Source organism: Heterodontus francisci, chromosome 33 (assembly GCF_036365525.1).
Source record: "Heterodontus francisci isolate sHetFra1 chromosome 33, sHetFra1.hap1, whole genome shotgun sequence".
Lineage (NCBI taxonomy): Eukaryota > Metazoa > Chordata > Chondrichthyes > Heterodontiformes > Heterodontidae > Heterodontus > Heterodontus francisci.
Window position 1 is genome coordinate 58,863,573 of NC_090403.1, and position 62,477 is coordinate 58,926,049.

Genomic DNA, 62,477 nt, shown 5'->3' on the forward strand with positions numbered 1-62,477 from the left:
TGTGTAACTGTACAGAGTCTCTGTTTATTCAGGGTGAGGGTCACTCACTGTGTAACTGTACAGAGTCAACGTTTATTCAGGGTGAGGGTCACTCAATGTGTTACTGGACAGAGTCACTGTTTATTCAGGGTGAGGGTCACTCACTGTGTAACTGTACAGAGTCAAAGTTTATTCAGGGTGAGGGCCACTCACTGTAACTGGACAGAGTCTCTGTTTATTCAGGGTGATGGTCACTCACTGTGTAACTGTACAGAGTCTCTGTTTATTCAGGGTGAGGGTCACTCACTGTGTAACTGTACAGAGTCTCTGTTTATTCAGGGTGAGGGTCACTCACTGTGTAACTGTACAGAGTCAACGTTTATTCAGGGTGAGGGCCACTCACTGTAACTGGACAGAGTCTCTGTTTATTCAGGGTGATGGTCACTCACTGTGTAACTGTACAGAGTCTCTGTTTATTCAGGTTGAGGGTCACTCACTGTGTAACTGTACAGAGTCACCGTTTATTCAGGTTGAGGGTCACTCACTGTGTAACTGTACAGAGTCACCGTTTATTCAGGGTGAGGGTCACTCACTGTGTAACTGTACAGAGTCACTGTTTATTCAGGGTGAGGGTCACTCACTGAGTAATAGTACAGAGTCACTGTTTATTCAGGGTGAGGGTCACTCACTGTGTAATTGTACAGAGTCACTGTTTATTCAGGGTGAGGGTCACTCACTGTGTAACTGTACAGAGTCACTGTTTATTCAGGGTGAGGTCACTCACTGTGTAACTGTACAGAGTCACTGTTTATTCAGGGTGAGGTTCACTCACTGTGTAACTGTACAGAGTCACTGTTTATTCAGGGTGAGGGTCACTCACTTTGTAACTGCAGAGTCACTGTTTATTCAGGGTGAGGGTCACTCACTGTGTAACTGCAGAGTCACTGTTTATTCAGGGTGAGGGTCACTCACTGTGTAACTGTACAGAGTCACTGTTTATTCAGGGTGAGGTTCACTCACTGTGTAACTGTACAGAGTCACTGTTTATTCAGGGTGAGGGTCACTCACTTTGTAACTGCAGAGTCACTGTTTATTCAGGGTGAGGGTCACTCACTGTGCAACTGTACAGCGTCACTGTTTATTCAGGGTGAGGGTCACTCACTGTGTAACTGCAGAGTCACTGTTTATTCAGGGTGAGGGTCACTCACTGTGTAATTGGACAGAGTAACTGTTTATTCAGGGTGAGGGTCACTCACTGTGTAACTGTACAGAGTCACTGTTTATTCAGGGTAATGGTCACTCAATGTGTAAGTGGACAGAGTCACTGTTTATTCAGGGTGAGGGTCACTCACTGTGTAACTGTACAGAGTCACTGTTTATTCAGGGTGAGGTCACTCACTGTGTAACTGTACAGAGTCACTGTTTATTCAGGGTGAGGGTCACTCACTGTGTAACTGTGCAGTGTCACTGTTTATTCAGGGTGAGGGTCACTCACTGTGTAACTGTACAGAGTCACTGTTTATTAAGGGTGAGGTCACTCACTGTGTAACTGCGCAGAGTCACTGTTTATTCAGGGTGAGGATCACTCACTGTGTAACTGTACGGAGTCACGGTTCATTCAGGGTGAGGGTCACTCACTGCGTAATTGGACAGAGTAACTGTTTATTCAGGGTGAGGGTCACCAACTGCGTAACTGCGCAGAGTCTCTGTATATTCAGGGTGAGGGTCACTCGCTGTGTTACTGCAGAGTCACGGTTCATTCAGGGTGAGGGTCACTCACTGTGTAACTGTACAGAGTAACTGTTTATTCAGGGTGAGGATCACTCACTGTGTAACTGTACAGAGTCACCATTTATTCAGGGTGAGCGTCACTCACTGCGTAATTGGACAGAGTACCTGTTTATTCAGGGTGAGGTTCACTCACTGTGTAACTGTACAGAGTCACTGTTTATTCAGGGTGAGGGTCACTCACTGTGTAACTGTACAGAGTCACTGTTTATTCAGGGTGAGGATCACTCACTGTGTAACTGTACGGAGTCACTGTTTATTCAGGGTGAGGGTCACTCACTGTGTAACTGTACAGCATCACTGTTTATTCAGGGTGAGGGTCACTCGCTGTGTAACTGCAGAGTCACCGTTTATTCAGGGTGAGGGTCACTCACTGTGTAACTGTACAGAGTCACTGTTTATTCAGGGTGAGGGTCACTCACTGCTTAACTGTACAGAGTCACTGTTTATTCAGGGTGAGGGTCACTCACTGCTTAACTGGACAGAGTCACTGTTTATTCAGGGTAAGGGTCACTCACTGTGTAAGTGGACACAGTCACTGTTTATTCAGGGTAATGGTCACTCACTGTGTAACTGTACAGAGTCACTGTTTATTCAGGGTGAAGGTCACTCACTGTGTAACTGTACAGAGTCACTGTTTATTCAGGGTGAGGTTCACTCACTGTGTAACTGTACAGAGTCACTGTTTATTCAGGGTGAGGGTCACTCACTTTGTAACTGCAGAGTCACTGTTTATTCAGGGTGAGGGTCACTCACTGTGCAACTGTACAGCGTCACTGTTTATTCAGGGTGAGGGTCACTCACTGTGTAACTGCAGAGTCACTGTTTATTCAGGGTGAGGGTCACTCACTGTGTAATTGGACAGAGTTACTGTTTATTCAGGGTGAGGGTCACTCACTGTGTAACTGTACAGTTTCACTGTTTATTCAGGGTAATGGTCACTCAATGTGTAAGTGGACAGAGTCACTGTTTATTCAGGGTGAGGGTCACTCACTGTGTAACTGTACAGAGTCACTGTTTATTCAGGGTGAGGTCACTCACTGTGTAACTGTACAGAGTCACTGTTTATTCAGGGTGAGGGTCACTCACTGTGTAACTGTGCAGTGTCACTGTTTATTCAGGGTGAGGGTCACTCACTGTGTAACTGTACAGAGTCACGGTTCATTCAGGGTGAGGGTCACTCACTGTGTAACTGTACAGAGTCACCATTTATTCAGGGTGAGCGTCACTCACTGCGTAATTGGACAGAGTACCTGTTTATTCAGGGTGAGGTTCACTCACTGTGTAACTGTACAGAGTCACTGTTTATTCAGGGTGAGGGTCACTCACTGTGTAACTGTACAGAGTCACTGTTTATTCAGGGTGAGGATCACTCACTGTGTAACTGTACGGAGTCACTGTTTATTCAGGGTGAGGGTCACTCACTGTGTAACTGTACAGCATCACTGTTTATTCAGGGTGAGGGTCACTCACTGTGTAAATGTACAGAGTCACTGTTTATCCAGGGTGAGGGTCACTCACTGTGTAACTGTACGGAGTCACTGTTTATTCAGGGTGAGGGTCAGTCACTGTGTAACTGTACAGAGTCACCGTTTATTCAGGTGAGGGTCACTCACTGTGTAACTGTACAGAGTCAACGTTTATTCAGGGTGATGGTCACTCACTGTAACTGGACAGAGTCTCTGTTTATTCAGGGTGATGGTCACTCACTGTGTAACTGTACAGAGTCACTGTTTATTCAGGTTGAGGGTCACTCACTGTGTAACTGTACAGAGTCTCTGTTTATTCAGGGTGAGGGTCACTCACTGTGTAACTGTCCAGAGTCAACGTTTATTCAGGGTGAGGGCCACTCACTGTAACTGGACAGAGTCTCTGTTTATTCAGGGTGATGGTCACTCACTGTGTAACTGTACAGAGTCACTGTTTATTCAGGGTGATGGTCACTCACTGTGTAACTGTACAGAGTCACTGTTTATTCAGGTTGAGGGTCACTCACTGTGTAACTGTACAGAGTCACCGTTTATTCAGGGTGAGGGTCACTCACTGTGTAACTGTACAGAGTCACTGTTTATTCAGGGTGAGGGTCACTCACTGCGTAACTGGACAGAGTCACTGTTTATTCAGGGTGAGGGTCACTCACTGTGTAATTGTACAGAGTCACTGTTTATTCAGGGTGAGGGTCACTCACTGTGTAACTGTACAGAGTCACTGTTTATTCAGGGTGAGTGTCACTCACTGTCTAACTGCAGAGTCACCGTTTATTCAGAGTGAGGGTCACTCACAGTGAAATTGTACAGATTCACTGTTTATTCAGGGTGAGGGTCACTCACTGCTTAACTGGACAGAGTCACTGTTTATTCAGGGTGAGGGTCACTCGCTGTGTGACTGTACAGAGTCACTGTTTATTCAGCGTGAGGGTCACTCACTGTGTAACTGGACAGAGTTACTGTTTATTCAGGGTGAGGGTCACTCACTGTGTTACTGGACATAGTCACTGTTTATTCAGGGTGAGGGTCACTCATAGTGTAACTGTACAGAGTCACCGTTTATTCAGGGTGAGGGTCACTCACTGCTTAACTGGTCAGAATCACCGTTTATTCAGGGTGAGGGTCACTCATTGTGTAACTGTACAGAGTCTCTGTTTATTCAGGGTGAGGGACACTCACTGTGTAACTGGACAGAGTTACTGTTTATTCAGGGTGAGGGTCACTCACTGTGTAACTGGACAGAGTCACTGTTTATTCAGGGTGAGGGTCACTCACTGTGTAACTGGACAGAGTCACTGTTTATTCAGGGTGAGGGTCACTCGCTATGTAACTGCAGAGTCACCGTTTATTCAGGGTGAGGGTCACTCACAGTGAAATTGTACAGAGTCACTGTTTATTCAGGGTGAGGATCACTCACTGTGTAACTGGACAGAGTCACTGTTTATTCAGGGTGAGGGTCACTCACTGTGTAACTGGACAGAGTCACTGTTTATTCAGGGTGAGGGTCACTCACTGTGTAACTGGACAGAGTCACTGTTTATTCAGGGTGAGGGTCACTCACTGTGTTACTGGACATAGTCACTGTTTATTCAGGGTGAGGGTCACTCACTGTGTAACTGGACAGAGTCACTGTTTATTCAGGGTGAGGGTCACTCACTGTGTAACTGGACAGAGTCACTGTTTATTCAGGGTGAGGGTCACTCACTGTGTAACTGGACAGAGTCACTGTTTATTCAGGGTGAAGGTCACTCACTGTGTTACTGGACAGAGTCACTGTTTATTCAGGGTGAGGGTCACTCACTGTGTTACTGGACAGAGTCACTGTTTATTCAGGGTGAGGGTCACTCACTGTGTAACTGTACGGAGTCACTGTTTATTCAGGGTGAGGGTCACTCACTGTGTAACTGTACAGAGTCACCGTTTATTCAGGGTGAGGGTCACTCACTGTGTAACTGTACAGAGTCAAAGTTTATTCAGGGTGAGGGCCACTCACTGTAACTGGACAGAGTCTCTGTTTATTCAGGGTGATGGTCACTCACTGTGTAACTGTACAGAGTCTCTGTTTATTCAGGGTGAGGGTCACTCACTGTGTAACTGTACAGAGTCAACGTTTATTCAGGGTGAGGGCCACTCACTGTAACTGGACAGAGTCTCTGTTTATTCAGGGTGATGGTCACTCACTGTGTAACTGTACAGAGTCTCTGTTTATTCAGGTTGAGGGTCACTCACTGTGTAACTGTACAGAGTCACCGTTTATTCAGGTTGAGGGTCACTCACTGTGTAACTGTACAGAGTCACTGTTTATTCAGGGTGAGGGTCACTCACTGTGTAACTGTACAGAGTCACTGTTTATTCAGGGTGAGGGTCACTCACTGAGTAATAGTACAGAGTCACTGTTTATTCAGGGTGAGGGTCACTCACTGTGTAATTGTACAGAGTCACTGTTTATTCAGGGTGAGGGTCACTCACTGTGTAACTGGACAGAGTCACTGTTTATTCAGGGTGAGGGTCACTCACTGTGTAACTGGACAGAGTCACTGTTTATTCAGGGTGAGGGTCACTCGCTGTGTAACTGCAGAGTCACCGTTTATTCAGGGTGAGGGTCACTCACTGTGTAACTGTACAGAGTCACTGTTTATTCAGGGTGAGGGTCACTCACTGCTTAACTGTACAGAGTCACTGTTTATTCAGGGTGAGGGTCACTCACTGCTTAACTGGACAGAGTCACTGTTTATTCAGGGTAAGGGTCACTCACTGTGTAAGTGGACACAGTCACTGTTTATTCAGGGTGAGGGTCACTCACAGTGAAATTGTACAGAGTCACTGTTTATTCAGGGTGAGGTCACTCACTGTGTAACTGTACAGAGTCACTGTTTATTCAGGGTAATGGTCACTCAATGTGTAACTGTACAGAGTCACTGTTTATTCAGGGTGAGGTCACTCACTGTGTAACTGTACAGAGTCACTGTTTATTCAGGGTGAGGTTCACTCACTGTGTAACTGTACAGAGTCACTGTTTATTCAGGGTGAGGGTCACTCACTGTGTAACTGTACAGAGTCACTGTTTATTCAGGGTGAGGTTCACTCACTGTGTAACTGTACAGAGTCACTGTTTATTCAGGGTGAAGGTCACTCACTGTGTAACTGTACAGAGTCACTGTTTATTCAGGGTGAGGTCACTCACTGTGTAACTGTACAGAGTCACTGTTTATTCAGGGTGAGGGTCACTCACTGTGCAACTGTACAGCGTCACTGTTTATTCAGGGTGAGGGTCACTCACTGTGTAACTGCAGAGTCACTGTTTATTCAGGGTGAGGGTCACTCACTGTGCAACTGTACAGCGTCACTGTTTATTCAGGGTGAGGGTCACTCACTGTGTAATTGGACAGAGTAACTGTTTATTCAGGGTGAGGGTCACTCACTGTGTAACTGTACAGAGTCACTGTTTATTCAGGGTAATGGTCACTCAATGTGTAAGTGGACAGAGTCACTGTTTATTCAGGGTGAGGGTCACTCACTGTGTAACTGTACAGAGTCACTGTTTATTCAGGGTGAGGTCACTCACTGTGTAACTGTACAGAGTCACTGTTTATTCAGGGTGAGGGTCACTCACTGTGTAACTGTGCAGTGTCACTGTTTATTCAGGGTGAGGGTCACTCACTGTGTAACTGTACAGAGTCACTGTTTATTAAGGGTGAGGTCACTCACTGTGTAACTGCGCAGAGTCTCTGTTTATTCAGAGTGAGGGTCACTCGCTGTGTTACTGCAGAGTCACGGTTCATTCAGGGTGAGGGTCACTCACTGCGTAATTGGACAGAGTAACTGTTTATTCAGGGTGAGGGTCACTCACTGCGTAACTGCGCAGAGTCTCTGTTTATTCAGGGTGAGGGTCACTCGCTGTGTTACTGCAGAGTCACGGTTCATTCAGGGTGAGGGTCACTCACTGTGTAACTCTACAGAGTCACTGTTTATTCAGGGTGAGGGTCACTCACTGTGTAACTGTACAGAGTCACTGTTTATTCAGGGTGAGGGTCACTCACTGTGTAACTGTACGGAGTCACTGTTTATTCAGGGTGAGGGTCACTCACTGTGTAACTGTACAGCATCACTGTTTATTCAGGGTGAGGGTCACTCACTGTGTAAATGTACAGAGTCACTGTTTATCCAGGGTGAGGGTCACTCACTGTGTAACTGTACGGAGTCACTGTTTATTCAGGGTGAGGGTCAGTCACTGTGTAACTGTACAGAGTCACCGTTTATTCAGGGTGAGGGTCACTCACTGTAACTGTACAGAGTCTCTGTTTATTCAGGGTGATGGTCACTCACTGTGTAACTGTACAGAGTCACTGTTTATTCAGGTTGAGGGTCACTCACTGTGTAACTGTACAGAGTCTCTGTTTATTCAGGGTGAGGGTCACTCACTGTGTAACTGTCCAGAGTCAACGTTTATTCAGGGTGAGGGCCACTCACTGTAACTGGACAGAGTCTCTGTTTATTCAGGGTGATGGTCACTCACTGTGTAACTGTACAGAGTCACTGTTTATTCAGGGTGATGGTCACTCACTGTGTAACTGTACAGAGTCACTGTTTATTCAGGTTGAGGGTCACTCACTGTGTAACTGTACAGAGTCACCGTTTATTCAGGGTGAGGGTCACTCACAGTGTAACTGTACAGAGTCACTGTTTATTCAGGGTGATGGTCACTCACTGCGTAACTGGACAGAGTCACTGTTTATTCAGGGTGAGGGTCACTCACTGTGTAATTGTACAGAGTCACTGTTTATTCAGGGTGAGGGTCACTCACTGTGTAATTGTACAGAGTAGTTGTTTATTCAGGGTGAGGGTCACTCACTGTGTAACTGTACAGAGTCACTGTTTATTCTGGGTGAGTGTCACTCACTGTCTAACTGCAGAGTCATCGTTTATTCAGGGTGAGGGTCACTCACAGTGAAATTGTACAGATTCACTGTTTATTCAGGGTGAGGGTCACTCACTGCTTAACTGGACAGAGTCACTGTTTATTCAGGGTGAGGGTCACTCGCTGTGTGACTGTACAGAGTCACTGTTTATTCAGGGTGAGGGTCACTCACTGTGTAACTGGACAGAGTTACTGTTTATTCAGGGTGAGGGTCACTCACTGTGTTACTGGACATAGTCACTGTTTATTCAGGGTGAGGGTCACTCATAGTGTAACTGTACAGAGTCACCGTTTATTCAGGGTGAGGGTCACTCACTGCTTAACTGGTCAGAATCACCGTTTATTCAGGGTGAGGGTCACTCATTGTGTAACTGTACAGAGTCTCTGTTTATTCAGGGTGAGGGACACTCACTGCTTAACTGGACAGAGTCACTGTTTATTCAGGGTGAGGGTCACTCACTGCTTTACTGGACAGAGTCACTGTTTATTCAGGGTGAGGGTCACTCACTGTGTAACTGGACAGAGTCTCTGTTAATTCAGGGTGAGGGTCACTCACTGCTTAACTGGACAGAGTCACTGTTTATTCAGGGTGAGGGTCACTCACTGTTTAATTGTACAGAGTCTCTGTTTATTCAGGGTGAGGGTCACTCACTGCTTAACTGGACAGAGTCACTGTTTATTCAGGGTGAGGGTCACTCACTGTTTAATTGTACAGAGTCTCTGTTTATTCAGGGTGAGGGTCACTCACTGCTTAACTGGACAGAGTCACTGTTTATTCAGGGTGAGGGTCACTCACTGTGTAACTGGACAGAGTCACTGTTTATTCAGGGTGAGGGTCACTCACTGCTTAACTGGACAGAGTCACTGTTTATTCAGGGTGAGGGTCACTCACTGTTTAATTGTACAGAGTCTCTGTTTATTCAGGGTGAGGGTCACTCACTGCTTAACTGGACAGAGTCACTGTTTATTCAGGGTGAGGGTCACTCACTGTGTAACTGGACAGAGTCACTGTTTATTCAGGGTGAGGGTCACTCACTGCTTAACTGGACAGAGTCACTGTTTATTCAGGGTGAGGGTCACTCACTGTGTAATTGTACAGAGTCTCTGTTTATTCAGGGTGAGGGTCACTCACTGCTTAACTGGACAGAGTCACTGTTTATTCAGGGTGAGGGTCACTCACTGTGTAACTGGACAGAGTCACTGTTTATTCAGGGTGAGGGTCACTCACTGCTTTACTGGACAGAGTCACTGTTTATTCAGGGTGAGGGTCACTCACTGTGTAACTGGACAGAGTCTCTGTTAATTCAGGGTGAGGGTCACTCACTGCTTAACTGGACAGAGTCACTGTTTATTCAGGGTAAGGGTCACTCACTGTGTAAGTGGACACAGTCACTGTTTATTCAGGGTGAGGGTCACTCACTGTGTAACTGGACAGAGTCACTGTTTATTCAGGGTAAGGGTCACTCACTGTGTAAGTGGACACAGTCACTGTTTATTCAGGGTGAGGGTCACTCACAGTGTAAGTGTACAGAGTCACTGTTTATTCAGGGTGAGGGTCACTCACTGTGTAACTGGACAGAGTCACTGTTTATTCAGGGTGAGGGTCACTCACAGTGTAATTGTACAGAGTCACTGTTTATTCAGGGTGAGGATCACTCACTGTGTAACTGTACAGAGTCACTGTTTATTCAGGTGAGGGTCACTCACTGTGTAACTGTACAGAGTCACTGTTTATTCAGAGTGAGGGTCACTCACTGTGTAACTGTACAGAGTCACTGTTTATTCAGGGTGAGGGTCACTCACTGCTTAACTGGACAGAGTCACCGTTTATTCAGGGTGAGGGTCACTCATTGTGTAACTGTACAGAGTCTCTGTTTATTCAGGGTGAGGGTCACTCACTGTGTAACTGTACAGAGTCACTGTTTATCCAGGGTGAGGGTCACTCACTGTGTAACTGTACGGAGTCACTGTTTATTCAGGGTGAGGGTCACTCACTGTGTAACTGTACAGCATCACTTTTTATTCAGGGTGAGGGTCACTCACTGTGTAACTGTACAGAGTCACTGTTTATCCAGGGTGAGGGTCACTCACTGTGTAACTGTACGGAGTCACTGTTTATTCAGGGTGAGGGTCACTCACTGTGTAACTGTACAGAGTCCGTTTATTCAGGGTGAGGGTCACTCACTGTGTAACTGTACAGAGTCATAGTTTATTCAGGGTGAGGGCCACTCACTGTAACTGGACAGAGTCTCTGTTTATTCAGGGTGATGGTCACTCACTGTGTAACTGTACAGAGTCACTGTTTATTCAGGTTGAGGGTCACTCACTGTGTAACTGTACAGAGTCTCTGTTTATTCAGGGTGAGGGTCACTCACTGTGTAACTGTACAGAGTCACTGTTTATTTAGGTTGAGGGTCACTCACTGTGTAACTGTACAGAGTCACCGTTTATTCAGGGTGAGGGTCACTCACTGTAACTGGACAGAGTCTCTGTTTATTCAGGGTGATGGTCACTCACTGTGTAACTGTACAGAGTCACTGTTTATTTAGGTTGAGGGTCACTCACTGTGTAACTGTACAGAGTCACCGTTTATTCAGGGTGAGGGTCACTCACTGTGTAACTGTACAGAGTCACTGTTTATTCAGGGTGAGGGTCACTCACTGCGTTACTGGACAGAGTCACTGTTTATTCAGGGTGAGGGTCACTCACTGTGTAATTGTACAGAGTCACTGTTCATTCAGGGTGAGGGTCACTCACTGTGTAATTGTACAGAGTCACTGTTTATTCAGGGTGAGGGTCACTCACTGTGTAACTGGACAGAGTCACTGTTTATTCAGGGTGAGGGTCACTCACTGTGTATCTGGACAGAGTCACTGTTTATTCAGGGTGAGGGTCACTCGCTGTGTAACTGCAGAGTCACCGTTTATTCAGGGTGAGGGTCACTCACAGTGAAATTGTACAGAGTCACTGTTTATTCAGGGTGAGGGTCACTCACTGTGTAACTGGACAGAGTCACTGTTTATTCAGGGTGAGGGTCACTCACTGTGTAACTGGACAGAGTCACTGTTTATTCAGGGTGAGGGTCACTCACTGTGTAACTGGACAGAGTCACTGTTTATTCAGGGTGAGGGTCACTCACTGTGTAACTGGACAGAGTCACTGTTTATTCAGGGTGAGGGTCACTCACTGTGTTACTGGACAGAGTCACTGTTTATTCAGGGTGAGGGTCACTCACTGTGTAACTGGACAGAGTCACTGTTTATTCAGGGTGAGGGTCACTCACTGTGTAACTGGACAGAGTCACTGTTTATTCAGGGTGAGGGTCACTCACTGTGTTACTGGACAGAGTCACTGTTTATTCAGGGTGAGGGTCACTCACTGTGTTACTGGACAGAGTCACTGTTTATTCAGGGTGAGGGTCACTCACAGTGTAACTGTACAGAGTCACCGTTTATTCAGGGTGAGGGTCACTCACTGCTTAACTGGACAGAGTCACCGTTTATTCAGGGTGAGGGTCACTCATTGTGTAACTGTGCAGAGTCTCTGTTTATTCAGGGTGAGGGTCACTCACTGTGTAACTGTACAGAGTCACTGTTTATTCAGGGTGAGGGTCACTCACTGTGTAACTGTACAGAGTCACTGTTTATTCAGGGTGAGGGTCACTCACTGCGTAACTGTACAGAGTCACCGTTTATTCAGGGTGAGGTCACTCACTGTGTAACTGTACAGAGTCACTGTTTATTCAGGGTGAGGGTCACTCACTGTAACTGTACAGAGTCACTGTTTATTCAGGGTGAGGGTCACTCACTGTGTAACTGTACAGAGTCACTGTTTATTCAGGGTGAGGGTCACTCACTGTAACTGTACAGAGTCACTGTTTATTCAGGGTGAGGGTCACTCACTGTGTAACTGTACAGAGTCACTGTTTATTCAGAGTGAGGGTCACTCACTGTGTAACTGTACAGAGTCACTGTTTATTCAGGGTGAGGGTCACTCACTGTGTAACTGTACAGAGTCACTGTTTATTCAGAGTGAGGGTCACTCACTGTGTAACTGTACAGAGTCACTGTTTATTCAGGGTGAGGGTCACTCATTGCGTAACTGTACAGCGTCACTGTTTATTCAGGCTGATGGTCACTCACTGTGTAACTGTACAGAGTCACTGTTTATTCAGGGTGAGGGTCACTCATTGCGTAACTGTACAGCGTCACTGTTTATTCAGGCTGATGGTCACTCACTGCGTAACTGAACAGAGTTACCGTTTATTCAGGATGAGGGTCACTCACTGTGTAACTGTACAGAGTCACTGTTTATTCAGGGTGAGGGTCACTCACTGTATAACTGTACAGAGTCACTGTTTATTCAGGGTGAGGGTCACTCACTGTGTAACTGTACAGAGTCACTGTTTATTCAGGGTGAGGGTCACTCACTGTGTAACTGTACAGAGTCACTGTTTATTCAGGGTGAGGGTCACTCACTGTGTAACTGTGCAGAGTCTCTGTTAATTCAGGGTGAGGATCTTCTTCTTCTTCTTTGGCCTCCTTGTCTCGGGAGACAATGGATAAGCACCTGAGGTGGTCAGTGGTTTGTGAAGCAGCGCCTGGAGTGGCTTTAATGGCTAATTCTTGAGTGACAGACTCTTCCTCTGGTGCTGCAGATAAAATTGGTTGTCGGGGCTGTTACACAGTTGGCTCTCCCCTTGCACTTCTGTCTTTTTTCCTGCCAACTGCTAAGTCTCTTCGACTCGCCACACTTTAGCCCCGCCTTTATGGCTGCCCACCAGCTCTGGCAATCACTGGCACCTGACTCACACGACTTGTGATCAATGTCGCAGGATTTCATGTCGCGTTTGCAGACGTCTTTAAAGCGGAGACATGGACGGCCGGTGGGCCTGATACCAGTGGCGAGCTCGCTGTACAAAGTGTCCTTGGGGATCCTGCCATCTTCCATGCGGCTCACATGGCCAAGCCATCTCAAGCGCCGCTGACTCAGTAGTGTGTATAAGCTGGGGATGTTGGCCGTCTCGAGGACTTCTGTGTTGGAGATACGGTCCTGCCACCTGATGCCAAGCATTCTCCAGAGACAGCGAAGATGGAATGAGTTGAGACGTCGCTCTTGGCTGACGTACGTTGTCCAGGCCTCGCTGCCGTAGAGCAAGGGACTGAGGACACAGGCTTGAAATACGCGGACTTTTGTGTTCCGTGTCAGTGCGCCATTTTCCCACACTCTGTTGCCAGTCTGGACATAGCAGCGGACGCCTTTCCCATGCGTTTGTTGATATCTGCATCGAGAGACAGGTTACTGGTGATAGTTAAGCCTAGGTAGTTGTTGCAGTCACCGCAGTCACCTTTGTTTTTATGGAGGGTGATGATATTGGCATCGCGCATGTCCTGTGGTACTACTCCCTCGTCCCAGCACAGGCAAAGCAGTTCATGGAGTGCTGAGAGTATAGTAGGTTTGGCACTCCTGATTATTTCAGGGGTAATGCTGTCCTTCCCAGGGGCTTTTCCACTGGCTAGAAATCAATGGCAGCACTGAGTTCCGATTTTGTTGGCTGTTCGTCAAGCTCATCCATGACTGGCATTTCATTCACATTTTCCTTCAGGGTTTGGCTTTGATTAAGTGTCCAGAGGTTTGTGGAGGAGCCACAATCTTCAGTCTCAACTCCAGTACACAAAGAGTCAATCCGAAGATGCAATTTGGAGGAGCTGGAGTTGGGAAAAATAGAAGTGTAAGTTCAAGAATGAATTTGAGACAGGAAGTTCCTCATACTTCCATCCATATATCCAGCATTGGCAATCTCCCTCATCCTTTTACAACTTGAAGCCTCTCCCTGATATTCACCCTCATGAAGTGCTTACTATCAATCGGTTGAACACACACCCTTACACTCACTCAGAGGTCTGTTCTTTCCCTCATTGCAGAAGTGAGCACAGAACTCGAGAGGAAGTGAACAGAAGTTGGTGTGGTTCGTTTCCCTGCTCACAAGTGTCGAGAAGGAGACTCTGGAGCTCATGTAGTTCGGGCACCAGAGATCCCTTAGCCTTGGCTGACAGCGTGGCAATGATCTGCACCATCGTCAGCAGGTGGAAGCACTGAAACACAGCTGGTCCATGAGAGGGATGATGCTGACAGGGGAAATGGAAATGGGGAATCCAGTTGAAGTGCTTCCACTTTTCACCCATTGCCTCACCTCAGCCTGTACCCCACAGGCTGCTTCATGTCCCAGTTGCCGAATCTCCCCTTACATAGGCGTAGGTGGAGCAGTCTTTGTGCCTCACGGGCTCCAAAACTCAGAGGGTGATGGGCAAGAGCATCTGAACAGTCTGAGCAGGGATCTGAGCTGTTCTGCTCAAGCTACAGGGGTTGTGTCAAGTAGGAGCTGTAGGAAGAGGAAGAGTAAAGCTTTGTAATTGCACAATACACAGAGGTATATGAGAAAACATTATTTTAAATTTCTGCTGTTTATTTGAAGCACATAAAATGTTATCCTTTTGCACCATTTTCCTGTCTAGCTCATTCTTGGTTGCTGGGTGGCACGTCACTTTTTAAATTGTTTAATGAGGAATTGACGGGGACCAATGGGGCTAGTTGTTGGTTGCAGGTCTGCTTTGTGTCAGTGGCACTGGGGAAACCTTAGTGAACCTTGCATTAAAAAGGCATCTCTGGTATCCCCAAAAACCCGAGTGTTTGCTCATTCTGACTGGTATCATCACAGGCAAAGTTGACATAACTGCTGGTCCTGTCTATGCATCTGTGGGTCACCGAGTCAGTCGGCAGAGCCCTGGAAGAATGAAGAGGTAAAAAGGTTGAGTACGGTGGTGATATTGACTGGCACGGGAAACGTGTGGCCACCAGATCAGAAGGCAGAAAGTTTGCTTCTATGAGGCTGTCACCTCCTAAAACACCAGCCTGAGCTTCTAGAGGTTACTGTTTGGGATTGGGATTGGGAGAGGGGAATTGGGACAGGGGAAATTGTGGGAGGGAGTGATTGAGGGAGGGGGATTCGGGGAGGGGTAATAGGGTGGGGGATTAGGGGAGAGAGAGTCAGGGAGGGGGATTAGGGAAAGGGGGTTTGGGGAGGGGTATCTAGGGAGGGGGAATTTGGGGAGGGGGATTCAGGCAGGGGGATTAGGAGAGGGAGGATTTATGGACGGGTATGGGGAGGGGTTATTCAGGAAGTGGGATTGGGGAGGGGGATCTGGGGGTTAATTGGGGAGGGATATTCGGGGAGCGGGGAATTTGGGGTGGGGGACTTCGGGGTGAGCAGGATCAGAGATGTTTAACTCCTAGTCTCTCCTCTTTCATTTCCTTCATTCGTTTACTGAAACTATACTTTGATTGATGGAAAACCCATGAAGCAACCAGACCCCACGGCCCAATCCCAAACTCCAAATTCATCCCCTGTTCCTATTCTGGAAGCTCATTGTCTGTTACTCATCCCCAAAGGCCATTAATTAAAACCAGATCCAATTAAACGGCAGGTGAAAATGTGCTATTTCCGCTTCTTCCTTGGCTCAGCTGAGAGAGTTTAGACCTGAATCTGAGCCAAGCTTCCTTCTCCAATCTGCTGCTCCACACACTCTGGGTTTAGTTATTAAATTTCATCAGCTGGGTCCCTCTCACTTGGAATCCGATTGCTCAGACAGAGGATGTGAATCAGTCGACAACTCCCTAAACTTACCCCCAAAACGGAGAAAACTGAGACTCCATTCTTTAAAAAAAAAAGTGAAAGCTACAGATGAGGTGGGAGCTGTTTACCCAGGTCCGATGACATGGGTGCAGAATTCACAAGCCCAGAGCAAGTATAGACATTTGAAGAAATACTTTCTCCCCATAGAAGGGTGGAAGTGCATTAGACTGTCGAGAGAACAGGGGTCATTCAGGGTCAATGAAGAGTGATTAAGAGCTTTGGGAGCTGCCAACTCTAGGCCTTTCCAGCCCCTTAATAAATTTCACAAAGATTTGGGCCCTTTTTTGTGCAGTCTCCAATGATCCTTTTAATAAATTGGGGTGTTTGAGTCTGAAATTGGTGCCCTGACTTGTAAATATTGAAATGAGGCCTGTAACCACTACAAGCAGCCACCAGACCTGCCTAAAAAAAGGCCCCAACCAGTTTAGCAGTTGCTTTGCAGCCACTCTGAGCCCATTAAATTGTCTCTTTGCAGCTTCCACCTGTCAGTGTCTGATATTCAACTAATAAATGTTTACCCCACAACCCCCAAACAGGAGCCTGGATGTGACCCAAAAATATTTTCCCCTCTCCTGACCTCAGGATGCGTAAAATCTGAAAAGAAAGCTAGTCTCAGTACAAGTGACCATGAAGCTCAGGTTGATGTAAAAACCCAACGAGTTCACTAATGCTTTTTAGGGAAGGAAACCTGCCGTCCTTACCCAATCTGGGACTATATGTGACTCCAGTCCCACACCAATCTGCCCTCGCTAGTTGGCCCAGTGAGATACTCAGTTGTATCAAACCCGCCACCAGCAATTAATGAATAAGGAGGAAATGAAACATCACAGGAAGACATGGGAGGTAAATTCCAGCATTGACCAGCGACGCTTACATACCACGAATGAATTTAAAAAGATGCTGACTCTCGTTAGCGAGAGTAACATGGAGATCAGGATCACAACAATCTATTTTTCATGGGTGCATCAACGTGTTATTCAAGAGAATCTGTCCACACACACGTGCACTTACACTCACGCACATACATATACACACATGCTCACTCTCTCATACTATGGTAGTAGGGCCTTATGTCCATCGGGGTGTTACACAGATTTCTGCCTGCACCAGGCAGAGACCCCAGCCTCACAATGTGGTGACAGGCAGAACATGGCTGAAAGTTTATCCTTGTAAGTTATGGGACCTCATTGTCCTGTTCCCAGTGAGCCGGAGGAGTTAAACTCGGAACTACAATCTCTGCCTCACTTTCCCTTTGTCTGAGACATTCCCTCCTAGGTGCTGATTAACTAACGAACTCTCAGTATTTTCCCCAAAACACACAATTTCACATGCCCATTTGATGCTGAACCTTTTCAGGAAGGCTTTCTCATTAGAGCAAGTGGAAAAGGTGGAATAAATTCCTAGGAAAGGTCTAATCGAGGAGTAGGTGCCTCTCAACTCATTGCAGCCAACACTGCCCTCTGCTGCTCACACCCACTGCTCCTCAGCTACTGTACCAAACACACTGGGAAAAAGACTTACATTTTCATACAGCACTTTTCACAACCACTGGATGTCTCAAAGCATTTTACAGCCAATGACATGCTGTTGCTGAGAGTGTACACCACTGTTTCACTGATCCCGGCACCCGGATTCACACTTCAGGTTAGTGTCATCATGCAAGTTGCTCACTCACTGTTCACTCCCACTTTAAACTGAGTGACAAGCTGAGCAATTTAGTCTGATTAAAAGCAAAACTATCTTGTAACTTCGTATCAGGTTCAAAGCACCTGTGACAGAAAGACGAATGTTTAGGCTAGGGACCCTTCAACAAAATCATAGAACTCCATTAATCCCATTGGCCACTCTCTTCCTATGGCCCTTTATTAATGCAAAAATAATTCCACTGCATCTCTTTACTGTCAGTGTCACTTTCTGTTACACAGTAGTGGTACATGGAGATTTTCATGTCAATTACACAGCTATGGTGTGTTCTCATAAATCTGTAGCAAACTTGGATTGCTGCATTTTAACAAATGTTCCACTGCAACTTTCTCCAGCTCCCGCCCACTTTTCCCTGCTGCATCATTCAGTCTCCTCACCCTGACATCCTCAGGCCCCTGCCTCTCGACACCTCTTTGACCACACTTTTGGTCACCTTCCAAACTTTTCTCCCCTCAAAATGCTATAAAGATGCATTTGGGACATTTTAAGAGATGAGAATTTGGTCATAACATCCAGTTAAAAAAAACTGATGCCGGGAGTGGGATGTGACGTCCCCTGGTGGCAGTGTCTCGACCCAGTGGTGCCAGTAATAATTGGCAATGACTGAAGCTCCAAGTCACATCTGAGATATAGGTGTGGGAAACAGTGAGGCCAGCAGTGAAACATAGAAACAATTAGAGGATTAAAAAACAGCAACGTAAACGGATGTTTTTCTTTTACTGATTCTGAGTAATTGGAAATAAACCTGGTCTGGGTCCAACAAAACTCACCGAGTCAAAATCTTCACCCAGTTCAACCCTGACTGCGTCCGGGATTATGCTGTTCCTCTTGTGGAGGTCAAATAACGAACAGCAATCTCTCCAATCAGAGCCTGGCAGCACAGACCACTGACCAACTCTCCCAGACTGTAGACTGACCCTCCCAGACTGGAGACACTGACCCGCCCAGACTGCATACTGACCCTCCCAGACCGCAAACCAACCCTCCCAGACCAGGGACACTGATCTCCCAGACTGCAGACTGACCTTCCTAGACCACTGACCAACCCTCACAGACTGATCCTCCCACACCTCGCAGTTTGGAGACAGTGACCCTGTTTGATGGGGGAGGGTGTGTACAGTGAGGAAGGGGGGGTGGTGTGATGAAGGGGTCCATTCCTGTCTGATTTTCAGCAATGCCAGAGGCTCGTTGCTCGCTATTTACACAGATCTGTGGTGATGAAGGTTTAGGAATTGGAACAGAACCCAGCAAAGTCTTCAGATCTTGCTCTTTGTGGCAGGAGAAGCAATCATCAGGCACTCCAATAGAAACAGTCCGCAGCTGAATTTATTATTTTTTTTATTAAAGTAAAATTTACTAAAAGCTGAAAAAAAATTCAGTAACCTTATCCTCAGAACAATAATTTGTTACCATAGCAACTAAACCGTGTCTTGATGTGGAGCCCACCTAGACATATGGTGTTAAAGGGGAGGCTACTGCACTGAAATGCCACATCACTCTAAATGTGTAGGTCCCAAGGAGATCCCTAAAGACCCCCGCAGGCTCCCCATCACTGCCACTGGGAAGCCCAATGACATTCTGTGCAGAAGATCCCCCACAGTGCGGCGGTGAATAGGGGCTAGGGGCAGCTCATGCAATTCAGGTCACACGAGAGATGGTCCAACACAAAACCACAGCTTGAAAGCATAAAGAGTTTGGAAATGCAAGGAAATTCTTCTTACAACATTTAGGATTATGTGGCAATTTAGCAGAATGTGAAATGGTAGAACATTAAAAAAAATGAATAAAGAACTGAGGAAAAAATAGATTAATGATAGAATAGAAGGGATCGGGGGCTGGATCCATGAGAGGGATGGGGATCGACCGGTAAAAATGGAAGCAGCACTAAGACACTGATAGAGAAGTGCAGCGATATTTGAGTCACCGACTGAACCCACTGACAGGTAAAGGAAGTCACACCTTAAGCCAGGTGAGAACATTGTTCAGGTTTAATTGCAGCTTTGCTGAGATGCTTGTAACTTAGAAAATAACACAACATAAAGTGGCTTCCACTGAGGCTCAGGTACAGAGAAATGATGAGGAAATGGTCCGGGCTTTGAAACCTTTAGAATAAACAGATGATACAAGCCAGTCTGCCAAGCAGATTCCAGTGTATTTCTCTGACAGCAGGCTTGCTAATAATCTTCCCACTTTAGGGATTACTCTACATATTATACTTTGGGCTTTACTTCAAGCCCACTGCAATTCCGCAGACTTCCCGCAACCTATATTGTTGCATCCTGACATGCCAACACGGCTAGAATTGCTCCCTCATATCATTTCCTTTCAGTATCGTCCCACAGTCTTCAAGGACTTCAATGTTTACAAATTGATTATATAGATCATGGGGAAATCTCCCCAACAGTGTAACTTTACAGTGAAAGATTCCTCACCCTAAGATAAAGGGTTTCCAGTTCACACACTGCAAATGGCTCCTTGCAAGCCAAATAATCCCCCTATGGCCAATCCCTTCTGGTCAGGAATGGATGTGGGGAAGTGGATTTCTTCAACCCTGTCAAAGGTGATCACAGTTGCTTCTCTCCAAGGACATGATAGTAAAAAAAGCACTAAAGGTCAGTCCCAGGGTTAGTATGGTACACCCCTCCCTCTGCCACCTCGGGTTGGTATTCTGCCATGTGCCCTGTTATACCCTGAGCCCTGCGATGGTGCATTCCAGCTCAGCCCAGTCATGGTGCTGCCAGGAACAGCACTTCCTGGCATTGGGCTGCTGTAGCTGTAGTTCGGTGGTTTGGCATCTGCAGGCATGCTTGTGCTATTGCTACCTTCTGTGCCAGTTACCAGAGCTGGTAAAGTAACTCTGGTAAAGTTAAACCGGTGATCCTGATCTGCTGTAAACTGCATCGCACTCATGTCCTGGTATGTACTGGACTCTCCAAACTCACTCATTGAGCTGGACAATGTCCTGGATTGGGTCAGCTGTTGGGAGGTGCTGGCACACACGGCAGATTTGCTGTCCAGTAACGTGTGCCCAGGCATCTCAGAATCTCTCCTTTCACTCGTACTGACATTATTCCTGAACCCGTCTGTACCATAGCTGTTGGTTAAATAGGTGCTGCCATACTCAGGCACTCTGCTAAGTCTGTCGTTCTCCTGTGGTTCCTCTTTGATTAGTAACTGCAGCAAAGCAGCTTTCACTCCTGCGTTAGGGTCCTTGCTGGAGGGGCTCACTCGCAGATTAACTCGACAATCAGTATCACCCAAGGTGGGCGGGGGGCCAGGCGGCTCTGGCGGTCGCTGGTCTGGAGGAAGAATTCGAGTTTGACTGAGTGCAGGAGGAGGCCCAGGAACCTTTATATCCAGTTTAGTGAGGGCAGCATCATCTAGACAGAAAATACAAGGTACTGGTTACTGCCACATTACTGTACCCCACTGGTCCGTTCCACCATCCCTCACCCCACGATAATTTACTTCCATGGCCACTCCATCCTTCAACCAAATGCCCGCCATTCACATCTGAACAAAGGGCAATGACAGGCTACTCCACTGCAGGAGTCACCACAGCTGAATCAAAGCCTCTCCTGTCCTGCCCAACTTCATAGCAAAGGGACATCGATAAGATACAATGGGCACTGGCAAATTGAATTCAGTGTCAGTGAATATGAGATGGAACATTCTGGTAAAAAAAATATCAGTCAGGATATACTGACTGGGGAGCAGAAGTATTTGGGGATTCTAGCTCAGAGGACATTAAAAGCAGCATCTCAAGCAGATAAGGCCATAAAAAACAACAGAAAACTGGCTTTTGTGGCAAGTGGAATAGCATCTAAAAGTTGAGATATAATGGAGAATCTATATAAACCTCAGTAAGACTACAGTAGAGACAGTTGGGCCCACACGAGTGCAGGCTTTAGAGAGGGAACAGAGTAGATTCAAGAGGATGTTGCCAGCTATGAGGAAATACAAATATGAAGACCTGAAAACTTGGGGCTTGTTGCATTAGAACAGAGGAGATTAGGGTGTGATTTGATAGAAATATTTAAATTAATGACAGGATGGTACAGAGTAAGTAGAAACATAGAGTCATTTACAGCACAGAAGGAGGCCATTCAGCCCATTGAGTCCATGCCGGCTCTCCACAGAGCTATCCAATCAGTCCCACTCCCTCGTTAGATCCCCGTTGCCCTGCAAGTCTATTTCCTTCCCTTGTGGTGCAAGTTCCAGGTTATTACCACCTGCTGCATTAAAAAGTTCTTCCTCGTATTCCCCTGGAGCTATAGCTCAAAACCTTCTATCTGTGTCCCCTAGTCTTTGTACCATTAGTTAATGGGAATTGCTTTTCCTTGTCTAACATGACATAATCTTGTACACTTCTATTAAATCTCCCCTCAATCTCCTTTGTTCTAAGGAGAAGGCGGCTGAATTTTTGCCACAGCGACGGGGAACAAGGGATGCATTTGTTTTCAGGTCAGAAACCTGCCTCCGTAGGCGACACTGATTAAAGTTAAGATTTTCAAGTGGGTGCGCCCTTAATTAGCTTGGAGACAGGGTTCCTGTCCAATTAAGGGTGGCGGGTGGGCTCTTGAAGCTGGAGGGCCAATCAGAGGCCTTCCAGCTTCAGTGAAACACCCAGATGCAGTACATGATAAGTAACTGGGCCAAGAGGGTGCCCTCTCAGACACTTTAAAAAAACTTTAATAGAAAAATACAAGAAGCAGCCAGGCCACCACTGTTTGGATGAGGGGAGGAGGTGGAATCCCTCTACAGGGTGGTCTTTAGCTGCACCCCACCCAGGTAGACAGGGAGGGCCTGTAGGCTTACCAGGAACACTGCCCCCCTGGACTGCAGCCGGGTGCCTGCCTCCGGTCAGTGGAACTGTTGCCAGTTACGTCGGGAAACTGGAGGCTGACTGGAAAATCGCAATCGGTTTCCTAAACTCACTTTTAACAAGGCTCTTAAAATAAGCCTAGTTGCCTGCCCACCTCGTGAGGATGTGCGGCCGACCCGGGTCCCGAACCCACCTCCTTCAAAACACCTGGCACTAGGAACAGCGTCCTGCAACTGACATGCCACCCGGCACAGTATTTCCAACCCACCCCCTGCCTCCATTCCCATCTTCGGGGAGCCCTGGAAGTTCATCCTGGAGTGTTTCCATTAATTAAGGGTCCAGAAAGAGGGCAGAGATATAGAAGGTTAAATGTAAGAGATTTGGGACTGAGAAGAAAACTTTTTACATGGAGGATTGAAATGCATGAAAATGAAAGCAAAATACTGCGGATGCTGGAAATCTGAAATAAAAACAAGAAATGCTGGAAATACTCAGCAGGTCTGGCAGCATCTGTGGAGAGAGAAACAGATTTAACATTTCAGGTCAGTGACCCTTCATCAGAATGAAATGCATTATTGGAATGATTGAAGCAGAGACTGATAACATTGAATAACAGGTTAGAAGGTAGCTAAAGGAATGGGGAATGAAGGAGTATGGGGGACAAGGTGGGTATATGGGTTTAGGATACCGCTCGTGGAGGATAAACAGACTGGTTGGCCTGAATGGCCTCATTCCACGTGGAAACTTCAATGCACTTTTCCCCTTCTCTAAACTTGAGCCCCTGAAGACAGTTGGAGAATTTCTTTTTCACTCTGACTGAGATCAACTAGCTCAGAACAGCCCAGAGACTGAAGCAGGAACTTTTTGCTCCTGCATATCTGTATATATCAGGCCCAGATGAGATGTAGCCCAGGCTGTTATGTGAGGCAAGGGAGGAGATAGCAGGGGCTCTGACACAAATTTTAAAATCATCTCTGGCCACAGGAGAGGTACCAGAGGATTGGAGGACAGCGAATGTAATACCATTATTTAAGAAGGGTAGCAGGGATAAACCAGGTAATTACAGGCCGGTGAGTCTAACATCAGTGGTTGGGAAACTATTGGAAAAAATTCTGAGGGACAGGATTAATCTCCACTTGGAGAGGAAGGGATTAATCAAGGATAGTCAGCATGGCTTTGTCAGGGGGAGATCTTGTCTAACTAACTTGATTGAATTTTTCAAGGAGGTGACTAGATGTGTAGATGAGGGTAAAGCAGTTGATGTAGTCTACATGGACTTCCGTAAGGCTTTTGATAATATCCCGCATGGGAGATTGGTTAAGAAGATAAGAGCCCATGGGATCCAGGGAAATTTGGCAAATTGGATCCAAAATTGGCTTAGTGGCAGGAGGCAGAGGGTGATGGTTGAGAGTTGGTTTTGCGAGTGGAAGCCTGTGACCAGTGGTGTACTGCAGGGTTCGGTGCTGGGTCCCTTGCTGTTTGTAGTGTACATTAATGATTTAGACGTGAATATAGGAGATATGATAAGTAAGTTCGCAGATGACACAAACATTGATGGTGTCGTAAATAGTGAGGAGGAAAGCCTTAGATTACAGGACGATATAGATGGGCTGTTAAGATGGGCGGAGCAGTGGCAAATGGAATTTAATCCTGAGAAGTGTGAGGTGATGCCTTTTGGGAGGACTAACAAGGCAAGGGAATATACAATGGATGGTAGGACCCTAGGGAGTACAGAGGGACCTTGGTGTACTTGTCCATAGATCACTGAAGGCAGCAGCACAGGTAGATAAGGTGGTTAGGAAGGCATATGGGCTACTTGCCTTTATTAGCCGAGGCATAGAATATAAGAGCAGGGAGGTTATGATGGAGCTGTATAAAACGCTAGTTAGGCCACAGCTGGAGTACTGTGTACAGTTCTGGTCACCACACTATAGGAAGGATGTGCTTGCACTGGAGAGGGCGCAGAGGAGATTCACCAGGATGCTGGAACATTTCATCTATGAAGAGAGACTGAAAAGGCTAGGGTTGTTTTCCTTGGAGCAGAGAAGGCTGAGGGGGGGGACCTGATTGAGGTATACAAAATTATGAGGGGCATTGATAGATTAGATAGGAAGAAACTTTTTCCCTTAGCGGAGGTGTCAATAACCAGGGAGCATAGATTTAAGGTAAGGGGCAAGAAGTTTAGAGTGGATTTGAGGAAACATTTTTTCACCCAGAGGGTGTTTGGAATCTGGAACACACTGCCTGAAGGGGTGGTAGAGGCAGGAACCCTCACAACATTTGAGAAGTATTTAGATGAGCTCTTGAAATGCCATAGCATAGAAGGCCTCGGACCAAGTGCTGGAAAAGGGGATTAGAATAGATAGGTGCTTGATGGCTGGCACGGACACGATGGGCCAAAGATGATCTATGGACAAGTACACCAAGGTCCCTCTGTACTCCCTACCATCCATTGTATATTCCCTTCCCTTGTTTCTGTGCTGTATAACTCTATGACTCTACTCTGGAACCCCCACAACTCCTTTTCCACTGAATCCAGGGCCAAAGTTAAATGTGCTTCTCCATTACATCTCAACTTTAGCTACTGCTAAATGATGTGAAACCCCAGCAGCAGCTTTCAAACTTTAATGACATTAAACCCTTGATAAGAACTTTGTGTTAAACATGGAACAAGTTATGTTTCAGCAAGGGTGCAGGATGTCTCGATATTTACTGAGGGAAACCGTGATATATCGGACTGTTTACCAGCGATAGTGGGGTTCACCAGCAGGGAAAGACGGGCTGTGCAATTTATTGCGTAGTAGAGGGCTGATATACACTTGCAGAAAGTGGTTGTTACCTGGGGCGTCAGTAGTGGTAGAGGCAGTCTGCAGCTGCTGTGGTCCATCATTCACTTTGATGCCATTACTTTCTTCAGGCACTGCAGCGGGTTCCTGAGATTTGATCAGCTGACTCAGTAAAATGGTCAATAAGTTCTGTGTGTCGGTCTGAGTGTCAGTCACCTGAGACGTGGACTGAGATGGCTGGGTGGGTGCCACCTGCGGTAGGGTAGCAAGGACCTGCGGAAGAGGAGCTGATATCGGTGTTAGGGGTGTTGCAGCAGGTGGGGCTGGTGTTGCTGTCGGAGTAGGCTGGATGGATGGTACAGGGGGAGGTGTGGGAGGCTGAGCATCCTGCTGCTGACTGGTGGCCTCAGCCAGAGCCACGAGTGATTGACTAAGGACATTCCACTGCTGTTGTGTCTCTGGGTTAGTGCTGACATTCAGTGCTTGTGCCAGCTGGGTGAGGCTGAGGTTGGTCTGCGTCTGAAGCAGGTTGAGCAGCACTGCTAACTCATTCTGGTTTAACTGTTGTGCAGCGTCTCTGATGCCTACACAAAAACAAAGCAAGGTTTAAAACTCTCACCAATCACTCTGGCCACAGGTTACATCTGTCAGACTACCATCACTTTATACAGAACTAAAATGAGGTGCATTCCTTCCAACAACAGACAATATGTTTTGTGGCTAATCCTGTTTTTGATGAGTAATTAATAAATGAGTCAATGGGTCATATGATCTCAATACTCATTTTCACATGGCATGTGAACCTGAACCTTTGTGTGTTGCTTGGTAAAATGGTACGACAAAGAGTACGAGTATTTTTTGATCATTGTGAGTGCTTTACTTTCTTGGTTACTGAATGGTGATCAATGTTTGTTCAGTAAATAGAGATGTGAAGTACATTTTTTTGTGTTGTGTGTAAAGTGTGTCATCACAGCCATATCCGTGGCTGCTTAGTGATTTCTACTGGATTATATTGATTCAGCCAGCTTGAACTGTGAAAAACCATTTATCTCTCTATATATTAAAAATTTGAGTCTAAGAACATAGCCAACTTGTTGCCCACTCACTTAATCTGTCTATATCTCTTTGCAGCCTCTTTGTGTCCTCCACACAGCTTACATCTCCACCTAGCTTTGTATCATCAGCAAACCTCAATAAATTACTCTCAAAGCTTGCCAACTTGAAAATGTCCCATTTATCCCTACTCTCTGCTTCCTGTCCACTAACCAATCCTCTATCCATGCTAATATATTACCCCGACTCCATGAGCCACTATCTTCCGTATTAACCTTTGTGTGAAACCTTATCGAATGCCTTTTGGAAATTCAAATAAACTACATCTACTGGCTCCCTTTATCTACCCTAGTCTACACATACTTCCTATCAAAGCTTTTCATTATAATTTGCCAAGTCCATATTTATGATGGAAACTATCCCTCCAGTTGAAGTGCAACAGCACCAGAGCATCAGGGGTGTAATTACACATGGTCAGTTCCATTAGAAATATGAACATAGGAATTTATAATGTTCAAAAATAAAAGCAATAACACAATAAAAAATCGAAGAATGTATGATTTTCAAAATGGGGACTGATGCATCTGGTGTCCTGTTCCAATTATACCCTCACACTCTAACTCTGCTTCACCCAAACACTACACTTGGTTACAACCCTGTGTGTGTGGAACACCATGGGATATTGACTAATAACTTTACTAAAAGTGAAAGGACCATGGAGGGACAACAACCATAATATAAGCTAACAAGAGAAAACATTCTGTAAAATGTTCCTACTATGTAGGAAATATCTTTTATTTAGTCACTGGGTGTTTTATCTAGAGCAGAGGTGAGATTTTAGAATGAATGCCTTGCTTGTGTAGTGCGATCGGAGGAACTGAGGGTCAGAAAAGCACTATATTAAAGGTCTGTCTTTTTTTCTCATGCATTTCCTCCATCTCAAACCATTCTGATAATGTGAACCAACCAGCAGGTATCAGCTATCATTACACGTGAAGCAGCTTCAGAAGAATCCTAGAAGTTGTAACCCAGGAAAAGCTGTGCTGCCAATAGGAAGGGATCCATACACGAGATGGGTAGTTGGTACTAGGAGAAGATCTGTACTAAGCTGTCTATCTGACTGGTCCCAAAACCTCTCTAACGTCAATCATCCACTCCCAGAAATACAAATATCCCTCCAAGTTCCCTACACTGGCTCTTTCGGTCATCCAATCAACAGTAAGTGGTCATATTCATTCAGACTGACTCACCACCCACGTCTGTGGTGCTGCTCTGTGCTTTACTCTGCCCCAGTGGTGCAGTCTGTGGCGTGCTGTTCCTGCTATCGTCAGTGCTGACTGCAGTGTCTTTACGGGCTGCCTTTTGCACAGGTGGATCTTCGATGATCCCAGCTTGCTTCTGTCGCCGACGCTTTTTACTCCAGAGCTCATGGCAATCCTGCCAGTGAGGAAGGCTGAAAAATAGTTTTTAAAAAGTACACACTATAAAATACAGGAAGGCAGACAAATTAAAGCAAGTACATACACAATAAAAATGACTGATGGCATATTACATCTGTCCAAATACTGAACCAGAAGTCCTCAAATCCTGTTTCCACCTATAAGCTTCTCCCAATGTCTCATTGGCCCTTTTCATCGAACTAACTAATTGTGACAAACAAACAGTTCAGGCATTCCTCATCCCTAATAATACAACACAATTCCTCATCCTTAACAACTCTAGACAATCCCAATCTCTAACAATCCTGTTCCTGTTGAGTTGGAGCAGTACAAACAGAGTGTTGCACTATCGGAGGCTCAGTACTGCGGGAGTGCTGCACTGTCGGAGGGTCAGTACTGAGGGAGTGCTGCACTGTCGGAGGGTCAGTACTGAGGGAGTGCTGCACTGTCAGAGGGTCAGTACTGAGAGACTGCTGTACTGTCAGAGGGTCAGTACTGAGGGAGTGCTGCACTGTCAGAAGGTCAGTACTGAGGGAGTGCTGCACTGTCAGAGGGTCAGCACTGAGGGAGTGCTGCACTGTCAGAAGGTCAGTACCGAGGGAGTGCTGCACTGTCAGAAGGTCAGTACCGAGGGAGTGCTGCACTGTCGGAGGGTCAGTACTGAGGGAGTGCTGCACTGTCAGAGGGTCAGTACTGAGGGAGTGCTGCACTGTCAGAAGGTCAGTACCGAGGGAGTGCTGCACTGTCAGAGGGTCAGTACTGAGGGAGTGCGGCACAGTTGAAGTGTCCATTTTAGGATGAATTGTTGAGCTGAAGCCCTTTTTGACTTCAAGCAGATGTAAAAGATCGCATGGCACTTTTCGAAGATCAGTTCTCTCGGTGCCCTGGCTAAAATTCCTCCCTTAATCAACACCATCAAAACATATTAACTGGTCTTTTATGTGTTTGTAGGTTCTTTCTCTGCTCAAATTGGCTTTTATGTTTGCCAACATTGACAGATAACAGATACATAGTGACACAGACAGTAAGAGACTTCAGGAGGGTGTAGACAGCTTAGAATATTAGAAAGACAGAGGTCTAGTTTAATCTAGAGAAATGTGAGGTGAAACATTTTAGGAAGAAGAGTAAGGTGAGAACATAGACATTTAATGCTAACACTTTTAAGAGGAGCAAAACAATGTTGCTCTCCATAACTGTCAAAAATCCACATTAGTTGTTGGCAGTGATACTTACTCAGGAGGAGGCATTTTTGTGGGATCTATGTTTTTCAGGAAATCACTCTGCAAGGTCTGCTCAGCAGTGCAGCGTTTGCTGGGGTCAAGGGTCAGCATGTGATCAAGCAGGTCCAGCGCAGGGAGAGGAATGCTGCGGAAATATAAATAACCACATTCTTACACTGAGAAACACCAAAACCCCAGGGTTACTGGATCCATATCAGAGTCTCAGCAGCACATGGCTTAAAACTTAAAGCTACAATTAAGGCAGAGAAAAGCATCAAAAAGATTGATGCAACGTGTTGTCAGCTGCCCACCTGATACCAACCACAGGTAACGCACCATGTTAAACATCTGCTGCCCTGAAAATAAAACCAGCCAATGTTCTACCCACAAATGCCAGCACTCCAGTCAAGGACAGTGGGCACGCCGGCAATGGCCGAGGGCACGCCGGCAATGGCCGTGGGCACGCCGGCAATGGCCGTGGGCACGCCGGTAAAGGAAAATGAGGCAATAATCTGAATTTTAAACCCATTTAATTTGTCATAATGTACAGCAAAGATGCTTAAATCTGATTTATTCTGTATATATTACAGTAACAACATTTCCAACTATTGCTGAAACCAACCTTGTAGTTCATGCCTCTGCCTGATTAGCATGACATCACAGGGGATGCATGCAGCCAACTGCCAAACTTCTACTCACTCCCAGGACAGGTACAGTACGGGGGTTAGATACAGAGTAAAGCTCCCTCTACACTGTTCCCCATCAAACACTCCCAGGACAGGTACAGCACGTGGTTAGATACAGAGTAAAGCTCCCTCTACACTGTCCCCCATCAAACACTCCCAGGACAGGTACAGCACGTGGTTAGATACAGAGTAAAGCTCCCTATACACTGTCCCCATTAAACAATCCCAAGACAGGTACAGCATGGGGTTAGATACAGAGTAAAGCTCCCTCTACACTGTCCCATCAAACACTCCCAAGGCAGGTACAACACAGCTGGACTGAATGTCCTGGAGGGGTCAAGGACAGAAACTATTTGTTTGGAGTTAAGAAACCAGAGAGGTACTATTACACTACGGGGTGTATTCTATAGGACACTGACGAGTGGGAAAGATATAGAGGAGCAACTTTGCAGAGAAATTACAGAGAGGTGCAAAAACTTAAGTGATATTGGGGGACTTCAATTATCCTACTATAGACCAGGATAGTAATAATGTAAAGGGCAGACAGGAGAAAGACTTTTTGAAGTGTGTTCAGGAGAATTTTCTTGATCAGTATATTTCTGGCCTAACAAGGAGATATTGCTAGATCTAATTTTGGGGAATGAGGTGGATCAAGTGTCAGTATGGGAACATTTAGGGAACAGTGATCATTGTATCAAAGATTTAGGTTAGCTATGGAAAAGGACAAGGAGCAATCCAGAGTAAAAATACTTAATTGGAGAACGGTGAATTTCAGTGGGATGAAAGGTGCAAACTTCTAAACGTTAACATTCAGAGAGACTTGGATGTACCTGTATAAGGAACACAGAAAATTGCCATGCAGGTACAGCAAGCAATTGAGAAAGCAAATGGGATGCTGGCCTTTATTGCAAGGGGATTGGAGGTCAAGAATAAGGAAGTCTTGCTACAATATTACAGGGCTTTGGTAAGACCACACCTGGAGTACTGTGTGCAGTTTTAGTCTCAATATTTAAGGAAGGATATACTTGCATTGGAGGCGGTACAGCGAAGATTAACTAGATTGGGCCCTGGAATGAGGGGGTTGTCCTATGATGAGAGGCTGAGTAAATTCGGTCTATACGCTCTGGAGTTTAGAAGAATGAGAGGTGATCTCATTGAAACATACTAGATTCAGGAAGGGTTTGACAGAGTAGACACTGAGAGGTTGTTTCCCCTGGCTGGGAAATCTGGAACATGAGGCACAGTCTCAGGATAAGGGGTCAATCATTTAGGACTGAAATGAGGAGAAACTTCTTCACTCAAAGGGTTGTAAAGCTTTGGAATTCTCTATCCCACAGGGTTGTGGATGCTCCATCGTTGAATATATTTAAGGGTGAGATAGACAGATTTTTGGTCTCTCAGGGAATCGAGGGATATGGGAAGCGGGCAGGAAAGTGGAATTGAGGCAGATGATCAGCCACGATTGTATCGAATGGCGGAGCAGGCTCGAGGGGCCATATGGTCTATGCCTGCTCCTGTTTCTTATGTTCTTACACTGTCCCATCAAACACTCCCAGGACAGGTTTAACATCCATTGGACTGAGCACCTGCTGTCGCACTGACTGTTATTGAAGCTTACAATGCAAACTCTTCACGAAGGCGTCTCCGATATTGCTTCTTCGGTTTCATCGTGTGAAAATACGGCAGCTTAATGACATCAGGCCAAGCAGCAGGACAAGGGCTGCCACATAATCGACTGAGAAAACAAAAGCATAGAACCGAATGATCATCTCCAACCAGAGAACCTCAGTGAAAACTTTCACTCTTACAATGGTGCCAGGGAAGTGACCGATATCCCCTGGGCAAAACAAGCCCCATTATGTGTGGCTTTGGAAATCAAACACAACAGTCCAACTGAATGTGTATGTGCTCCCCACAGAATACTTGCAACAAGAAACCACATTCATCATTGTGTAAATGTATGCAGCCACTGTTTATTTATTTATTTTATTTTATTTAAAGCACAGCACTGAAACAGGCCCTTCAGCCCACCGAGTCTGTGCCGACCATCAACCACCCATTTATACTAATACTTCCTACCACATCCCTAGATGTTGTGTGGGGCAAGGGTCACTCACTGTGTAACCACATGAAATCAAAGAACCAGCAAGATTACAGCACAAAGGAGGCCATTCCACTCTTTGCCAATGTCAATTCACCAGGAGCTGTCTGTTTTAAACAAAAACAAGATGACTTGATGGGTGTGCTGTCGCTCGAATTTTCAGTCACTCCTTGCATCTTTGCATCATCATTGGCTACAGGTGAGGTCCCAGAGGACTGGAGAATAGCCAATGTTGTTCCTTTGTTTAAGAAGGGTGGCAAGGATAATCCAGGAAATTATAGGCCGGTGAGCCTTACGTCAGTGGTAGGGAAACTATTAGAGAGGATTATTCGGGACAGGATTTACTCCCATTTGGAAACAAACAAACCTATTAGCGAGAGACAGCATGGTTTTGTGAAGGGGAGGTCGTGTCTTACTAATTTGATTGAGTTTTTTGAGGAAGTGACGAAGATGATTGATGAGGGAAGGGCGGTGGATGTTGTCCAAATGGACTTCAGTAAAGCCTTTGACAAGGTCCCGCATGGCAGACTGGTACAAAAGGTGAAGTTACACGGGATCAGAGGGGAGCTGGCAAGATGGATACAGAACTGACTCGGTCATAGAAGACAGAGGGTATCAGTGGATGTGTGTTTTTCTGAATGGAGGAATGTAACTAGTGGTGTTCCGCAGGGATCAGTGCTGGGACCTTTGCTCTTTGTAGTATATATAAATGATTTGGAGGAAAATGTAGCTGGTCTGATTAGTAAGTTTGCAGACGACACAAAGGTTGGTGGAGTTGCGGATAATGATGAGGATTGTCAGAGGATACAGCAGGATATAGATCGGCTGGAGACTTGGACGGAGAAACGGCAGATGGAGTTTAATCCGGACAAATGTGAGGTAATGCATTTTGGAAGGTCTAATGCAGGTGGGAAGTATACAGTAAATGGCAGAACCCTTAGGAGTATTGACAGGCAGAGAGATCTGGGCGTACAGGTCCACAGGTCACTGAAAGTGGCAACGTAGGTGGATAAGGTAGTCAAGAAGGCATACGGCATGCTTGCCTTCATCGATCGGGGCATAGAGTATAAAAATTGGCAAGTCATGTTGCAGCTGTACAGAACCTTAGTTAGGCCACACTTAGAATATTGCATGCAATTCTGGTCGCCACACTACCAGAAGGACGTGGAGGCTTTGGAGAGGGTACAGAGGAGGTTTACCAGGATGTTGCCTGGTCTGGAGGGCATTAGCTATGAGGAGAGGTTGGAAAAACTCGGATTGTTTTCACTGGAACGACGGAGGTGGAGGGGTGACATGACAGAGGTTTACAAAGTTATGAGCGGCATGGACAGAGTGGATAGTCAGAAGCATTTTTCCAGGGTGTAAGAGTCAGTTACTAGGGGACATAGGTTTAAGGTGCGAGGGGCAAAGTTTAGAGGGGATGTGCGAGGCAAGTTTTTTTACACAGAGGGTGGTGAGTGCCTGGAACTTGCTGCCAGGGGAGGTGGTGGAAGCAGATACGATAGCGACGTTTAACAGACATCTTGATAAATACATGAATAGGAAGGGAATAGAGGGATATGGGCCCCGGAAGTGCAGAAGGTGTTAGTTTAGGCAGGCATCAAGATCGGCGCAGGCTTGGAGGGCCGAATGGCCTGTTCCTGTGCTGTACTGTTCTTTGTTCCTTCAAGCAACGGATGAGTCATTATCAATAATACTTTAATTACTGATAATCGGGACAACTTTATGCAATGCACTGAGTTAGCAATAGTTATTTGTAGGAAGGTCATTAATCACGAACAAAACATCTTAAATTCATCTCCTACCTGATGAGCTCAAGCTGTGCCAGCTCCTGATTGGCTTGAAAAATTGGTTTTTTAGTGAACAGTTCCCCAAGAATACAACTGCAAACAGAATACACCGAGTTAACAACCAGCGCACACGCGGATCCCCAGCGCACACGCGGATCCCCAGTGGCAAGTAGGTTTTGGAAGTTGCTAACACCTACAATTTATTGCTGAATATCATTTCAGTACCAGGAATGTCTCCCTATAATTGTGGAATTTCATTCTGTGCCAAACCTCTAGTGAACACAACACCACTCACTCTTCATACAAAGACAGTATCATTTTATGCTGCTTGCATCTCAATGATAAGCCCTCACCTGTTCTCTCATTTGACTGGTTTAAATTATTCGTGTTTGAAGATTCTCTCAACTTTTCCGTTCTCAAACTTCTATTCCAAATGCATGCTGTTACCCCAACCCTCTGAGCAACATTATCTCTTGTTACAGCTTCTTCCTCCTGGTATCAGCCACTTGTTGTATAGTGATTGTACTCATCACATTATCTCTGTTCATATGATCTCTGACGGGAGCTCACTCCACTCTCCCCTCCCTCTGCAGTACTATTCCAGTGTTTTTTGCTCTACTCTATCTTCTGCAGTATTGAAACTCAGCCCCTTTTGCCTTTTTTATAGCAAAGAGCATCACGTTTTCTGATTTCTTGCTTTAGGCTCTATGAAATAATAAACTATAAAATATTTAGAATAAATATAAATAAGCATTTATCTGAGTGACATAGAATTCTAGAGGCACAGGAAAAGGCAACTTGGCCCATCGAGTCCATGCTGGCTCTCTGTAGAGCAATCCAATGAGTCCCATTCCCCGCTCTATCCCAAGTGTCCATCCAATTTCCTTCTAAAATCATTCATCATCTTTGCTTCCAACACCCACATAGACAGAGTGCTCCAGGTTATTACCGCTCACTGCGTTAACAATGTTCTTCCTCATATCTTCCTGCACCTCTTGCCCAAAATCTTAAACCTGTGTTCCCTGATCCTTGTACCATCAGATAAAGGGAGCAGCTTTTCTCTGTCTACATTATCTAAACCTATCATAATCTTGTACACCTCAATCAACTCTCCCCTCAATTTCCTTCGCTCCAAGGAGAACAACCCCAGTTTCTCCAACCTAACCCTGTAGCTAAAATCCCTCATTCCTGGAACCATTCTGATAAATCTCCTCTGCACCCTCTCAAGGACCCTCACATCCTTCCTGAAGTGTGGTGACCAGACTGGATGCAATTCTCCAGTTGGGTCTGAATCAGAACTTTATAACGGTTCAGCATAACTTCCCTGCCTTTATACTCAATACCTCCATCTATGAAGTCCAAAATCCCATATGTGCTTTGCTAACTACTAACTCAATACATCCTGCCACCCTCAAAGATCTATGCACATGAACCCCCAGCTCCCTCTGTCCCTGTACATGCTTTAAAATTGTGTCATTTAGTCTATATTGCCTCTCCCTATCCCTTCTGCCAAAATGCAGAAGCTCACACTTCTCTGTATTAAATTTCATCTGCCATTTGTCTGCCCATTCTGCTAGCCTATCTATGTCCTATTGCAGTTGATTGGTATCATCCTCACTGTCTGCCACTCCTCCAAGTATAGTGCCATCAGCAAATTTTGAAATGTTACTCTGTATTCCAATATCCAAGTCATTTCTATATATCAAAAAAGCAGTGATCCTAGCACTGACCCTTGGGGAACACCACTGTCCACCATCCTCCAGTCTGAAAAACAACTATTTACTACGACTTAAAAATAGAAAATGCTGGGAACACTCAGCAGGTCTGGCAGCATCTGTGGAGGGAGAAGCAGAGTTAACGTTTCAGGTCTGTGAAACGTTAACTCTGCTTCTCTCTCCACAGATGCTGCCAGACCTGCTGAGTGGTTCCAGCGCTTTGTTTTTATTTCAGATTTCCAGCATCTACAGTGTTTTGCTTTTATTTACTACGACTTGCTGTTTTCTGTTATTAAGCCAATTTTTATCCAAGCTGGCACTGACCCTCTTAATCCTTGAGCTTCAATTTTGTTAACCAGCCTTTTATTAGCACTTTGTCAAACACTTTCTTAAAATCCAGATAGACAACACCCATTGCTTTTCCTTCATCAACCTTCTCTGTTATTTCATAAAAAATTCAATTAGATTAGTCAAGCACGATCTGCCTTTTCCAAATCTGTGCTGACTCTCCTTAATTAACTCAAACCTCACCAAGTGCCTGTTCATTTTTTCCCTGATTATTGTTTCTAAAACCTTACCCACCACTAATGTTAAACTAACCGGCCTTCAGTTTCTAGGAATGTCCTTACACCTTTTCTTGAATAAGGGTGTCACATTTTCCACTCTCTAATCTCTGGCACCTCCCCCATATTCAGGGAAGATTGGAAGATTATAGCAAGCCCTTCCGCTATCTCCATATCTACTCCCACTTCCTTTAGCAACCTGGGGTGCAAGCCATCCAGACCAGGTGACTTATCCACTCTAAGCACAGCCAGCCTTTCCAGTACATCCTGCCTATCAATTTTCACCCCATCCATTATCTCTACTATCTCCGCTTCTACTGAAATTTTGTCAGCATCCTCTTCTAAACACTGATACAAAGTACTCATTAAGTATTTTAGCCTTGTCCTGCGCCTCTAAGCATATATCACCCTCCTTGTCCCTAATTGGCCCCGCCCCACCTCTTAATACCCACTTCCAACATACATGCTGGTAGAAGATTACATAATTCCATTTTATGTTAACTGCCATTCTATTTTCATAGTCTTTCTTTGCCAGTCTTATTTCCTCTTCATTTCTCCTCTAAACTTATTGTATTTGGCCTGGTTCTCACTTGAAGAATTCACCTGATATGCATCATACACCCTCTTCTTTTGTTTCATCACATTCTCTATCTCCCTTGTCATCCAAGGAGCCCTGGCTTTGGTTTCCTTGCCTTTCACCCTTGTTGAAATGTACCTGGCCTGTACCTGAAACACCTCCTCCTTAATGATCACCCATTGTTCCATTACAATTGTTCCTGTCAATATTTGGTTCCATTTTATCCTGGCTAGATACCCACTCATCTCATTGAAGTTAGCCCTCTTACAATTTAGAAGTTGTAGTTTTGATTGTTCCTTGCTCTTCTCCATTACTTGTCTAAACTTTATGATACAATGATCACTCTTACCCAAGTGTTCCCCCACAGACACTTGGTCCACTTGTCCCACCTCATTCCCCAGCACCAGATCCAGCAATACCTCCTTCCTAGTTGGACCAAGAACATACTGGTCAAGGAAGTTCTCCTGAACACATTTCAGAAATTCCTCCCCATCCTTACCCTTGACTCTAATATTACCCAATTGATATTTGGGTAATTAAAGTCCCCCAATATCACCACTCTATAGTTCTTGCACATCTCTGCCACTTCCCTGCACATTTGCTCCTCTATCTCTCTCTCTCATTATTTGAAGGCCTATAGAATACCCCCAGTAGTGTGATCATCCCCTTTTTGCTTCTCAACTCTAACCAAATGGATTCTGTCTGTCTTTGCCCCCTCAAGGATATCCTCCTTTTCCAACACAGCGCTATCTTCCCTAATCAGTACTGCTACCCAACCTCCCCTTTTTCCTTCCCTATCATTTCTGAACACTTTGTATTCTTGAATAATAAGCTCCCATTCTTCATTTTTAAGCCATGTTTCCGTTATTGGAAATACATCATATACCCACACAGCCACTTGTGCGTGTAGCTCACCAACTTTATTCACCACACTTTCAGTTTTTATATACATGGATTCAAACCTGTCTTTATATTCCTTGTAGTCGTTCCTAGTCTGGTCCTATTTAATATGGTACTACTTCTTTCTCTAGTACTATCGAACACTCACTTCTTTATGCACCTTATTCCTCTTTTCTATTTCTATATGCTGGTGCCCATCCCCCTGCCAATTTAGTTTAAACCCTCCCCAACCACACTAATGAATGTCCCTACAAGGACATTGGTCCCAGCCCTGTTGAGGTGCAACCTGTCCCTTTTGAATAGGTGTCTCTTGTCTCAGAACTGGTCTCAAGAATCTGAAGCCCTCTCTCCTGTACCATACTTCAAGCCACGCATTGATCCTCTCTAACTTCCTATTTCTCCTCTTGCTAACATGTGGCACTGGGAGTAATCCAGAGATTACTACCTTCGAGTTCCTACTCTTTAATTTCCTTCCTAGCTCCTGAAAATCTGACCATGGGACCTCAATACTTGCCCTCTCTACATTATAACAGTGACAACATTTCCTACATTACAACATTGACTGCACTGCAAAAGTACTCCATTGGTGGTAAAGCGCTTTGGGATGTCCGGTGGTCATGAAAGGCGCTACATAAATGCAAGTCTGTCTTTCTATCTTCTTCATTAGTACCGATGTCTACCACAACTTCTGGCTCACTCCCCTCCGTCCCCTTGCAGAATATTCTGCACCCTCTCCGTGATGTCCCTTACACAGGCATCAGGGAGGCAACACACCACATGATGACGGTTACAGAAATGCTTGTCTGTCCTTTTAACTATGGAATCACCTATAACAAATATATTTCTACTCTTTGCTGTTCTCTCCTATGCAGTCCCTTGCCCACTGGTGCCATGGTCCAGACTGCACTCCTTCAAGGTGTGGTCACTTCCAGAAGCTGAGTACTGGTTTGAGAGTGGCACACACCCTGAAGACCTTACACCTCCTGCCTCTTCCAACTCTTCCGGTTGGCCACCCAGCTATTATCTTGAACTCTCACTGTCTGTGCGGTGACTGCCTCCTGGAACATATGATCCAGGGAAGTCTCAGCTTTCCTGATGCTCCGCAGCTGCCCTTCAAGCTCGGAAGTCTTGAGCTCGAGCAGCTGGAGGCACTTCCTACACATGTGGTTGCCCAAGATACATGAAGGGTCCTGAAGTTCGCACATGGCACATCAATTGCAAACAACAGGTCTTAGCTGCCCATCCATGGTGTAAGAAAAAATTTCTATTCCTCGTTTATAATAGTTAGTACCTTATTTAAATTATTAATTTTAATTAATACCTCTAGACTTGCACTGTGCTACTACTCTTATTAATTCACTTACCTCAATTGAAATTTTATCAATTAAGCTGACCTGTAAATTTAATACATGTACGATCCTCAGTACCACAAACATCCCACTTACCCACAGCTCCAAACATCGATGGCCGGAGAGTATCGCTCCTCCCCCAGCAGCAGTTCCGGTGGGCGGTACCACAGTGTGATGACTTTGTTAGTGTATGGACGGCTAGGAAACAAAGTTGGAGCATTGAGGTGTATCACACCGAACAAAGAAGCAACATTCTACATCAATGCTGACTCCACAAAGTTCAAAGCACAAAGAGACCAATGTGCACTGCCCATCGCCAGAAATGTACTAAAATCCGACAATCCCAGCATAATTCCAGCATAATCCGCGTATAACCAGAATACAATCAGAGCATAACCGGTGCGCAATCCGAGGTCAACTGGGGCACAGCAGGAGCAGAGTGCTGTCTGGGTTTTGTGGATGGTATATGAGTCACATGGCGGGGCTAAAGAGTGGCGAGTCGAAGAGACTTAGTTGTTGGCAGGAAAAAAGACAGATGCGTAATGAGAGAGTCAACTGTGTAACAGCCCCGACAACCAGTTTTATCTACAGCGCTTGTGGAAGAGTCTGTCACTCTAGAATTAGCCTTTACAGCCACTCCAGGCGCTGCTTCACAAACCACTGACCACCTCTAGGCGCTTACCCATTGTCTCTCGAGACATGGAAGCCAAAGAAGATTAGTCACCATCACAAATGCTCCAGTCAGGGTCAGACCACTGAAACATTGTAGGTTTTTGGTGAAAACCCAGGTGCAAAGTGGGTGGAGGCTCAGGACCTCAGCAGCCTTCAGTGCAGTGAAAATTTAATTTGACAGACTCAGAACATTTCCTAAGTTTTTAATGAGGTTTCCCTGAGTGCCGCATTTACATGGCCACTTGCTGCTCCTTTGCCTGCAGACTCTCCCATACTGTTCCCATGTGGAGTAACCATCCTGTGACATGAGGCAGGTGCAACTGTGAATCTGCCCTGAATCAATCCCAATGTTTATTTAATATGAGGCTAGTTTACATCACAGAAGCTGTGACATCTATAAATATGTCAGAGTGCAGCAAATGTCACACTGTGTTTCATGTTAGCAGCTGAGGCACAGCTTCCAACTTTAGGTTTTTGGCTTACAATGAACAGCAAAGGTTAATCTCCCAACAAGTTCAGGCAAAAATGATACACTTCTGAGCAGCCATAGCAAAACACTGACCCCAAAATCCAAGTTATTTGGGTTTTAATTCAGTGATCTGACTCACAGCTGGAGTGTGGGAAATGGACAATTCACTGATCCAGGTGGAGCTTATCAGATTAATGTGGGCAGCTAACCTGCATCTGGCCTGCAACGTAGCTGTCATCAGACAGTCGTAATACAGGTTGGGAAACTTCTGCTTTTATCTGCATGTGTCAGTATCCACCACTGGCCAAGGTTCAGTTCCGAGGTAGTTGATCTAAACTGGAGCAGCAGCAGGAACACTGCAGCTAGTCTGAGGATCTATGACCGTGGAGTGTGCGTGGACACTTCATTTCAGTTCTGAAATTTTCAATTGACCCCCAGCTTCAACAGCTTTTTATTTAGGAAGATTGTGGAGGGGTAGTGGAGAGTTCTCGATTTTCACTACCCTTTGCGTGAAGAAGTGCTTCCTTACATCACCCCTGAATGGCCTAGCTCTAATTTTAAGGTTAGTCTCATTTGTTCTGGACTCCCTCCACTAGAGGAAATAGTGTCTCTCTTTCGACCCTAGAGACTCCTTTGATGATCTTAAGCATCTCAATTAAATCACCCCTTAATTTTCTATATTCAAGAGAAAACAAGCCAAGGGTTCTCAACCAGGGTCAACAGCCCCCTAGGGGTCCGTGAGAAGGTTTCAAAGGATCCGCAAGTGGCTCCCTGTCTCCACTGTGCAGACAATGCTTATTTAATGCTGATCCCCAAAGGTTAGTGTCCGGGGCACAGAGTTTTAGCTTCCAGCCCCAACCCACCCATCACTTTAGCCTCAAACTTCACAGAGGACTTGAGGAACCAAAAACTGCCGCCTGGCCCTGGAGGCTCACAGTCTTTGGTCCAGCACTATATTGTCTGTTCTCAGCAGACACGGTCTGCTCGGCTATTTAGTAACACAAAGAGGAGAAGTGAGAACTGGTAATGGCTGCCAACACCAACTATCTCATCAGAACTCAGTCAGCCCCACCGACACTTTACCAATCTTAATGACAGTTTACTAATTTCAGTATAACTCTACTAACCTCAGGGACCGTTTACTAATTTCAGTATAACTCTGCCTACATTGGCAACAATGAACTTAAGCATAACCAAGTCAAAATGAACAATGAATATGACATGCGCGTGAGTTTCCCCATAGTTCCTAACTTCTCACCATTTAGAAAATACTCTCAGCTATCTTAGATCCACAGTGGATGACCTCACACTTTCCCACATTGAACTCCATGTGCCACATTTTTGGTTACTCACTCAATCTATCAATGTCCCTTTGCAACTTTCTGCTCCCATCCACAGTATTTACAGTGTCACTAACTTAGTGTCAGCTGCAAACTTAGATAAATGGCTCTCTCTTCCTTCATCTCAATCATTTATAAATGCAGTGAATAGTGAGGCCCCACTGCAGATCACGAATCACATCCTGTCACATTCCAGTCCAGCTTGGGGTGGTCGGTGAGAAGAATTTAGGCAATATTCCTTCAAGAGAATTTACTCATTGCAACCTCGGAGAAGACTTTCACCACTCCCACAGTTGCTGTTAAAAATACCTCAATGATATTTGCACGTAGTTATCCTGGTACCTTCTTCAACCAAGACAACAAAAACAAACTGGCTGCTTATTCAACACATTTTTGGGACGTTGCTGCCACATTTATAGTTACTGATCCCTTTTCCATGAACCACTGCAGCCCTTGTGCTAATGGTGTTGACTTGGGGATTACAGGTATTTGACCCAGCGACAATGAATGATTAATTGTGTATGCCCAAGGCAGGATGGTGTTCCCATGACGGTGTTATTGTCCTCCTCGGAATTGAGGTGGTGGGGTTTGGAGGTGCAGTGGAAGAAACTTGGTGAGTTGCTGCATTTCATCTTGTAGATAGTACACACTGCAGCCACAGGTGGGTGGGGCTGGATATTGTATCCAGTAGCAGGGGCATCAACAGGGTATATTAATGCAAGGCTTTTTTTAAGAAGTCTTGAACGACCTGTAAGTCTCCATGTCAAAGATACGTAGAGGATACAAGGAAGTACAGACATTAAGGATAAATTTGCTCAGCACATTCAGCTCAACTGAACAGCATCAGGCAGCAGGTGACAAGAGCACAGGTCCTGTGAAATGCTCACAAGCATTGTCCTAAGACACTCTTCCCCAAGTTGTGGTGCAAAGTGGTTGTTTGGCTATCTCTGTGGGCCCCGATTAAATTAATACCATTATGTAAAATCCAACAACCCATGGAAAATATCCTATGCTTTCACACAGCGATATAACCAGATCCACATTCTCAGGTCCTACTCTCTCTCACACCGTGGTGCTGTGGTTGGGAACCTGCACATAGTGAATGAATATAAAACTATTTGTGCAACTCACCTCTCCTCCGAGTTGTACAATCGTGCCAAACCAAAATCTGCCAGCTTGATCTGTCCACTGGATAAAGAGAACAATCAGTAAGATAGCAGCTTCCATACTAAACCCCATTCCCCCCCACAAACTAAACCCCATCTCCCCCCCGCGCAAACTAAACCCCATCTCCCCCCCGCGCAAACTAAACCCCATCTCCCCCCCGCGCAAACTAAACCCCATTCCCCCCCACAAACTAAACCCCATCCCCCTCCCCCACAAAACTTAACCCCCTTGCCCCCACCCCACCCTGGATAAAGGGAACAACCAGTGAGATAGTATCTTCCATGCTAACCAACAACCCCCCCCCCCCCCACCTGCACACTGACCCTCTCACATGACCCCAAAATAAAACCCTCCCACCTCCTCCACTCTAACCCCCATAACCCCATCAACATCCCCCAACCCCCCACACTAAGCCCACCCCTCACTTGCTCCACACGCCCATACCTGTTGTTGAGGAGGATGTTGGAGCATTTAATGTCACGATGCAGGAAATTCTTTTTATGACAGTAATCCAGACCATCCATCAGCTGCCTCATGAAGGATTTGATGTGGTCCTCAGTGAAATGCACCAGCCCTGACTCCAGCAGACCCATCAAATCATGGTCCATGTACTCAAAGACCAGGTAGAAAGCCCCTGTTAGATCAGTGATGGGAACAACACGAACAAGCAAATGGTTACTGTCGTCATTTACTCAGCACAGGGAAGCAGGGGAGAAAACTACTTGCTTAACTTAGTGTGGGATTCTCAAACACTTACTGCTAAAATTTTAAAATATGGGTCCCGTTAAGTGTTAGCTTGGCTCAGTTGGCATCACTCACCCCTGTAAATCCATTACTGTAGGATCGAACCCCACTCCAGGACTCGAGCCCATGATCTGAGACAGGATCTCAATGCAGTCCCTAGAATTATCATATTGGCAACGGCCCATTGTTCAGATCACAACATTAAATCTGATGACTGCTCAGCTGCATATTAAAGATTCCATGACAACAGATCAGCGAGTACTCCCAGTGCCTGACCCAACACTATCAGAAATGAGGCGGAGGCAGTGGTGTAGTGGTAATGTCCCTGGACTAGTAATCTAGAGCCCAGGCTAATGCTCCGGGGACATGGTTCAAATTCCACCATGACAGATGGTGAAATTTGAATTCAATTAATAAAAAAAATCTGGAATTAAAAACTAGTCTAATGGTGGCCATCAAACAATTGTCGATTGTTGTAAAATCTCATCTGGTTCACTAATGTCCTTTAGGGAAGGAAACCTGCCGTCCTTACCTGGTCTGGCCTACATGTGACTGCAGACCACAGCAATGTGGTTAACTCTTAAAATGCCCTCTGAAATGGCCGAGCAAGCCGCTCAGTTCAAGGGCAATTAGGGATGGGCAATAAATACAGGCCTAGCCAGCAACGCCTACATCCCAGAAATGAATATTTTAAAAAATGGATTAACTGCTCATTCCTTCCTTGATGTTGGCGGAATCCCCAAAAAGTTCCAGAAAGAAACATTCCCGGTTAGTTAGTCACAATTCTGAGAAGTTAAAGGTTCTCCGGTCTCCAGGAATTTCACTTGATTAGCCGGTGATGCGGAGAGTAATCTCCCTAAGTGTTTCTCTCTCTCATGGGTGTGGGCAGGAGACAGGTGGACAGTGTTGAGCTTGCAACATTGTACGGGTGGTGTGAACTTCATATACATTCATACTTTTAAAATGTAAAATGACTCAAGTTCTCTGTCCTTTGTCTTCAATAATGAGCAGATATACTTTTTCAAAGGTGCTTCTTACTGGCCTTGTCACTGAGCCCAGGTCCCTACAGTCCACACAAACTCTGGGCCCAAAGACAAACATTGGCCATTGCTAGCACAATTGTGACCTCAGGTAACTGGTCAATCCTCCCACAAGTTGCACAGCATTACTTTTCAAACAGGTTGAGTGAGTGATCACACATGGAATGCATCACAAACAGAGGGCAAAACTTGGAAATTTGATGCAAGTGGGAATTTGGTGCAGAGGGGGAAAGAAGTGCTGCTTTTTGCCTCCAATACTTGTAGTGGCTCATAGTACAGTTAAATATTTAATTTAGTTTACCTAGAACATAAGCTATAGGAAGTAAATTATTATAAGACTAAGATTATAAGCTTGATTAAATATATAGACGAATTATTTAAACAAATACAACAAGGTTATACGGGGATGGCAGTGTAGGCAGTGTGCCGCAACTGCAGCATGTGGCAGTTTGTGAAGAGCATTACAATCTTAGACAACAGTAAGTGCCTGCATCTTGAGAAACTTCAGCTCAGAGTTGTTGAGCTGTAGTATGAGGTGCAGATATTGCGGGCTATCAGCGGAGGGTAGTGGGGTGGGTGGGGGGTTATCTGGAGTACTGTATACAGTGCTGGCCTCCTTACTTAAAGAAGGGTGTAAATGTGTTGGAGGCAGTACAGAGAAGGTTTACTAGACTAATACTTTGAATGGACGGGCTGTCTTAAGAGGAAAGGTTGGAAAAAGGCATGTATCTGCTGGAAGTTAGAAGAGTAAGAGGCGACCTGATTGAAACATATAAGATCCTGAGGGGTTTTGACAGGGTGGATGTGGAAAGGATGTTTCCCCTTTTGGGAGAATCTAGAACTAGGGGTCACTGTTTAAAAATAAGGGGTCGCCCATTTAAGACAGAGACGAGGAGAAATGTTTTCTCTCCGAGGATCGTGAGTCTTTGGAATTCTCTTCCTCGTCAGAGGCAGAGGAAGCAGAGTCTTTGAATATTTTTAAGGCAGAGGTAGACAGATTCTTAATAAGCAAGGGGGTGAAAGGTTATCGGGGGTAGGTGGAAATGTGGAGTAATCAGTTCAGCCATGAACTTACTGAATGGCGAAGCAGGCTCTAAGGGCCAAGTGGCTGACTCCTGCTCCTAATCCGTATGTCCGTGTGAACACTTTGTTCCAGGCAGCAGTCACACCCCATAGGAAATGGTACATGTCTGGTAGGTGGTCAGGGACAGGAGGGTGTGACTGTGAGTCTGGCAGATAAGCAGACCCCAGACGCAGTGCTGGAGGAGCCTCAGCCTTTGCCCTTATCCAATAGGTACAAGGTTCTTGCTGCCTGCGTGGATTACGGCAAAGTTTGCAGGGCGGATGAGCAAACAGAACGCAGCACCATAGTGCAGGAAGCCATTCAAGTTGGGGGAGTGAAAAGGAATATGGTGATAGGGGACAGTATAGTCAGGGAGATAAGACACTGTTCTCTGCAGCCACAACCGGGAGTTCCAAAGGTCATGTCTGCCTGTTCGGTGCCTGGATTAAGGACATTTCCTCGCAGCTGGAGAAGAACTTGGAGTGGGAGGGGGGATTCAGTTGTTATCATCCATCTAATAACCAACAAGACAGGTAGAACAAGTAATGAGGTTCTGCTGAGGGCATTTGAGAAGCTGGAGCCCAAATTAAAATGCAGAACCTCAAAAGTAATAATCTCTGGATTACTACCTGAGCCACTTGCAAACTGGCATAAGGTCAAACAAATCAGAGTGTTGAACGTGTGGCTTAAAGAGTGGTGTGGGAAACAGGGGTTTCGATTCATGGATCACTGGCATCAGTACTGGGGAAAGAGGGAGCTGTTCCATTGGGATGGACTCCACGTAAACTGGGCTGGGACCAGTGTCCTGGTGAATCGTATGGTGAAACGGGCTGTAGATAGGTCTTTAAAGTAAAAAGCAGGGGAGGGAGTGGGTTCAAGTGAGGGGAGATTTATAAATCAAAAGAGAAAACTCAAGGCCACAGAGCAGTGTAGCGATTAGGGTAAAGATAAGACAGCGAAAGGAAGGAACAAAAAGTTTGACGGTGATAATGCATCAGTGAAAAAAGTCAAATCAGGGAAAAATGGTAAAAAGTTGAAACTAAAGGCACTTTATCTGAATGTGTGAAAAATTCATAACAAGAGTTAGGAGCTATTCCGTTGGACAGAGTATTAATCAAGACATTGAGAAGCTTAAAGCAAAGGTAATGCAATAATTGTGGGGGACTTTAATCTTCATACAGATTGGACAAATCAAATTGACAAAAGTAGTTTGGAGGATTAGTTCATGGAATGCATTGAGACAGTTTCCTAGAACAATACATCATGGAACCAACTAGGGAAGAGGCTATTTTAGACCTTGTTCTGTGTAATAAGACAAGGTTAATTAGTAATCTTAGATAGTAAGGGATCCTCTGGGAAAGACTGATCATAACATGATAAAATTTCACATTGCGAGTGATATGTGCAAGTTCGAAATGAGAGCATTGAACTTAATGATGCCTATTACATAGGTAGAAGGGGCAAGTTGTCTAAGTTAGATTGGGAAATTAAGTTAAAAGGTATGACGGTAGATGAATAATAGTGAACATTTGAACAAATATTTCATAATTCCCAACGAATCTACATTTCATAGAGAAATAAAAGCTCTACAGGAAAAGAGATTCATCCATGGATAATGAAAGAAATTCAGGATAGTATTAGATTAAAAGAGGCTAATAACATTGCCAAGACCAGTAGTAAGCCTGAGGATTGGGAGAGTTTTAGATATCAATTAAGGATGATCAAAAAATAAATAGATAATAAATATTAATATAAATAGATAAATAGAAAATAATAGAATAAATGACAAGGGAGAAAATAGAATATGAGAGTAAACTAGCAAGAAATATAAAAACAGATTGTAAGAGCTTCTACAGATATGTAAAATGGAACAGAGTAGCAAAAGTAAACATTATAATGGGAAATAAGAAATTGGCAGATATTTTGAGTTTGTCTTCACAGCAGAAGACACAAAAACATACCAGAAATAGGAGGGAATCAAGGGATTAGTGACAGTGAGGAACTTTAATGAATATTAGTAAAGAAAAAGTACTGGAGAAATTAATGAGGCTGTAACTCGACAAAGCCTGTGACCTGGTGCCCTGCTATAACTTCTTCAATAATAACTTCTAACATTTTCCCTATGACAGATGTTAAGCTAACTGGCCTGCAGTTTCCTGCTTTCTGTCTACCCCCCTTTTTGAATAAAGGAGTTACATTGGCTATTTTCCAATCTAACGGAACCTTCCCCGAATCTTGGGAACTTTGGAAAATCAAAACCAATGCATCAACTATCTCACTAGCTACTTCTATTAAAACCCAAGGATGAAGTCCATCAGGACATCAGAATAATGAGCAGCTCTGTCCACATGAAAAACAGGCACATGGTTAAAAAAGAAAATTAAAAAAATATATATTTTTAAAAATAAGGTCAATCATGCGCTGAAATTATTGAACTCAATGTTCAGTCCGCAAGGCTGTAGAGTGCCTAAGCGAAAGATCAGGTGCTGTTCCTCGCGCTTGCGTTGATGTTCACTGGAACACTGCAGCAGGCCAAGGACAGAGAGCAGGAGGGTGGGTTGAAAAGGCAAGCAACCGGAAGCTCGGGATCATGCTTTCGGAGAGGCGACCGCATTGTGAGCAGCGAATAGAGTACACTAAATTGAACCAAGTACAAGTAAATCGCTGCTTCACCTGCAAGAAGAGTTTGGGGCCTTGGATGGTGAGGAGAGATGAGGTAAAAGGGCAGGTATTACACCTCCTGCAATTGCATGGGAAAATGCTGTGGGAACGGGACGAGGTGTCAGGGGTGATGGAGGTGTGGACCAGGGTGTCGCAGAGGGAACAATCCCTTCGGAATTGCTGATGATGGAGGGGAAGGGAAGATGTGTGGCATCATGCTGGAGGTGGCAGAAATGGCAGATGATGATCCTTTGGATGTGGAGGCTGATGGGGTGGAAACTGAGGACAAGGGAAACCCTGTCGTCATTCTGGGAGGGAGGGGAAGGGGTGAGGGCAGAAGTGTGGGAAATAGGTCGGACACGGTTGAGGGCCCTCTCAACCACAGTGGGGGGAATCCTTGGTTGAGGAAAAAGGAAGGCATGTCAGAAGCGCTGTTGTGGAAGGTTGCATCATCAGAACAGATGCATCAGAAATGGAGAACCTGGGAGAATGGGATGGAGTTCTTATAGGAAAAAGGCTGTGAGGAAGTGTCAAGTTTTTACTTTTATCTATTAATATACCTTTATCTTTTTTGAAGTCCAATGCATCTTGTTTGTCTGTCACAATCTCCTTCATGTTGACCACACTGGTGTGGTTAAGCTGACGAAGGATCTTGATTTCTCGAATGGCTGTGATGGGAAATCCCTCCTTTTCATTATCCAGTCGTACCTTTTTAAGAGCAACCATCTCACCTATCAGAAGAGAAAGAGTCTCCATTATCTGAGTAGCCAGTCACAGAGTAAATACAGTTCCTACTGCTTATAGCGGGCGCACTTGTATGAACCTGAATTGCCCACGATATGCAATGACTGGTGTAATGCTGTTACAGTACGGTGTAATTGTACAAGAATGCTGTATATCGCTATTGAATAAACTGGACTAGTTTCATTTAAACTGCAGTCTGTGATTAGTGCAATGTCAAGAAAACCCTATATGCCAAATAAGAATATTAATTTAAACAAGAAATGCTGGAAATATTCCAGCATTTCTTGTTTTTATTTCATATTTCCAGCATCCGCAGAATTTTGCTTTTATTATATATTAATTTCATTGGTTGGAAACTTACATTAGATTATTAATGGAGAAAATCTTGCAGTTAACTTAAAAAAAACTGGCAAACAAGATGGCCACCGCAATTTGCATCTGAAACACCTTTGCATAATCAAAAGACCCACCTGGAGCCAGAGGTTTGAGCAGCACGGACCCAGAACAATGGCTTGCTCTAAGTGACTGAATTACCTAAAATGGCTTCATTAGCATGACAGTCGAGGCAATCTTAATGTATTGACTTTAAAAGAGCAAATACCCTCCAAGTGTAAACTGGCATCCGAGAGCATGTGGAGCCAATTCCTAACCTTGAATTTCATTAGAAGGTTCCAGAAAACCTGAAGCAGCCATGCAACCATCTGTCCATCTCAGGGGATGCTGGTTTTGTTTCCTTTGGACAAAGAGCCAAGCAGAAACAGAGACTGCAGTAGCAGAGAAAGCCGTGGGCTTCCCTTTCTCTCTCTCTCTCCCCAGAAAACATCAAGTTTGAAAACTGTCTGCGACTTTGGCCCCTCCAAGCCTACAGACTGCTACAGCCAGAGACCAGGGGAAGAGAGCCAACTAAATTCTGCCTTCAAGAAAACCCTGAGCAAAGCAGGCCAACCACAAAGTGCACTTTGACCAGCGAGGACTTCAAGAATACAGCTTCAGTTGGAGGATTACTGGATCATCCACTTTACAGACTGTGTATTTAAGTTCCATTTATTCTGGACTTTAATCCAACCACCAAATCTATTTTGCCCTCTGTAATCTATTTGTGTGTGTGTGATCCTCATGTGAATGTGCAATGCTTTTTTTTTTTAAGTATTTTTAAATCAGGATTAGAGTGTAAAGTATAATAAATTTACCTCTTTCTTGTTTAAACTCGAGAAAACCTGTACAATTGTGAAAGAACCAATCACAGTAAAGGTAAAAGGTAAAACACTCACAGAGATGGTAAGCAGAGCCACTGTTTAAAAGGAACAAAGCTTGTTGCAGTTAAATAAGAGGAAGGGCAAGAGGGGAGCCTGAGACCCCCTCCTCACCTGGCCGTAACAACAAGCTGTAACCTCATATCATTTAGAGGGGGATTAGAAGGTCTTAAAGACAGAAAAGTAACTAAACATTAACTACGTGTTATTTCCTTATGGTTGTTTTTGTATTCAGTGCACCCTAATGAGGTGTGAACTACTGAGTAGGAACAGCTGCTTTATCTGTCCGAAATAAATGGAGGGCTTAAAATGCTTTAAACGGCAACACTGAAATTGAAATTAATGCAAATAATGATTATCGCCTTTTGCCCAATATAAGCAACTGCCCATTTTAAACATGGGTCTTTTAAGTGTTGGGGACTGCACTGCATCATGGATTAATCCAGACACAGGGGATCCAAATCCAAGTGCGAGGAGGTCAAGTGGCAGTGGCAAGCCATTGCTGCAGCCAGCCCAGACACTTAACAGGGCTGGTAGTTCAGAATGAAAGACTTTGCTAGTTCACCTTTTCTACAAAAGGTGATCAAAAGGAGAGCAGGCTGGGTGACTCAGAGAGATGCACCCAACCTACAGCAACAAGCAGCTGACTGATGATGGCAGACACAATGGATCTGTCACCACACTAACACTCGAGATGTCATTTCCCACCCAGAAAAACAAAGGAATAGAAATCAAAAATCTTGAACATTAAAACAGCAATTTCCTCTATAAAATACAATGCTCCGTATGTCAGAAAGTTTCTGAAATCATCAATTACCTGTGTCCTTATCCTTAGCCTTGTAAACTTGCCCATAAGTCCCTTCACCAGTGATTCCAATGATGTCAAATTTATCCACACACCGCTTGCCCCAGTCGCTCTCAGTCTCCTTTTTCTCACCATAGCGGGGACAACAGATTCTTTAAAAAGTTAAAGGTATGAGTGGCAATATTAACAAATCAGCACATTGAGCAATAAACCCTCCCTTCAACAGCGGTGTATCCAATATTATCCCCATTCCTTCTGATGGTTTTGCCTCAGACTGCGGTAGTTACACACACACTGACTCCCACCGGGGTACAGTCCCATAGCCACCAACTCTCACTGGGGTACAGTCCCATAGCCACTGACTCTCACCGAGGTACAGTCCCACAGACACTGACAGAGATAGATTGGAAAGTTGGGCAGAGAAATGGCAGATGGAGTTCAATCCGGGCAAATGCGAGGTGATGCATTTTGGAAGATCCAATTCAAGAGTGAACTATACAGTAAATGGAAAAGTCCTGGGGAAAATTGATGTACAGAGAAATTTGGGTGTTCAGGTCCATTGTTCCCTGAAGGTGGCAACGCAGGTCAATAGAGTGGTCAAGAAGGCATACGGCATGCTTTCCTTCATCGGACGGTGTATTGAGTACAAGAGTTGGCAGGTCATGTTACAGTTGTATAGGACTTTGGTTCGGCCACATTTGGAATACTGCGTGCAGTTCTGGTCGCCACATTACCAAAAGGATGTAGATGCTTTGGAAAGGGTGCAGAGGAGGTTCACCAGGATGTTGCCTGGTATGGAGGGTGCTAGCTATGAAGAGAGGTTGAGTAGATTAGGATTATTTTCATTAGAAAGACGGAGGTTGAGGGGGGACCTGATTGAGGTGTACAAAATCATGAGAGGTATAGACAGGGTGGATAGCAAGAAGCTTTTTCCCCAGAGTGGGGGATTCAATTACTAGGGGTCACGAGTTCAAAGTGAGAGGGGAAAAGTTTAGGGGGGATATGCGTGGAAAGTTCTTTACGCAGAGGGTGGTGGATGCCTGGAACGCGTTGCCAGCGGAGGTGGTAGACGCGGGCACGATAGCGTCTTTTAAGATGTATCTAGACAGATACATGAATGGGCAGGAAGCAAAGAGATACAGACCTTTAGAAAATAGGCGACAGGTTTAGATAGAGGATCTGGATCGGCGCAGGCTTGGAGGGCCAAAGGGCCTGTTCCTGTGCTGTAATTTTCTTTGTTCTTTGTTCTCACCGGGGTACAGTCCAATAGCCAGACTTTCACTGGAGTACAGTCCCACAGACACTGACTCTCACTGGGGTACAGTCCCACAGACACTGACTCTCACCGGGGTACAGTCCCACAGACACTGACTCTCACTGGGGTACAGTCCCATAGCCACTGACTCTCACCGGGGTACAGTCCCACAGACACTGACTCTCACCGGGGTACAGTCCCATAGCCACTGACTCTCACCGGGGTACAGTCCCATAGCCACTGATTCTCACCGGGGTACAGTTCCACAGACACTGACTCTCACTAACACTCACTGGGGTACAGTTCCACACACACTGACTCTCACTGGGGTGCAGTTCCACACACACTGACTCTCACTCGGTACAGTTCCGCACACATTGACTGTCACTGGGGTACAGTCCCACACACACTGACTCTCATTGGGTACAGTCCCACAGACACTGACTCTCACTCGGGTACAGTTCCACAAATGCTGACTCTCACCAGGGTGCAGTCCCACAGACACTGACTCTCACTGGGGTACAGTTCCACACACAATGACTCTCACTTGGTACAGTTCCGCACACATTGACTGTCACTGGGGTACAGTTCCACAGACACTAGCTCTCACTCGGGTACAATTCCACAAATGCTGACTCTCACCGTGTGCATTCCCATAGACACTGTCTGTCACACGGGTACAGTCCCATACACACTGACTCTCACTTGGGTACAGTTCCACAGAAACATAGAAAATAGGAGCAGGAGTAGGCCATTCGGCCCTTCGAGCCTGCTCCGCCATTCATTATGATCATGGTTGATCATCCAACTCAGTAACCTGTTCCCGCTTTCGCCCCATATCCTTTGATCCCTTTAAACCCAAGAGCTATACCTGACTCCTTCTTGAAAACATACAATGTTTTGGCCTCAACTGCTTTCTGTGGTAGCGAATTCCGCAGGTTCACCACTCTCTGGGTGAAGAAATTTCTCCTCATCTCAGTCCTGAAAGGTTTACCCCGTATCTTTGGACTCTAACCCCTGGTTCTGGACTCTCCCACCATCAGGAACATCCTTCCTGCATCTACCCTGTCATGTCCTGTTAGACCTTTATAGGTTTCTATGAGATCCCCCCTCACTCTTCTGAACTCCAGCGAATATAATCCTAACCGACTCAATCTCTCCTCATAAGTCAGTCCCACCATCCCAGGAATCAGTCTGGTAAACCTTCACTGCATTCCCTCTATAGCAAGAGCATCCTTCCTCAGATAAGGAGACCAAAACTGCACACAATATTCCAGGTGTGGCCTCACCAAGGCCCTGTATAATTGTAGCAAGACATCCCTGCTCCTGTACTCAAATCCTCTCGCTATGAAGGCCAACATACCATTTGTCTTTTTTACCGCCTGTTGGACCTGCATGCTTACCTTCAGCGACTGGTGTACGAGAACACCCAGGTCTCGTTGCATATTCCCCTCTTTCAGTTTATAGCCATTCAGATAATAATCTGCCTTCCTGCTTTTGCTACCAAAGTGGATAACCTCACATTTATCCACATTATACTGCATCTGCCATGCATTAGCCCATTCACTCAACTTGTCCAAATCACCCTGAAGCCTCTCTGCATCCTCCTCACAACTGACCCTCCCACCCAGTTTTGTGTCATCTGCAAATTTGGAAATATTACATTTAGTTCCCTCATCTAAATCATTAATATATATTGTGAATAGCTGGGGTCCTAGCACCAATCCCTGTGGTACCCCACTAGTCACTGCCTGCCATTCGGAAAAAGACCCATTTATCCCTACTCTTTGTTTCCTGTCCACCAACCAATTTTCTATCCATCGCAATACACTACCCCCAATCCCAAGCGCTTTAATTTTACACGCTAATCTCTTATGTGAGACTTTGTCGAAAGCCTTCTGAAAGTCCAAATAAACCACATCCACTGGCTCTCCCTCATCAACTCTACTAGTTACATCCTTGAAGAATTCTAGTACATTTGTCAAGCATGATTTCCCTTTCGTAAATCCATGCTGACCATGCCTGATTCTACCACTGTTCTCCAAGTGCTCTGCTATAAAATCTTTGATAATGGATTGTAGAATTTTCCCCACTACCGCATCAGGCTGACTGGTCTATAATTCCCTGCTTTCTCTCTACGTTCCTTTTTAAATAGTGGGGTTACATTAGCTACCTTCCAATCTGTAGGAACTGTTCCAGAGTCTACAGAATCTTGGAAGATGACCACCAATACATCCACTATTTCTAGGGCCACTTCCTTAAGTACTCTGGGATGCAGACCATCAGGCCCTGGGGATTTATCGGCCTTCAATCCCATCAATTTCCCCAACACCATTTCTCTACTAATACTGATTTCCTTCAGTTCCTCTCTCTCACTAAACCCTGCGTTCCCCAACATTTCTGGTATGATATTTGTGTCCTCCTTTGTGAAGACAGAACCCAAGTATGCATTTAGTTGGTCAGCCATTTCTTTGTTCCACGTAATAAATTCCCCTGTTTCTGACTGTAAGGGACATACATTTGTCTTCACTAATCGTATTCTCTTCACATACCTGTCAAAACTTTTACAATCAGACACTGACTCTCACTGGGGTACAGTTCCACACACACTGACTGTATTTGGGGGACAGTCCCACAGACACTGACTCTCACTGGGGTACAGTTCCACAGACACTGACTCTCACTGGGGTACAGTTCCACAGACACTGACTCTCACTGGCGTACAGTTCCACAGACACTGACTCTCACTGGGGGACAGTTCCACAGACACTGACTCTCACTGGGGGACAGTTCCACAGACACTGACTCTCACTGGGGGACAGTTCCACACCCACTGACTCTCACTGGGGTACAGTTCCACACACAGTGACTCTCACTGGGGTACAGTTCCACACACACCGACTCTCACTGGGGTACAGTTCCACACACACTGACTCTCACTGGGGTACAGGTCCACACACACTGACACTCACTGGGGTACAGGTCCACACACACTGACACTCACTGGGGTACAGGTCCACACACACTGACACTCACTGGGGTACAGGTCCACACACACTGACACTCACTGGGGTACAGTTCCACACACACTGACTCTCACTGGGGTACAGTTCCACACACACTGACTCTCACTGGGGTACAGTTCCACACGCCCTGACTCTCACTGGGGTACAGTTCCACACACACTGACTCTCACTGGGGTACAGTTCCACACGCACTGACTCTCACTGGGGTACAGTTCCACACGCACTGACACTCACTGGGGTACAGTTCCACACGCACTGACACTCACTGGGGTACAGTTCCACACGCACGGACACTCACTGGGGTACAGTTCCACACACACTGACACTCACTGGGGTACAGGTCCACACACACTGACTCTCACTGGGGGACAGTTCCACAGACACTGACTCTCACTGGGGGACAGTTCCACAGACACTGACTCTCACTGGGGGACAGTTCCACAGACACTGATTCTCACTGGGGTACAGTTCCACAGACACTGACTCTCACCGGGGGACAGTTCCACACATACTGACTCTCACTGGGGGACAGTTCCACAGACACTGACTCTCATAGGCAGGCCCTGCGAGTCTGTACCTGGGGTATCCAGGACCTGTCTTGATGGAAGTGAACTGTTTTCAGCAGCTGAGTGACTGGAGTCAATAGAAAAAAGGGGTGGTGAAATCAGAGTGTAGACAGCACCGTTCCCCACACAGGGTTTCTGCAATACTGTCCTGGCATTCCACCTCCAATATTATTGCTCAGTTTTGCTGGTGTTGAAGGGATCTTGCAATGTGCAGATCAGGGCAGCATTATACCACAGTCTGATTCATGGTCATAATCTGCATGGAACCCATGCTACTTCTACCTTTAAGAATCAATCCAACTCCCAGCTGCCTGAGCAACAAATTACAGAAAGTTCGTTTCAGAAAACAAAGGCAGGCACTAGCCCGGGATCAATGAGATGTTTAACTAAACTCGCATTTCCTCTGATATTCTTACTTGGGCCTCTTTTTAAGGACCGGTTGAGGCAGAGGTGGTGTCTTCTGCTCCGGGGAATCTGGCGGCGAGGGATCTGTCCCAGGCAGTTCTGGTGGGAGTGGGAGGTCTGCCAGTAAATGCCGTGTTCTTTGGTCTCTGTCTTTCCTGGCAGGTTTTATATGCTGGATCTCCTTAGGGCTGAAATAGAAAAAGTATTACAGTACTGTCAGGCAAGCCCTCCCACCTGCCAAGAATGAGACACATATTTCGCCACATGAACATTAAAACTTAAAATTGGTTCTGGGAAGAAAAGAGGGCCTATCACAAGGAATTGCCAGGCCCCTCACCAGAAAGACCTTTTCTGCATGCTAGCAGACAGTGCTGGAACAAAGAACCCAGTCCCTGCTTCCCCAATACACAGAAGTGGAGGTCCGACCAGTTTAGTCACATGACTGGCTGTTTGAATTTGAACCTACCACAGAGTGAAGCAGAAAAATGTTTGCTCCTGGATTGAAAAGATCTCTCTCCTGTCTGCTCCCATCTCCTTCTCATGGAACTGAAGACCCACTGAAGACACATGAACCCCAAGAGAGAAAAGTCTCCTACAGTGAAAAAGGTTTAAGAAGAATATTGGGCCCCAACGAAAAGTAAGACTACCTACAATCAAGGACTCAAACTTTTTTACTTTAATTTTCTTCTGCTCTTTTCTGTCTCCATTTACATGTGCGTACCGCATATGCATGCTGGCGTGGGGCGCAGCGTGTATCCGTAGGCGTTAACCGAATTACAGTTTAAGGTTCTATAAATTTCACTTTTCTTCTTTAAACCGGAGAAAACCTGGTTGGGCTCATTTCTTTGCCTTATGATTGGAAAGTGGCGAACAAGGATTCACCAAGGGGGAGCTCACAACAGTGTGTTTAAAATTAAACCCTGTTACAATAAGAGCAGGTGAAGGCTAAAAGGGACCCCTAGACACCATTCTCACCTGGTCGTAACAGCACCGAGAATGCAGAGCACCTGGGGGGATGTAACGGGGAAGCGGCAGCAGGGGATGGGGATGTGGGGAGCACAGTACGAATACATACAGAATTCCATCACATCAGGGAAAGGTGTTTCGGGAAAGGTCTTTCACCCTCTGGGCTGCTCCTGCCCCACCACCCGCGCTACGCACAGTCTCTCCCTCCGCCCGCACTACGCACAGTCTCTCCCTCCGCCCGCACTACGCACAGGCTCTCTCTCTGCCCGCGCTATGCGCAGGCTCTCTCTCTCTCTGCCCGCGCTATGCGCAGGCTCTCTCTCTCTCTGCCCGTGTTATGCGCAGGCTCTCTCTCTCTCTCTCTACCCGCGCTACGCGCAGGCTCTCTCTCTCTCTGCCCGTGTTATGCACAGGCTCTCTCTCTCTCTGCCCGTGTTATGCACAGGCTCTCTCTCTGCCCGTGTTATGCGCAGGCTCTCTCTCTCTCTGCCCGTGTTATGCACAGGCTCTCTCTCTCTGTTATGCACAGGTTCTCTCTCTCTGCCTGTGTTATGCACAGGCTCTCTCTCTCTCTGCCCGTGTTATGCGCAGGCTCTCTCTCTCTCTCTGCCCGTGTTATGCGCAGGCTCTCTCTCTGCCCGTGTTATGCGCAGGCTCTCTCTCTCTCTGCCCGTGTTATGCACAGGCTCTCTCTCTCTCTGCCCGTGTTATGCACAGGCTCTCTCTCTCTCTGCTCGTGTTATGCACAGGCTCTCTCTCTCTCTGCCCGTGTTATGCACAGGCTCTCTCTCTCTCTGCCCGTGTTATGTACAGGCTCTCTCTCTCTGTTATGCACAGGTTCTCTCTCTCTGCCTGTGTTATGCGCAGGCTCTCTCTCTCTCTGCCCGTGTTATGCGCAGGCTCTCTCTCTCTCTGCCCGCGTTATGCACAGGCTCTCTCTCTCTCTGCCCGCGTTATGCACAGGCTCTCTCTCTCTCTGCCCGTGTTATGCGCAGGCTCTCTCTCTCTCTGCCCGTGTTATGCGCAGGCTCTCTCTCTGCCCGTGTTATGCGCAGGCTCTCTCTCTCTCTGCCCATGTTATGCGCAGGCTCTCTCTCTCTCTGCCCATGTTATGCGCAGGCTCTCTCTCTCTCTGCCCGTGTTATGCACAGGCTCTCTCTCTCTCTGCCCGTGTTATGCACAGGCTCTCTCTCTCTCTCTGCCCGTGTTATGCACAGGCTCTCTCTCTCTCTGCCCGTGTTATGCACAGGCTCTCTCTCTCTCTGCCCGTGTTATGCACAGGCTCTCTCTCTCTCTGTTATGCACAGGTTCTCTCTCTCTGCCTGTGTTATGCACAGGCTCTCACTCTCTGTTATGCACAGGTTCTCTCTCTCTGCCTGTGTTATGCACAGGCTCTCCCTCCACCTATGTTAGAACCTCTGTGTTTCTTGCCCTGTTTAAGGAGGCCTGATAGTTGCACATTGCTCTCAAAGAGCAATGCACAGCTCTGGTGAAGTTCTGGGAGCAGCTAGTAACAGCTAAACAGAAAATTACTATTCACGTTCATATATAACTTTACAAGAATTAAAGGGTAACCCTGCCCCAAGAGGAATCTGGTGTGTTCTGTTTCTACACCCAGCTTTTAAACATCTATTTCCGATGTGACCCCGGGGCTTGTTTTATCAGGTTGGATTTTTTTTTCTAAATACACATGTAATCTTTTTTTGGGGCAGTTGGCTGCACCCTTTTCCTGGCTGACTGCACAGAGATGAGTGTTTATCACATTTAATTTCTGCTCTCTCCCATCTCAACATACAATCTGTTGTTGCTGTCTGCTCTGGGTTTATTTCCTGATTTCAGACTGCTCATTATAAACTGACCTACCAGTCCACTGCATTCATTCTGATAAATGCCATCTCCTTTTAGAAACAGGGCAGAGAGAGGATTAAACACAATCAAGCACAGAATCCCAGGTCTGGGTCAAAGGTGTACACTCCACCTTAGATCAGTCCAAACACAGCATTGTGTCGTATGAGAGTGAGATAAATCAAAATGTATTGGAACATCTCTAGAGAGCTGACGAGCTCCACAGATGAGGTTAACCAATAATGGAACCCAGTCAAAGACACATTAGCAGCACCGGCATCCTGGCCTGTGTGCAAATGGACAGGTAGAAGTATTGACCTGAGGAGGAGGCAGGGCAATCACAGTGCTGCAAAACCACAGAGCTTTTTTCTGTTACTTTAAACAAGCAGTTCGACTTTCTCAAAGCAGGCAGAGAAGCTACAGATCATACCAGGAGTGTGTACAGACCATACCAGGAGTGTGTACAGACCATACCAGGGGCGTGTACAGACCATACCAGGGGCGTGTACAGACCATACCAGGGGCGTGTACAGATCATTCCCAGAGCGTGTACAGAGCATTCCCAGAGCGTGTACAGAGCATTCCCAGAGTGTGTACAGATCATTCCCAGAGTGTGTACAGATCATTCCCAGAGCGTGTACAGAGCATTCCCAGAGCGTGTACAGATCATTCCCGAAGCATGTATAGATCATTTCTAGAATTTGTACAGATCATTCCAGGAGTGTATTCAGATCATTCCCAAAGCACGTAAAGATCATTCCGGGATTGTGTACAGATCATTCCTGGGGTAAGTACAGATCATTCCCAAAACATGTAAGATAATTCCAGGAGTTTTTCCAGACCATAACACTTCTTTGCAATTGTGCTGACAGACACTGAGGAAAAGGAACAATCTTGGAACTGCGGTCAGTTCCGGGATGACAATCAGCAAAATCTTTTAGAATAAACCCATGCCTGATTCTGACATTAATGCAGTAATGTTTAATCCAACATTCCTTGACACAAATTTCTTACCTTTCCATATCATCCTCCCCAGGAAGGAGTGGAGGCAATGGCAGTGGTGGCAGTGTTGAAGTCAGTAAGGGCATTACTGAGTTCAGCATCGGTGGCATGGGGAGTGCACTGCCCAACACTGTGGTCCGTGATGGCAGTTGCTGAGAGACAGTTGGTGAGTGGGTCAAGACTGGTGCAGGAGCCAATACAGGTACAGGTATCGGTACTGGTGGCAATGGTAACGACAATGGTACAGGGAGCTGCGGAATTTGCACTGTAGTTATTGGTGGCGGTTCAGTCAGAATTTCTGGCAGAGGTTGAGACTGGTTAAGAGCCACTGGTGGTAGGGGAGGTGGTGGTTGTACTGGGGCCGGTGGCAGTGTTACCGGGGGAGATTGGGGAGGTAATGGTGGAGGAGCGGAGCCTGAAGGAGGAAGCGGAGGTTTCTCCAGATTGCTTTCGTTTGGTAATGGTGGCAGACTCTTCTCCTTCGGTGTTCCCAACTCACATTTCACCACTGGTGATTTAGACTCTTTCGCCAATGGTGAGAGCACTGGGTTATCCTCTAATATTTCAGTCGTTTCTTTTATCTCTGGGACCATCTCAGCAATTTCTTTCTCTATCTTCACAGTCACTGTGCTTGAGGTTTCAATGGGTGAAGGTGGTTTCTCGCACTTTATTATTTTAGTCAATTTCTTCACATCTTTAAGTGCCGCCACAGAGGCTGAGCCGCTGGAACCGACACTGTGAGCACTTGTTTTACAGACGCTCCCAGCTGACACTTTAGGCTCTTTTGAGTCTTTCACGCTGGACTTGGCAGCCACGGCAGCTCTTGCCCTCTTGGTTTTGCTCAGCTCAGCACCGAGGCTCGACTTGAGGGTAAACCGGCTTGGTGAAATACTCGAGTGTCGACTTCGTGATCGAGATTGCCTGTGTTTACTGCGGGACCGCGAATGCCTCGCGTACACTGGGCTCCGGCTCCTCGACTTTGCTGACCTCCTGTGAAGAGAAGCATGCTCAATTATAATACAAACAATTCTGGTCAGCTGCTGTAACAGCATGCATCAAATAACAAACAACTTGCGCGGTCACACAATCTTCTACTGGTTAACACAGTGTACAGCTTCTGCCATTTCAAATCAAATACTAGGCCTGTCCAGCCAGTATACTTCCACAAATACTTCCTGGACAGTCAGTTTGAACAGGTGCATTGTGCATTACCTCACAGGCGTGTACTACTTCAACACGAAGACAGTGCAACAGTTTGGAACCTTGCCTCACCCATACACCCACTGGCCATTTGCACCTTATTTGTGCTTCACTTGTACAGCTCAGGAGACATGCTATGCGTATCTCCAAACCTCCAGCTAAAGGAGGACTAGCTGAGGGTTGCTGATCACACTGCAAGTCAGTTCCCACGCTTCTTGTTCTCCAATAAGAGGCAGGCTACAAGGTACAATCAATAAAGTACCATCACAGACCAATGGAAAACTCCTGTTCAGACTAAAGGCTAGTAGCTTTCTTCCCTTCCCATAGGGAAATACACTTGCTGCCCATCAGGAAGCTGACTCAGGACAAACTGTAGCCCTGAACTACAACTCATCACTTAAAGTTGAAGGGTTCCACAACCAGGCCTCCATCGCTGAGGAGTGAGGCCCACAACAACACTGAGCACCAGTGGCTCAAAGTAAGGGAGTGTGTACATGAAACAGGGTAGCAGCTGTATCACACAGTGGTAACACCCCCCACACACAGTGATAAACCCCCCACACACAGTGGTAACACCCCCCACACACAGTGATAAACCCCCCACACACAGTGGTAACACCCCCCACACACAGTGATAAACCCCCCACACACAGTGGTAACACCCCCACACACACAGTGATAAACCCCCCACACACAGTGGTAACACCCCCACACTGCGTACCGTGATAAAGCCCACACACAGAAACTGAACTGGACCAGCCATATAAATACTGTGGCTCTAAGAGCAGGACAGAGGCTGGGATTCCTGAGGCGAGTAACTCACCTTCTGACTCCCCAAAGCCTGTCCACCATCTACAAGGCACAAGTCAGGAGTGTGATGGAATATTCTCCACTTGCCTGGATGGGTGCAGCTCCAACAACACTCAATAAGCACAACACCATCCAGGACAAAGCAGCCTGCTTGATTGGCACCCCATCCACAAACATTCACTACCTTCACCACCGACGCACAGTGGCAGCAGTGTGTACCATCTACAAGATGCACTGCAGCAACTCACCAAGGCTCCTTAGACAGCACCTTAGACCTGCGACCTCTACCACCAAGGAGGACAAGGGCAGCAGATGCATGGGAACACCAAGTTCCCCTCCAAGTCACACACCATCCTGACTTGGAACTATATCGCCATCACTGTCACTGGATCAAGATACTGGAACTACCTCCCTAACACCACTGATGGTATACCTATACCCCAAGGACAGCAGCAGTTCAAGAAGGCAGCTCACCACCACCTTCTCAAGGGCAATTAAGGATGAGCAATATATGCTGGCCTGACCAGTGACGGCCACATCCCAAATAAAAAAAAACACACGGTGATAATACTGCCCCACGCACACCGTGTTAAATCACACACACGCGGTGATAAACCCCCCCCCCAAAACACCCTGATAAACCCCCCCCAAACACCCTGATAAACCACCCCCCAAAACACCCTGATAAACCCCCCCCCAAACACCCTGATAACCACCCCCCAAAACACCCTGATAACCCCCCCCCCAAAACACCCTGATAAACCACCCCCCCCAAAACACCTGATAACCCCCCCCCCAAAACACCCTGATAAAACCCCCCCCCCCAAAACACCCTGATAAACCCCCCCCCCCAAAACACCCGGATAAACCA

The 62,477-nt window shown here is 45.9% G+C and overlaps 1 protein-coding gene across 1 annotated transcript; it reads right to left on the reverse strand.

Annotated features, from left to right (window-relative positions):
* Positions 1-18,890: 18,890 nt before the first annotated feature.
* On the reverse strand, positions 18,891-60,648 carry cdk12 (cyclin dependent kinase 12). Its single transcript, XM_068013082.1, has 13 exons — positions 59,609-60,648; positions 55,795-55,971; positions 50,544-50,683; positions 48,290-48,460; positions 42,666-42,855; positions 42,186-42,242; positions 38,670-38,771; positions 33,485-33,562; positions 31,197-31,313; positions 28,906-29,037; positions 27,484-27,686; positions 25,234-25,764; positions 18,891-20,949 (listed from the first exon to the last, which is right to left on the reverse strand). Exons 1-13 carry the CDS (start codon positions 60,646-60,648, stop codon positions 20,195-20,197), a joined length of 3,693 nt encoding a protein of 1,230 aa, XP_067869183.1. The 3' UTR covers positions 18,891-20,194.
* Between the last annotated feature and the right edge of the window lie 1,829 nt (positions 60,649-62,477).

Coding starts and splice junctions, on each gene's coding strand:
- cdk12 (XM_068013082.1), bottom strand. CDS start 60,648: ATGCTGTTACAGCAGCTGACCAGAATTGTTTGTATTATAATTGAGCAT. Junction 50,684..55,794: donor GTCCTTAAAAAGAGGCCCAA/GTAAGAATATCA, acceptor AACTTTTTAAAG/AATCTGTTGTCCCCGCTATG. Junction 20,950..25,233: donor TACCACTACTGACGCCCCAG/GTAACAACCACT, acceptor TTTTCTGTCTAG/ATGATGCTGCCCTCACTAAA.